Source organism: Ornithorhynchus anatinus, chromosome 3, assembly GCF_004115215.2.
Source record: "Ornithorhynchus anatinus isolate Pmale09 chromosome 3, mOrnAna1.pri.v4, whole genome shotgun sequence".
Lineage (NCBI taxonomy): Eukaryota > Metazoa > Chordata > Mammalia > Monotremata > Ornithorhynchidae > Ornithorhynchus > Ornithorhynchus anatinus.
Window position 1 is genome coordinate 18,025,374 of NC_041730.1, and position 60,447 is coordinate 18,085,820.

At 47.8% G+C, this 60,447-nt stretch overlaps 2 protein-coding genes across 2 annotated transcripts; both read right to left on the reverse strand.

The window, feature by feature from the left end:
• Nucleotides 1–15,804: 15,804 nt before the first annotated feature.
• LOC100073404 (membrane-spanning 4-domains subfamily A member 8-like) lies at nucleotides 15,805–29,007 on the reverse strand. Its single transcript, XM_029061439.1, has 7 exons — nucleotides 28,971–29,007; nucleotides 23,778–23,995; nucleotides 22,806–22,928; nucleotides 20,987–21,043; nucleotides 19,752–19,871; nucleotides 16,538–16,660; nucleotides 15,805–16,178 (listed from the first exon to the last, which is right to left on the reverse strand). The coding sequence occupies exons 2-7, from the start codon at nucleotides 23,976–23,978 to the stop codon at nucleotides 16,053–16,055; spliced, it is 750 nt and encodes a 249-aa protein (XP_028917272.1). The 5' UTR covers nucleotides 23,979–23,995; nucleotides 28,971–29,007; the 3' UTR covers nucleotides 15,805–16,052.
• Nucleotides 29,008–38,847: 9,840 nt separating this feature from the next.
• On the reverse strand, nucleotides 38,848–56,066 carry LOC114810282 (membrane-spanning 4-domains subfamily A member 8-like). The gene is made up of 8 exons (XM_029061440.2): nucleotides 55,841–56,066; nucleotides 54,818–54,899; nucleotides 52,517–52,727; nucleotides 47,797–47,919; nucleotides 45,565–45,621; nucleotides 43,052–43,171; nucleotides 40,574–40,687; nucleotides 38,848–39,393 (listed from the first exon to the last, which is right to left on the reverse strand). The coding sequence occupies exons 3-8, from the start codon at nucleotides 52,709–52,711 to the stop codon at nucleotides 39,277–39,279; spliced, it is 726 nt and encodes a 241-aa protein (XP_028917273.1). The 5' UTR covers nucleotides 52,712–52,727; nucleotides 54,818–54,899; nucleotides 55,841–56,066; the 3' UTR covers nucleotides 38,848–39,276.
• Between the last annotated feature and the right edge of the window lie 4,381 nt (nucleotides 56,067–60,447).

Sequence of the window (60,447 nt, forward strand, 5' to 3'; positions counted from 1 at the left end):
AGGGGAATCAGGTCGTCCCACGTGGGGCTCACAGTCTTAATCCCCATTTTTACAGATGAGGGAACTGAGGCACGGAGAAGTGAAGTGACTCGCCCACAGTCACACGGCTGACAAGAGGCCGAGCCGGGATTCGAACTCATGACCTCTGACTCCAAAGCCCGGGCTCTTTCCACCGAGCCACGCCGCTGCTCCTCTTAGATGGCCCATGGCCTGACCTGGTTCACCCCCGAGCCGTGTACCCCGGGCCACCTGACACACCGGTTGCCCCATCTCTTTCAGCCCCCCGATTCTCCCAGTTCTCCTTGGCTCGTCTCCCGGATAGCCGGAGTCCTCTAGCTGGGATTGTCTTTTTTCCCAGTTTGACCAGAAGCTCTGGCCCTGAGCCTTCTTTGTCTCCTTCATCCAAGGGGGCAGGGGGTGAGTTTAGGGATGATACGGAGTGGGAAGGGGTAAGCTTCCTCCGGTGCTAAACTTCTCACCGTCCCTCGTTCCCACCCGTCCCACTGCCCACCCCCGGTCCATATCCTCCCTCTGGCCTTCCTCAAATCCACCCAACCACCCCACTGCCCCCCTTCAAAGCCCTACTGAAGCCTCACCTCCTCCAAGAGGCCTTCCCAGACTAAGCGCCCCTTTTCCTCATTTCCCCCTTCCCTCGCCGTCGCCCCGACTCGTTCTCTCCGCTCCCTCCCCCCGCCCCGACCCCAGCACTTGTGTATGTACGCACATATCTATAAGCGCGGGCTTGGGAGTCAGAGGTCGTGGTTTGAATCCCGGCTCTGCCACTCGTAGGCTGTGTGACTGTGGGCGAGTCACTTCACTTCTCTGGGCCTCGGTTACCTCATCTGTAAAACGGGGATGAAGACCGTGAGCCTCACGTGGGACAACCTGATTCCCCTGTGTCTACCCCAGCGCTTAGAACAGTGCTCGGCACATGGTAAGGGCTTAACAAATACCAACATTATTATTATTTATTTATATGAATGCCTGTTTACTTGTTTTCACGATCATGTGCCTGTAATTCTTCTTATTTATACTGATGCTATCGATGCCCGTTTTTACTTGTTTTGAAGTCTGTCTCCCCCCTTCTAGACTGTGAGCCCTCTGTGGGCAGGGATTGTCTCTCTTTATTGTACTTTCCAAGGGCTTAGTACAGTGCTCTGAACCCAGTAAGCGCTCAAGAACTACGATTGAATGGATGGATGAGTGAATGAAGATCTAACAGGCCGGTCAAGTACCGTTCTGAGCCTTTTCGGCCCTGATTGGAAATCCTCAGGTCCTGTGAGAGGCCTGGGCTGAGTGAGGGTGGGAGTCCAGTTAACACAGTGGTCCCTGCCTCCTTCCAGTTGGAGTACACTGGCCCAGGAGCAGTGCGGCCTAGTGGATAGATGATGGGCCTGGGAGTCACAAGGAGCTGGTCTCTAATCCCAACTCTGCCATTTGTCTGCTGGGTGACCTTGGGCAAGTCGCTTCACCTTTCTGTGCCTCATTTCTCTCATCTGTAAAATGGGGATAGAGATTGCGAGCTCCGTGTGGGACGGGGACTGTGTCCAACCCAATTGGCTTGGATCCACCCCAGCGCTCAGTACAGTGCCTGGCACATAGTAAGTGCTTAACAAATACCACAATAATTGTTAATCTTAATATTAATAATTTTTCTTGCCTTGAGTACCATGTGAGGCTGGGACTGTATCCAACCTGCTTACCTTGTATCTACCCAAGAACTCAGTAAAGTGCTTGGCGTGTACTAAGTGCTTAACAAATATTATTATTATTATCAGTTTCCTTGGCACTCCTTCCCAGCCTTTTATTAAGGCCAGTTTTCTTCCCTCCTCCCTCTCCCTTAGTTTCGCCAATGTTTCCCTTAAATGTGTCCCCAAATAATAATAATGATAATAACAATAATACAACAATAGTACAATAGTAACAGAATTAGTTATTGTTGTTATTATATTATTAATACATTATATATTATAATTACATATTCGTTATATAATATCGAGAAGCAGCCTGGCTCAGTGGAAAGAGCACGGGCTTTGGAGTCAGAGGTCATGGGTTCGAATCCCGGCTCGGCCACTTAGTAATAATAATAATGTTGGTATTTGTTAAGCGCTTACTATGTGCAGAGCACTGTTCTAAGCGCTGGGGTAGACACAGGGGAATCAGGTTGTCCCACGTGGGGCTCACGGTCTTCATCCCCATTTTACAGATGAGGGAACTGAGGCACAGAGAAGTGAAGTGACTTGCCCACAGTCACCCAGCTGACAAGTGGCAGAGCTGGGATTCGAACTCATGACCTCTGACTCCAAAGCCCGGGCTCTTTCCACTGAGCCACGCTGCTCACTTGTCAGCTGGGTGGCTTTGGGCAAGTCACTCCACTTCTCGGTGCCTCGGTTACTTCATCTGTAAAATGGGGATTAAGACTGTGAGCCCCACGTGGGACGACCTGATTCCCCTGAGTCTACCCCAGCGCTTAGAACGGTGCTCGGCACATAGTAAGCGCTTAACAAATACCAACATTATTATATTAGTTATTATATCATTCTTATTAGTATTATCTACAGTCTAGCTAGCTATCATCTAGACCGTACGCTCATTATGAGCCGCACATGGAACAGGGACTGTGTCCAACTTGATGTGCTGGGATCTATCCCAGTGCTTAGTACAGTGCCTGGAATACAGGAAGCGCTTAACAAGTAATATCATTATTTTCCCTAGGACGCGTGTGTTCTCTTCTCCTTCCAAATAATACCAACAATACAACAATAGTACAATAGTAATAGAATTAGCTATTGTTCCTATTATATTATTAATACATTATATATATTATAGTTATACATTAGTTATTCTATTATTCTTATTAGTATTATCTACAGTCTAGCTAGTTAGTATCTAGACCGTATGCTCATTATGAGCCACACGTGGAACAGGGACCGGGTCCAACTTGATGTGCTTGGATCCATCCCAGTGCTCAGTGCAGTGCCTGGCATATAGTAAACGCTTAACAAATGATAGCATTTTTATCATCTTCCCTAGGACAGGTGTGTTCTCTTTTCCTTCCTGTGACCATGGACACTCAGAGTACAGGCGGCTGGAGGCTAGGCACCCCAAGTGCAAATGCTGGACAGACACGTGGGAAGCCATACTTCGACGGGACAGGCGGTAGACCAGCTGGAAACTACATTAAACCAGATCTTACCTGGCTTTTCTAGCTGGGATGACTCCTCACCAAACTTATCGACCCTTGGGAAACCTTGTTCCCAAGATAGCCGGGGGAGCTTTCTGGTTACTCTGGGAGCAGTAAGATTATGAAGGAGCCTCAGAAGGCCTGATAGAGAAGCAGCACGGCTCAGTGGAAAGAGCCCGGGCTTGGAAGTCAGAGGTCATGGGTTCAAATCCCGGCTCTGCCACTTGGCGGCTGTGTGACTGTGGGCGAGTCACTCAACTTCTCTGTGTAAGTGTGTAAGTGACTTGTACCTTCCGAAACGGTTGCCTCATCTGTAAAATGGGGATTAACTGGGAGCCTCCGTGGGACAACCTGATCACCCTGTATCTCCCCCAGCGCTTAGAACAGTGCTCTGCACATAGTAAGCGCTGAACGAATACCAACATTAGTATTATCTGCACTGTAGGCAGGGAGGGGAAGCTCTGGCGAAAGGACCGGGAATCCTCCGTGGGGTGGGATGACTGTGGAACTATGACACTGTCTTGCCACGTCAATCCTGGGTGGGGGGACCCATTCAAGACGCGTTTTGACCGGATGGGGAGGAGGGGCTGCAGCTCAGTTATTGCAGTTGCAGTAGTGGAAGCGACCGCCACGAAAAACTCTCCCCATCCCCTGCTGCTCCCAAGCCCCCAACCTTGACGTCTGAGATTATTTCCATCGAGAAGTCGGGAGAGCAGCGGCGAAAATGACCCCGAGAACCTGAAAGTCTCACAACTTCTCTGGCCTTCAGCCCCGCCCTGGGCACTATGTCTCCCGGTGTCCCCGTTAGGCTTTCTGAGAGACATTTTGGTTCCTTGGTAAGCTACCTTTTCTCTCGAATGTTTTCTGTCTTTGTAAATACACTGTAGAGGGTCGTGGTAATCTGGCAGCTGTGGTGAATGTCATCCGTGTCGCTGGAACAATCATGGCAAAGGTATTATTTTTCAGATTCTGAAATATTGGCTAAAGCCATTTACACATCCTCCACATCCTTGGAGGCAAGATGGGTGTTGAGCTTGATACTCTCTAAAGGCCAAGTTGCTTCCGTATTGAAAACTCTGCATCGGGCCGCTTGAATGGTCTTCTGTAGGACTGGATGGATGAAGGGACCTTCCAAATCGATCAGTTATTTTTTGAGTGTTCACTGTGTGCACAGCACTTGACTCAGGATTGGGAGAATCCCATACAGTAGAGTAGTTGTCACAATCCCTGACTGCAAGGAGTTTTTAACCACTCAATCTCCAATGGCTCCTTCCCCTCTGCCTTCAAACTTGCCCACGTCTCCCCCATCCTAAAATACCCCGCTCTCGACCCCACCTCCCCCTCCGGTTATCGCCCTTTCTCCCTACTACCCTTCCTTTCCAAAATCCTAGAACGAGTCGTCTACAATCGATGCTTAGAATTCCTTAACTCCCATTCTCTCCCGGACCCCCTCCGATCTGGCTTGCGTCCCCTCCGCTCTACCGAGACCGCTCTCTCTAAGGTCACCCGTGACCTCCTTCTTGCCAAATCCAACGGCTCCTACTCCATTCCGATCCTCCTCGACCTCTCTGCTGCCTTTGACGCCGTCGACCGTCCCCTCCTCCTCCATACCTTATCTCACCTCGGCTTCACGGACTCCGTCCTCTCCCGGTTCTCCTCTCACCTCTCTGGCCGGTCATTCTCGGTCTCCTTCGCCGGCGCCTCCTCCCCCTCCCATGCTTTAACCGTTGGAGTTCCTCAAGGGTCGGTTCTCGGCCCTCTTCTGTTCTCCATTTACACTCACTTTCTCGGTGAACTCATCCGCTCTCACGGCTTCGACTACCATCTCTACGCAGATGACACGCAGATCTACATCTCCGCCCCTCTCCTCTCCCCCCTCCCTTCGGGCTCGCATCTCCTCCCGCCTCCGGGACGTCTCCACCTGGATGTCGGCCCGCCACCTAAAACTCAACGTGAGCGAGACCGAGCTCCTCATCTTCCCTCCCGAACCCGGTCCTCTCCCGGACTTCCCTATCACCGTGGACGGCACGACCATCCTTCCCGTCTCTCGGGCCCGCGATCTCGGTGTCGTCCTCGACTCGTCTCTCTCGTTCACCCCACGCATCCTACCCGTTACCGAGACTTGCCGGTTTCACCTTTACAATATCGCCAAGATCCGCCCTTTCCTCTCCACCCGAACGGCTACCTTACTGCTACGGGCTCTCGTTTTATCCCGGCTAGACTACCGTGTCGGCCTTCTCTCTGACCTCCCTTCCTCCTCTCTCGCCCCGCTCCGGTCTATTCTTCACTCCGCCGCCCGGCTCATCTTCCCGCAGAAACCATCTGGGCGTGTCACTCCCCTTCTTAAACAACTCCGGCGGTTGCCCGTCGACCTCCGCTCCAAACAGAAACTCCTCACTCTAGGCTTCGAGGCTCTACGTCACCTCGCCCCTTCCTACCTCTCCTCCCTTCTCTCTTTCCACCGCCCACCCCGCACGCTCCGCTCCTCCGCCGCCCACCTCCTCGCCGTCCCTCGGTCTCGCCCGTCCCGCCGTCGACCCCCGGGCCACGTCCTCTCGCGGTCCCGGAACGCCCTCCCTCCTCACCTCCGCCAAATTGATTCTCTTCCCCTCTTCAAAACGCTACTTAAAACTCACTTCCTCCAAGAGGCCTTCCCAGACCGAACTCCCCTTCTCCCTCTACTCCCTCTACCGCCCCCTCTTCACCTCTCCGCAGCTTAACCCTCTTTTCCCCCCATCTCCCTCTGCTCCTCCCCCTCTCCTTTGCCCTCCCCTCAGCACCGTACTCGTCCGCTCGACTGTATATATTTTCATCACCCTATTTATTTTGTTAATGAGATGTACATCGCCTCGATTCTATTTAGTCGCCATCGTTCTTACGAGATGTTCTTCCCCTCGACTCTATTTATCGCCATCGTTCTCGTCTGTCCGTCGCCCCCGATCAGACCGTAAGCCCGTCGAACGGCAGGGACCGTCTCTATCTGTTGCCGACTTGTTCATTCCGAGCGCTTAGTACAGTGCTCTGCACATAGTAAGCGCTCAATAAATACTATTGAATGAATGAATGAGTTTATAACCTAGTGAAAGTGCCTAAGGGACAGGGAATTTGTCTGTTTATTGTTATATTGTATTCAATCATTCATTCAATTTTATTTATTGAGCAAGGTTCAAAATGGCACCCAATGGTTGAGGATCTGCCCGATTGTTTCATGTTTCCGTTGGGGGGAACTGAGACCCAGGAAAATGAAACCTCCAGGTACAGACCCTGGACTAGCTCTTTGCCGTCTTGGTAACTTCCAAGGCTGCATCTGTTCCCGCAAAGGAAACTTGAGAATTGAGCAGTCGCCTGGTGAATCTAAATCAAGGTTGGAGCCAAACTGGATAATTCAATCAGAGAAAGCTTTTTCTTTAGAAGTTTTGTTGTTGTTGTTGTTGTTTTGAGGGGTCAGAATCATTATCTGTTGTATGATCTTGGGTAAGTCAGTTAACTTCCCCGGGCCTCAGTTTCCTCATCAGTAAAATGGGAATTTAATACCTGTCCTCCCTCCTCTTTAGACTGTGACCCCAACATGGGACAGCACCTGGGTCTTATCTGATTATCCTGTATCTACCCCAGTGCTTTGCACGGTGCTGGCTACCTAGTAACATTTAACAAATGCCACAATTATAGATCTTCTTATTGTTTCAACTCTGTGTTTCACTACACTTGTATAAAACACCGTTAGGCACCTGCCTTTTGCTCTTAGATTGCTATTATTATTTTGTTTGTTTTATGATATTTCTTAAACACTGTGTGTCAAGCACTGTTGTAAATCCTGGGGTAGATTCGAATTAATTAGGTTGGACATCGTCCCTGTCCCACATAGGGGCTCACAGTCTGAAGTAGGAGGGAGAACGGGTATTGAATCTCCATTTTACAGTTGAGGAAAATGAGGCGTGGAGAAGTGACCTGCCCAACGTCGCACAGCGAGCAATTAGCGGAGCCGCAATTAGAACCCGGGTCCTCGGACCCCCAGGCCCGTGCTCTTTAATAGTAATAACAAGGCTGCCCTGCACCAGGTCTGGGAGTGGAGATGGAAAGGATGAAGTCGGGAAGGGTGGACACGGGAGGGGAGAGGGGGGAGAGGTGGACAGGGAGTGGTCCATCAGGTCGGGATGGCTGAGGCCAGTGGTTGGAAGGTAGACTGGGACCAAGATTGGGAGGTGGGGCGGGGAGAGGCCCCCTTACAGCTGAGGAAGTGAGCAGAGGACCAAATTGTTCAGAGTGAGGAGTTGCTCTGAGGTGTACCCTCCCTTTCCTATGAGCACTTTCTTCCCTGACAAAGTAAGACTACCTGCCCCTGCCCCCTTCACCGCCCCCCAAAATCACTGTCTCCCTTGCCAAGTTGCCACAGTGGTTGCCACTCAGGAGAGAAGCCAAAGGTCCGGTAGATGGAGGTGGTCCTGTGACCTCCCCACCACCTGCAGGAATTATCCAGCTTTCCTCCACCACCAGGCAATTCTCAGAGACCACACCCTGCCTGTCCGTCAGCACCCCTGAAGCCACAAAGCTTCTCAAGGGAAAATTCTTGGCAATTTCTGCCTCCAGCGGCAAATGAAAGCCTCACTTGCCTCTAGCCAAGTCGCCTGTGGCTTTAGGGAAACGAACTGGGGTGATGGAATAGAACAGCTCCTACAGCCCCTTCACAAAGCTACAGATCCAGTAATTACTCTGTTCCTCACCCCTGTCAGGACTAATCCGTGCTATTTATTGAGAGCTTACTGTGTGCACAGCCCCGTACCGAGTGCTTGGGAGAGTTCAGTTCAATAGAGTCTCCCGCTCTAGACTGTGAGCTCATTGTGGGCAGGGAATGTGTCTTTTTTTTTGCTGTATTGTACTCTCCCAAGCATTTAGTACAGTGCTTTGCACACAGTAAACGATCAATAAATACAATTGAATGAATGCAGTTGATAGGCGGATTTCTGTCCCCAAGGAGTTTACAGTTCATTCGGTCATTCGGGAGTATTTATTGAGCACTTACTGTGTGTGGAGAACAGTACTAAGCGCTTGGGAGAGTGCGATACCGCAGTAAACAGACACATTCCCTGCCCACAGCGAACTTACAGTTTAGATGGGGGAGAGACAGACTTTAATATAAAGAAATGAATCACAGAGATGTACAGAGTGAGGAGCTGGCAATCCCAGGGGGCTCCCTGCCTGGCCCTGACTTTCTCCTCTCTTCTATCCCCAAGAAAACTTCAAGGGTTCTTTATTTTACCTTCAAAAACTTAAACTTTAAAGCCTAATCGAGCCTCTGCCTATGTCTGGGGATGGGCTATCCCTTCTTCCCTGCAGCTATATACCAAATTCTCCCCATTCTTGCTATTCCTGGTGAGAGAAAATGGGATTTTTGTAGATCCTTTGGGTTTCTCCAGATCTCAGAGACGGAAAAACTCCATGTTTCTCACATAGTCTTCCCTCTACATGTGAGTTGGCACTAAATGCCCAGGCATAGTCTGGCTTCTTTTGGTGTAGGGTTAGTGACCTCTCCTTAGCCAAAGAAAGTGCAGTGAAACCACAAAGGTGAATCTATATGCTCAACCCCCCCCAACCCAGCCATCTTATAGTCTTCAAAGCCATCGGGCCTCCCTCTCTGGGGCGGAGGATGGTCAGATTCCCATTCCTCAATATTCCCCAATCTCCGGGAATGCCGGCAGCATTATTTGGAGGAATCTTTCCGAATGCTCTCAGAAGCAGCACTGCCTAGGGGGAAGGGCACAGAAACGGAAGTCGGTGGACCGGAGCTCGAATCCCAATTCTGCCGCTTGCCTACTGTGTGTCCTTGGGTAAATGACTTTAACTCTTCCGGGCTTCTGTTTCTTCACCTGTAAAAATGGGAATAAGATACCTGTCCTCCCTCTCCCTTAGATGGGATCACCATATGGGACAGGGACTGAGGTTACTCGCCTTATCTTGAAACTACCTCAGTGATTAGTACAGTGGTAGGCATATGGTAGACACAACAAAAACACAGTCATTATACAAATACCATTATGATTAGTATTATTATTTTAGACTCACTGTGGTTTCCTGGCAGCAGGGATCCAGTTCTCTCTCACACTCTCTCTCCCTCTCCTGGATTCCGGTGTCTCTGGAGTATGATCTTGAGGTTTGCACTCAAAACAGGGAAAGGGAAATGAGACTCTTGGAAAACTCCAAAGTCCTCTTTGTAGTTTCACTTTTTTTTTTTAGTCTCCCGAAAGCTCCAAAGTTCTGTCTTTAGTTTCATTCTTTCTCAAGAGAGATTCTTATCAAGTTGGCAGGTGTGGGCTCTGGATTCTAATTTCTCGACTACGCTGTCCTCACATAAATGGCCTGAACAGGAATAGGGTTTATTAAATGGTCCAGCAGTCAACGTTCCAAGGCCTTTTCCTTTTAGCACACTGGCCTACCAAGATGATCCAAGGGGATGGAGAGACTTTGGTTTGTTTTTTTTTAAATGGTATCGGTTAAACGCTTATTATGTGCCAAACACTGTTCTAAATGTTGGGGTAGATACGAGATAATCAGGTTGGACACAGTCCGTGTCCCACATGGGGCTTGCCATCTTTGTCCCCATTTACAGATGAGATAACTGAGGCACAGAGAAGTTAAGTGACTTGCTCAAGGTCACACAGCAGATCCGTACAGTGTTTTACACACAGTAAGCGCTCAATAAATACGATTGAATGACTGTGGCAGAGTCAGAATTAGAACTCAGGTACTCTGACTCCCAGGCCATGTTACTTCTCCAGGCCATGCTGCTTCGCACCTTTGCATCCCTCAGATGATAAGCCAGTGTGGGCCATGGGCTGAGTCAAGTCTACCCCAGGGTTTAGCGTAGCATGTTAGAAGTGCTTAATAAGTATAATAATATTAACGGCAACGATCAGGATAACAACTTAAAGTTCCTCTAGGGGGTTTTCGTGAGCATATGTGACCTAGTGAACAGAGCGTGGACCGGGGAGACAGAGGACCTGGGTTCTAATCCTGGCCACTTGTCTGCTGTGTGACTTTGGGCAAATCACTTAATTTCTCCCTGCATCAGTTTCCTCATCTGTAAAATGGGCATTCAATACCTGTTCTCCCTCCAACTTAGATAGTGAGTCCCAGGTGGGAAATAGACTGTCTAACCCGATTATTTTGCACCAACCCAGTACTTAGTACAGCACCAGGCACATAGTAAAGGCTAAACAAATGACATTAGACAAATGATATGGTCAGAGAATCCTCAAGGTAGGTGGAGAGGAGTCAGAGTAGGACAAGGGGCTTCCTTACGCCTTTCTTATCGAGAAGCAAAGTTGCATAGTGGTTAGGGCTTGGGCCTAACCTGGGTTCTAATCTCAGCTCTGCCGCTTGTCTGCTGTGTGACCTTGGGCAAGTCACTTCACTTCTCTGGGCCTCAGTTCCCTCATCTGGAAAATGGGGATTGAGACTGTGAGCCCCATGTGGGACAGCAACCGTGTCCAACCCAGTTTGCTTGTATCCACCACAGTGCTTAGTACAGTGCCTGGCATATAGTAAATGCTTAATAAATACCATAATTATTATTATTTTTATTCTCTGGGCCTCAGTTCCCTCATCTGTTAAATGGGAATTAAGACTGTGAGCCCCTGTGGGACACGGACTGTGTCCAACCTGATTTTCTTGTATCTAACCCAGAACTTAGTATGGTAATAATAATAATAATAATAATAATAATGTTGGTATTTGTTAAACACTTACTAGGTGCTGAGCACTGTTCTAAGCGCTAGGGTAGATACAGGGCAATCAGGTCCCATGTGGGGCTCGCAGTCTTAATCCCCATTTTCCAGATGAGGTAACTGAAGCAAAGAGAAGTGAAGTGACTTGCCCAAAGTCACACAGCTGACAAGCGGCAGAGCCGCGATTAGAACCCACGACCTCTGACTCCTAAGCCAGTGCTCTTTCCACTGAGCCACGCTGCTTCTCTAAGCAGCGCATACCTGGTGTATAGTAAGCACTTAAATACCACAATTACTGTTATTATTATTATTATGGTTTGCCCCCCATGGGGAATGCTGACGCTCCACAAGTGCAACAGGGGGGTCAAGAGCCGGGGTGGGATAAAGATTGGAGGGGGTTGGGAGAAGGGGACGGAGGAAAGAGAAAGTCTATCACTGTAAAAAGAACAGGCAAGGAATCAAAGGTCTTTTAAACTTGGCTCATCGATTCATTGTCAGAAGCAAACCTGATAGTAGATTGAAGAAGTTTTCCAGAACCTGGTGTCTTTGAATGGCTCTAATGCTCTCTGCTTTTGTCGGAGGTGAGTTAGGGTGTTGGTTAAGCACCTTTTCTGGATCCGGCACTAGGCTGAGGACTGGATAAGCAGCCAACTAGTGGGGGAGAACACCGCTGGATTTTAAGGGTGTTTGGTCGTTTTCAGGAAAGCACCTTTTGGGAGTTTTCTTCTCCGGGGTGCAGTGTGACTGGCCTGGAATGTCCTCAGGAACCTGGGCAGTGGATGGCAGGGATGGACCATTTGAAATGAGGAGCCCGGGGGAAGGAATGGCTCTGGTCTGGAGGTCTCATGGGCTCGTGGGGAGGGAGGAGGATGGCTGGTGTAAGCTCGTGGGCAGGGACTGTGTACGTTTATCGTTCTATTGTACTCTCCCAAGCACTTAGTCCAGTGCTTTGCACGGAGTGAGCACTCAATAAATACGATTCGGTGAATGAACGGATGAATAAGCAATCAATCGATCAATGGTATTTTTTTGAGCACTTACAGTGTGCAGAGCATAAGACTAAGTGCTTGGGGGTGTATGGAGATGGTAGGCACATCCCTTGCGCACGGTGAGCTTACAGTCTAAAGGAGCAGGTCCTCTTCTCTGCCCGGATTAGCATCCGGGGCTCAACACAGCCTTTCCTGAGCCTAAGAGCACAGCCATACAGGGAAGCAGCAGGTGAGGAAGGCAAGCACGGAACCCGACTGGGCTGTGCTCAGTTTCTTGGGCTTCGCAGGCCTTAGGAAGGCCCCGGAGCTGCTCTCGTGTCCCAAGGTAGCCCACCTGGCTCACGGGGAGGCTCTGCCTCCGTCGGCAGGGCACCACCACGTCTCTCCCGGCCCCCGGCCCTAAGCCCCCTTCAGGAAAAGACTTACGCTTTTGAAGCAGCCCCGTCTTCATTCTCTCTCCTCACAGACTGTGGCTATTTGTCACCCAGAGTTACTAAAACACCACAGAAGCTGGTCTGGGCCGGGGTGGACACATCAGCAACCTGGTTAGCTCGTGTCTACTCCAGCACTCAGTACAGCGCCTGGCACACAGTAAGCACTTCACAAATGCCCCCCAAAAAAATAACAGCTGCAGTTCCAACAGCCAACTCTTTCCAGGGACCAGATGAAGAGCCTGGCTCTCTCCTCACGCTCCCTCAGCTCTTTGGACACGGGGATCAGTTATGGCCTTCTCTTCCAATTCACCTCAGCCCCTCCCACACTGTTTTTTTATGCGACGTGGGATCTGAGAAGCTGCTCCGGAAATCCTAATGCTGAGAATGGTGCGGATGTGGTGATGACTATGGGGATGAGAGGGATGATGAGGATGGGAGCCCGTTGTCGGATAGGGACTGTATCTGTTGCTGAATTGTACTTTCCGAGCGCTTAGGACAGTACTCTGCACACAGTAAGCATTCAATAAATATGACTGAATGAATAAATGGAGAGGGTGATGATGATAGTGACGAAGATGGCGGTCATGACAATAGTGATGATGATAATGATGGCATTTGCTAAGCGCTTACTACGTGCCGAGCATAGTTCTAAGTGCTGGGTTAGATACAAGGTAATCAGATTGTCCCACGTGGGGCTCACAGTCTTAATCTGTGGAGAAGCAGAATGGCTCAGTGGAAAGAGCACGGGCTTTGGAGTCAGAGGTCATGGGTTCGAATCCCTGCTCGGCCACATGTCAGCTGTGTGACTTTGGGCAAGTCACTTAACTTCTCGGTGCCTCAGTTACCTCATCTGTAAAATGAGGATTAAGACTGTGAGCCCCACGTGGGACAACCCGATTCCCCTGTGTCTCCCCCAGCGCTTAGAACAGTGCTCGGCACATAGTAAGCGCTTAACAAATGCCAACATTATTATTATTATTATTATTAATCCCCATTTTAAAGATGAGGGAACCGAGGCCCGGAGAAGTGAAGTGACTTGCCCAAAGTCACACAGATAAGTGGCAGAGCAAGGATCAGAACCCATGACCTCTGACTCCCAAGCCCGGGCTCTTTCCACTAAGCCACGGTGATGATAATAGTGATGAAGGAGTGGTTATAATGAAATCGATAAAGACGGTGGTGATGACAGTGGTGAAGACGGTAGTGATGATGACAGTGATGAAAGGGATAATAATAATTACAATGATGGTATTTGTTAAGCACTTAACTATGTGCCAGGTACTGTACTAAGCGGTTGGACACAATCCCTGTCCCACGTGGGGCTCAAAGTCTCAATCCCCATTTTACAGATGAGGTAACTGAGGCCCAGAGAAGTGAAGCCACTTACCCAAGATCACACAGCAGACGAGGGGCCGAGGCAGGATTAGAACCCATGACCTTCTGACTCCCCGGGCCGTGCTCTATCCACTACGCCATGCTGCTCCTGGTGCTGGAAGACAGTACCTGGATTTGGCCAGATTGAAACTACCAGCAGCCTGGCTGCAGAGGCTGGTAGCTCTGCTGTCCCCGACCCCCCTACAAAGTCTGACTCCCCCATAAAGTCCAACCCTGCCCCCGCCCCCCAACCCATAGAGAAAAAGATGGCAGTGTTTGCCATGGCAGCTTCCTGGCAACCACCTGGTCATCTATGCCAGGACGGGCCAGCACCAGCATTCTACCGCGATCGCTTTGGCCGCGGCCCGGGTTTTGTGAGTAGAATTCTGGTGTGCGCTTCACAGCGTGCCGCACTCTCGCCCTCCTACCCACTTGTAACACCCTTACCGTGCCCCATCGGGAACAGGATGGGCAGAGAGGAGAGAGTGCAAGTGGGCACTGAGCAAGCCAACAGCACTAGAATCCACTCAAAGTCCTACTGAAAGCTCACCTCCCCTACGAGGCCTTCCTATTCATTCATTCAACAGTACTTATGGAGCGCTTACTATGTGCAGAGCACTGTACTAAGCACTTGGAATGTACAAATGGGCCACAGATACAGTCCCCGCCCTTTGACGGGCTCACAGTCTAATCGGGGGAGACGGGCAGACCGGAACGATGGCAATAAATAGAGTCAAGGGGAAGAACGTCTCACTGAAACAACGGCAAATAAATAGAATCAGGGTGACGTACCTCTCATTAAACAAAATAAATAGGGTGACGAAGATATATACAGTCGAGCGGACGAGTACGGTGCCGAGGGGGTGGGACGGGAGAGGGGGAGGAGGAGAGGGAAAGGGGGGAGAAGAGGGTTTAGCTGCGGAGAGGTGAAGGGGGGTTAGAGGGAGCAGAGGGAAAAAGGGGGGCGCTCAGTCTGGGAAGGCCTCTTGGAGGAGGTGAGCTTTAAGGAGGGATTTGAAGAGGGGAAGAGAATTAGACTGTCGGAGGTGAGGAGGGGGGGCGTTCCGGGACCGCGGGAGGACGCGGCCCGGGGGTCGACGGCAAGATGGGCGAGAACGGGGGACGGCGAGGAGGCGGGCGGCGGAGGAGCGGAGCGTGCGGGGTGGGCGGTGGAAAGAGAGAAGGGAGGAGAGGTAGGAGGGGGCGAGGGGATGGAGAGCCTTGAAGCCTAGAGTGAGAAGTTCCTAGACTAAGCCCCCTTTCCTCTGCTCCTCCTCCCCTCCCCATCGCCCCAATTCCCTCCCTCTGCTCTACCCCCCGCCCAGCCCCACAGCACTTGTGTGTCTATGTACACATTTATTATTCTATTTATTTTATTAATGATGTGTATACACATCTATAATTCGATTTATTTATACTGACGCTATCGTTGCCCGTTTACTTGCTTTGTTTCGTTTTGTCCATCTCCCCGCTTCCAGACTGTGAGCTCGTTGCGGGGTAGGGATTGTCTCTAATTGTTGCCGAATTGTACTTTCCAAGCCCCTAGTGCAGTGCTCTGCACACAGTGAGCGTTCGATAAATAAGATCGAATGAATGAATGAATGAATCATTCATCCATTCATGCAAGATTTGGGTCCCGAGGTCTCCTGCTGGGACCGAGGCTTGTCTTTCGTTTAGAACGAGAGACTCCGTCAGAATCATCATCAGCCTCACCACCACCACCACCGTCATCCTCATACTTTCAGACCGTGAGCTTTCTGCGGAGAGGGACTACGTCCATCGTTTCTGTTCCATCGTACGCCCCCCCGGCTCTTAGAACAGTGCTCTGCACCCAGCCAATAAATATGACGGATAAATATGATCGACTGATCCTCGCCATCATCATCATCGTGATCCCCGTTCGTCTACGCCGCTGGGTTATTGCTCAGGGAGATGCTCGCCGAAGGTGTTTGTGGAGGATGAATTCGGTTTTACTGGAAGATCAAATCTTCGCACCTGGATTCCATCGTCTCATCTTCCCTTGCGCGCGCGCACACACACACACACACATATACACAGTCTCACATATCCCCCCCGTCCCAGAGAAGGCTAAATTGTCACCATCCTTTTCCAGATTAATTCTTTATTGGCGGAAGAGAAACGGGGAAGATTTGGGGTGGAAGGCTCCGTCAGAGTCTTTTCACCGCTCTCCTCCTCTCAGGGGGTAGCCTGGGAGCCCCGTGAGGGGACCCAGGCGACCGAGTTGCTCCCCCTCAGTGGAGGCTCCGGGCCTGGGAGGGAACGGTCCCCGAGGGGCCAGCACGAGACGGGTGGCCATAACTCGGAGAGCCGCAGCATCTCGCAGACGGGTCTAGGCTCTGAGGGTATGGCCACTACTTGTGGTGCCAACTGTATTGGAAAAATCTGGTGCAGAGGGCATGGGGTCAGGGGCCACCATAGGAGTGGCAGTGGGATCATTTGGAATAATCATCGTCACCTGGAAAGAGAAGGGAACAGTGTGATTTTCCCAATTGCTTCCCTTGGCCTCAGGGGTGGGGGAAGCCAGTTTAGCCCTCAGTTGCCGGGAATTGACTCTGTCCTCCTCCCTCGGCAGGATTTAGGGGATTTAGGCAAGACAGCGGGACCCTAAGCCCCCTGTGGTCTGTCCCTGAGCTAGTGGAAGCGGGGGCCCTTCCCGGCCCCCTAGTAAGAGGCGCAAGGACTTGACAAAGCCCAGCAGGGAAGGTTGGGGGCTGGGGAGGGAAAGAGGGGCGGGAAGAGAATGTTAGAAAAATCCGCTCTGCTCTGATTCTGCAGAACTCATCCAGGAGAGCCCCAGGGATCCCCATCACTCACCTGCCCACCGCCGCAGCAGCTGCCCACCAGGCAGCCGTAGTGAGAGGCCACACAGGCGATGCTGAACTCCAGCAGAGAGAAGAGCATCAGGCCTGTTGACAACACTGCTCCGGAGCGGTGATTCTAGAAAGAACGGGAAGTGGCACGTCACTGCCGTCTTCCGTGGAAAACTCACGGGAGGGAGGGGGGCGAGGCGTTTGGAGGATCTCCCCATTTTCTTGGAAGCTCCCTCAAGACGGTGCCTGCCCCAGAGGGCACTTTTATGGAGTGGCTTGAGGGGGTTGTTTCGGGCCCTCTAGAATGAGGGCAGGCCTTAGACCCAGGTAAAACTCCAGAGGCGTGGCAGTGCGGCCTTGGCTTCTAGGTTCGAGGGCACAGGATTGCGTGATTCGATACCGTGTGCTGTCCAGGCATCCGGCTGCCCTGAAAGTGGGGAAATACATACCTAGGCCTAGCAGTGTGGCCTAGTGGATAAAGCATGGGCCTGGGAGTCAAAGGACCTGGGTTCCAATTCACTCATTCAATGGTATTTATTGAGCGCTGACTGTGTGCAGCGTACTGTCCTAAGTGCTTGGGAGAGTACAAAACAACAACAAACAGACACATTCCCTGTGCACAATGAGCGTACAGTCTAGTGAGGGGAGGTCCACCATTTCCAGCGCTTAGAACAGTGCTCTGCACATAGTTTGCGCTTAACAAATACCAACATGATTATTTGCCTTCTGTGTGACCTTGGGCAAGTCACTTCATTTCTCTGAGCTTCGGTTGCCTCAACTGCAAAAAGGGGATTCAGTGCCTATTCCCGCTCCTACTTAGAGAGTGGAGCTTCACCTTGTGTCTATCCCAGCGCTTAGAATGGTGCTCAACACATAGTAAGCACTGAACAGGTATCATAAAAACAACCACCACCAAAAAATCCCGCCCTAGGGTCGGCTTGCGGCATCCCATGACACCCAGCATCGCCGTCGGGTCACCGTGTGGAAGTCCAATCAGACCCCTGACCTTCTCTCTAGGGGGTCCCCGTCGTCCCCCAGCTTATTCTAGACCTTCTCAGTTCCCCTACCAGGTCCCCGTTCGCACAGGTGCTGCTTCTGGCTTGAGCTGAGGGAGATTTCTGACTCAAACGTGGCTGGCAGTGGATAGAGCACGGGTCTGGGAGTCAGAGGGTCGAGGGTTCTAATCGCGGTTCTGCCACTCATCTGCCGCATGACCTTGGGCAAGTCAATTCACTTCTCTGGGCCTGAGTTACCTCATCTGTAAAATGGGGATGGCGACTGTGAGCCCCGCGTGGGACGGGGACTGTGTCCAACCCGATTTGCTTGTATCCACCCCAGCGCTTAGTACAGCGTCTTGCACATAGTGAGCGCTTAACTAATACAACAACATTTCAACTGCTTCCCTGGCATACCATCTGAGGCCAGCCCTGATGCTTTGGCACTTTACCTGGTCCTCTGGTGACCTAAAAAGAATTACCAGTCCTCCCTTTGCCTTTCGCTCAATCCCAGAGAGGGATAATTCAGCGTCCAGCACATCCTGACCGATCGAAGCCATGATGATGAGGTTGGGAGTAATGGACGGGAGGAGGAAAAGGAAGGGGAAGGGGATGAGAAGGAGAGGAAGGAGAAGGGGGAAGAGAGGAAGGGGAAGACGGAAGGGTGACGGGTACGGGGAGGAGGGAAGCATGGTCTAGGGAGTCAGAAGGACCTGGGTTCTAATACTGGCTCCTCCATATGACTCCTGGGTGACCTTGGGCTAGTCACTCTACTTCTCTGGGCCTCAGTTACCTCCTCTTTAAAAATGGGGATTAAGCGTGCGAGCCTTATGCGAGAGAGGGATTATGTCCAACCTGATTGACTCGTATCTACTCCAGCAATCAGAACAGTATCCGACACACAGTAAGCGTTTAACAAATACCACAATTAGGGAAGGGAAGGGGAAAGAGGCAAGGGGAAGGAAGGGGGGAGGAAAAGGAGCAAAGAAGCTGTATAGCCCGGTGAAGGGACCATGGGCCTGGGAGGCAGAAAACCTGGGTTCTAACACTGGCTTTGCCCCTTACTTGCTGGGTGACCTGGGGAAAGTCACCTAACTTCTCTGAACCACATCTGTAAAAATGGCCTTAGAATGCGAGCCCATGCTACCATGTTAATGCAATTACTCATCCTATCCTGCCTAGATTACTACATCAGTCTCCTTGCTGACCTCCCAACCTCCTGTCTCTCCCCACTCCGGCCCACAGTTCACTCCGCTGCCCAGATTATCTTTCTACAAAAACGTTCAGGACACGTCACCCCCCTCCTCAAAAAATCGCCAGTGGTAGTCTATCTACCTCCATATCAAACAAAAGCTCCTCTCCAATTGCTTTAAAGCATTCTATGACCTTCCCCCTCCTACCTCATCTCGCTTCTCTCCTAGAACCTAGCTTTATACTTCACTCCTCTGGTGCTAACCTTCTCACTGTCCCCCAATCTCGCCTGTCTCGCCGTCATTCATAGCCCACGTCCCGCTTCTGGCCTGGAATCCCCTCCCTCCTCAAATCCGCCAGACCTTTACTCTCCCCCTCTTCAAAGCCTTGTTGAAGACACTTTTCCTCCGAGAGGCCTTCCCAGCTAAGCCTCACTTTTTCCTCATCTCCCACTCCCTTCTGCGTCACCTTGTCTCGCTCCCTTTGCTCTTCCCATCCCCCAGCCCCATAACACTTTTGTATATGTCTTTAATTTTATTTATTTCCACCGATGTCCGTCTCCCCACCCCTAGACTGTGAGCTCGTTGCGGGCAGGGAATGTCACTGTTTATTGTTGCACTGTACTTTCCCAAATGCTTAGTACAGTGCTCTGTACTTACACAGTAAACACTTAATAAATATGACTAAATGAATGACAGCACCTATGCCCTACTTGCTAATGTTGTATCTATCCCATCTAGGTACCTATCTATGTGCTTGGCACATAGTAAGTACTTCACAAATATTATTATTAGAGAAGGGGGAGAGGGAGACAGGAATGGGAAAGAGGGGAGGGGAAAGGAGAGGGGGAGGACAAGGGTGAGAGCGGGTGGAGGGGAAAAGGACAAGAAAGCACATTTGACCGTTTCGTCAAACCCAGATCTGCACAATCTCAGAATTCCTTCCTTGGGGTACGACCGCTAAGGCCAATCCTTTCCGGTGTTCAACGTCACCAGGAAGGTCTGAGGGTCTTGGAAACATCTGAATACTCACTAAATGCCCTTGCTCAGTGAAATAACGGGGATGATTGAGGCACAACTCCGCGATTAACAAAAGGATGCCGGTTACAGAAAAGATGGCGCTGAGGATGTTCATTCCCACGCTGCCGTTCACCTGAGGGAGACACACAGAGGCCCCCATGGGGAGCCGGTCAGGTGGGAGCCAGGTCAGTCTGAGAGAGAGACACAACAGCCAGGACAGAGCCTGGGGGTTTGCAACCAGCCCTGAGAACCACATTAGGAGCTGCCAAATAGGCTTTGCCTGTGGGTAAGGCTAAGGCTGCAAGGTTCAGAGAGAGTTCTAGGAAGGGATTTCCCAGTGGAAAATTCTGGTCGGAACCTACGTCTGAATCGGGCATCTTCCGGGCTAAGGCTGGGAAGACATCGGACGTGTTCTACATCCTCGTGCCAGAGGAGTCCAGCCCCTACAGACCTCTGGTAATCCACGCCAACACAGATGTCTGATTGACAGGCGGTACCTGAGCATTTTCAACTTTCCAATCCCCAAATCTGTTCCCTATCTCCACTGCTGGGAAGACTCCACAGCATCTAGGCAGCCTGGTGATAGTGGGGATTGTGGGGGAAAGGGGAAGTTCGTCTCTGGCTGCCCCATTTGGGAGACTTTGGGTTGGGAGAGTCTGTAGTTGCAGAGGCTTTTTTTTTTTGGTGTGAAAAAACTGGATTTCAGCAAGAACCTTCTAACGAAGCCTTGAATCCAGGCTCGGCTTCCCTCTGCAGTTTCTCCTGTCCTCACATGGGAGTTGCTCGGGAGACAAAAATTCCGAACTGTAGATTTTTACAGATCAGAGTGCCAGTCTCTCTCCTCCCTCCCCATCTTGAACCCACTGGCTGGGGAAGTCAGGAGCCAGAAGCAGGGGGGGCAATCTTAAGGAAAATACCCCCACCTCAAACCTCAACCGAATGAATTTCTGCCATTCTTTGCTAACGCAATCGAAAGAACAAGCTCCTTCGTCTGGGACCAATGCTGCTGTTGACATACGTAGCAAGTGGACCTGGATTTTGCAGTATCTTCAAACAAATGTTTATTTTCCTTTGGGATGCTGGGGTGGTATCTTTCTGGGAAAGAGGGTTGACGGGGAAGCCCTCTGTGTTCTGGGAGTCCAACGACTTTTTTTTACCCGGCCAGTTGGGGTTTTTCCAAAGAGAGGTCCGTGCAGAGTTGGTGCCCTTGCTGGATGTGAACTAGCAGAGGGTAATGCTGGCACTTACCAGACAAATCGTTGGATTCCTCTGAGAGGACACGGAGAGGGTACCTGAAATGATAAACTGGGAATGGGAGGAAGACAGACATTTATGAATCATAACATGAATTACGAACCAATCTATGAGTTGGTCTGGTTGACCTGTATCTTTCCACACTCAGTATGTTGCTGGGCATATAGTACACCGTTCAAGCAGCGTGGCTTAGTGAGGAACAGCGTGGCTTAGTGGTAAGACCCCGGGCTTGGGAGTCAGAGGGCGAGGGTTCTAATCCCGGCTCCGCCACTTGTCAGCTGTGTGACCCTGGGCAGGTCACTTAACTTCTCTGTACCTCAGTTCCCCATCTGGAAAATGGGGATTAAGACTGTGAGCCCCACGCGGAACAACCTGATTACCTTGAATGCCCCCTCCCCCCAGTGCTTAACAGTGCTTGGCACATAGTAAGTGCTTAACAAATACTATCATTATTATTAACTGTGGTATTTTTAAGTATATATTGTTATAATAATAATAAGTGAAAAATAAATATTAGTCCTTCACGTGCAATCTTCATTGACGTGTTTGTCATCAAGGGTTCCTACCATATTTCTGCTATCTTGTACTCTCCCAAGTGCTTAAAACAGTGTTCTGCCCATAGTAAGCACTCAATAAATCCCACTGATTGGCCGATTGATTGATTAGATATCTCATAACTGCTAGATGGTCCCAGCCTCCACTTGGACCCTGGCAATGCCCTCACCTTCCCACCTTTCCCTCCCTCACCAGACGGGATGGAGTCACTGGGAGTGGATCGCTAGGAATGGGGAAGGATGCAGTGGTCTGATTCTCTTACAGCCAAGATATCCTCAACTTCCTAATTGCTTTAAACATCTCTGCAGGCGCTTCAGATGCCTGCTCCTTGCCTGGGCGGGGAAGAGGGAGAACCAAGGAGGAGACCCTTGAAGTTTGATTCTTTGTCTCTGGGACAAGAAGAATGGTATTAGTGTCCTTGCATTCTCTCCTGTGCAAATTGCAAATTCCAGATAAATGAAGGGTCTGAATTAGTTAGGTTTGCATAGATGTTGAGCCCTTAATGTGTGCGGAGCCCTGCACTAAGCACTTGGGGGAGTACGGTACAGAAGATTAGGTAGACGCCCACAAGTTAACAGTCTAGAGGATTGTGCTTTGAATTTCAGAAAACTCTCACTGTGCCTCTGTTCCAGTTCTCTAGGAACACGTCTCTCCAAGCTTTTCTGGGTTTGTGTCTCTGGACCGGTCTTTCTCTCTCCCCGACTGATTTAAGCTTCGACTGTAAGGTTGTGGGGTTGACAAAGCCCACGTTCTCCTCTGAGTGAGTTCCCCTCACTTCTGCTTCCTCTCTTGCCCTTGTTAACCACTGCCTTGCAAACTACATTGAGTTTCAAACGCGTTGACCTTTTCTTTTCGCAGCAGTAGAGAGAGTCAAGTGAGGAAGCAGGTGGTAAGCAGCAGCTTGGCCTACTGGAAAGAGCACGGGCCTGAGAGCTGAGGACTTGATTTCTAAGCTCTGTTCCGTCGCTTATCTGCCGTGGAACCTTGGGTAAATCGCTTGGCTTCGCTGTGCCTCAGTTTCTTAATCTGTAAATTGGGGATTAAGACCGTGAACCCCACGTGGAACAGAGACTGTGTCCGGTCTGATTAGCTTGTGTCTATAGCGTCTGGCATAATCACTTAACAAGGACTATGAGAAAAAAAAAGGAAACATTGGTAGGTAGTGGTTCAATTACCCTGGTTTCTGCATTATTTAGGACCCAATTAATGAGGACTCACTTAGCTTTTTAAATAATCAAATTTAAATAACAGTACTCACTGAAAGACCTCCCCAGAATGGATATGCTCCATAAAAAGCCAAAGAGAGGTAACGCACAGTAACCTCGGTTCCTAAGGCGACTCCAAAGATGATGTGTATCAGTCCAATCATGATCTGGATGGCCTGAGAGAAGAATACAGTTAATCAGCTAGGCTTCCCAACCCTGCAGATGCAGGGATATCAAAGAGGGGCAGAGGAGCAGGTAAACAGGCAGAGAAGAACGCCGTTCTTGTATACTTCCTCTCTTCTTCCACAACTCCATTGTCCTGACCTTACAATGTCTTTCGAAGCAGGACAGAAGAGTTCACTGCTCTTTATTTTGATGGACCGGAGATTGTGAGTAATGAGTTATTCCAGCCTAAACAGATTAGAATCCCGGACACCCTAGTGGGAAGAGAATTTTTGGAAGTAGAGAGATAAGGATCAATTCTTTTTCCTCTTTACTACCCTTTGTGAGGATGGACAGAAATATTTTCTCAGGTAGCTTTTTCCAACTTCGCAAGTGTTTAGATGCACTGGAGCCCCCAGTGGGAGCCCAATAAATACTCTCTGAGGGCAGGCCCTAGCTTTTTTCTTTGCTCCCCTGCATCTAGAACAAAGTTCTTCCCCCAGCAGCCTCAAAATAAATATTCATGGTGATGACACTAATGATTTTATGGGCGAAGCGTTAAAGTTACAACAGCTGGCTCAGTTCTCCCTTTCAAACTCAGAAAATCCCCTTCACCCATCCTCCAGAGGCCAGAAAGGAAGCCTGTCTCCTTTTCTTCCTTTCCCAGATTCCTTCCTAAAGTTGGGCTTATGCCTTAGGAAATCCCTCGATGATCTGCTCTTTCCCGCACTGGAGGGAGAATTTGGTTCACATCTTTGGAAATTCAACTCTTCGGTCTTCCCCAAAGACTCCACACCCAAGACCACCCCGCAAGGAAGGGGTATACGGTCACAAACAGGGATTCAAAGAGAAACCAGACTTACCCCAAATACCTGGCCGTATTCTTTCAATACACCTGTCGTTAGGTTTGAGTTCACCAACTGAACAACCCCTTGGAACTGGTTCCCGGAATACAGAGGCACTTGTTGATTTCCTTGGGCCACATTAGAGCCCATTTGGATGATAGTTACGCCATTACCGGGTGGCGTCAAAACTGCCCCATTATTTGCAGGTTTGGAAGTCATCTTTACGGCTAAGGTTGCTGAAAAACATAGGATAATAAAGGTCATTTTGCCCATGGAGAGGGAGGGAAAAATTAAGCGGGTCCTCAAATAAATGTAATGCCGCCTTAATCCATCTTGAGTGTTCTCCCTCGTCTTATATCACGGACCTTACTGTCGAAAGACGATGTTATCGGTCCACCCTCGTTGGGTCTCTTGAGCAGAGCTCACACAACCTGTTTCGGGACTTCAATTCCCCTTCTCAAATCCCCGATTCCATTCCTCCCTTCACCCTTGATTCCTCTTTCTCAATCATCTTTTGAGCTCTTTCAGGGGAAAGATTGGTTGTGAGCTCATCTCCTGTGAGAAGCAGCGTGGTCTAGTGGAAAGAGCATGGGCCGGTAAAGCAAAGCAAGTGGGTTCTCATCCTGACTCCACCACCTCTCTGCTGGGTGACCTTGGGCAAGCCACATAACTTCTCTGTGCCTCGGTTACCTCGTCTGTAAAATAGGGATGAAGAATGTGAGCCCCAGGTGGGACATGGACTGTGTCTGACCCGATTATCTTGTAACTACCCCAGTGTTTGGAACAGCGCTTGGTACACAGTACGTGCTTAATAAATACCACAATTATCATCATTATTATTACCCTGCTTCTCCACCACTATTCCTTACTCCGGCCATCCGTCCCTGACACCTCTCAGAGGACTGTACGAATTTTCTTATTGGGATATAGGGAAAGAATTGAGATTCTTCCACCTGGAAAAGCACGTTTAGAAAGGTCATGGCCAAACTTTACAGATCATGAAGCGCTTAGCACAGTGTTCTGCCCACCATAAGCTCTCAATAAAAAAGTAAAGCAGTATTCCCTAGTGGATAGAGCAGCACAGTCCCGGGAGTCAGAAGGGTCTAGGTTCTGATCTTGAATCTGCAATTTGTCTGTTGTGTGAGCGGGCGTGTCATTTCACTTCTTGTGCCTCAGTTGTAAAATGGGGATTAAGACTGTGAGCGGGGACTATGTTCAACCTGAGTAGCTTGTGTCTACTCCGGCGCTCGGTACAGTGCTTGGCACAGAGTAAGTGCTTAACAAATATCACAAGAAAGCTTCCATTGATTGGTTGATCGATTGATTAATGAAGGCGACCGTGGAATTCTTGCTTACCAAATCCTACTAGACCAGGATAGTACTTACCGAACGCTTATTAAGTGCAGATCACTGTACTAAGCACTTGAGAGATTACAATATAACAGAGTTGCCTGCCCAGGAGGAGGTTCCAGGCTAGAGGTTGAAGGGACACCCTTTGAAGCTTGAGGGTAGTAGATTCAAAGCCATCAAAAGGAAACGTGGAATCCACAGGGGAAGCAGCGTGGCTCAGTGGAAAGAGCCCGGGCTTCGGAGTCAGAGGTCATGGGTTCGATTCCCGGCTCTGCCACTTGTCAGCTGTGCGACTGTGGGCGAGTCACTTGACTTCTCTGTGACTCAGTTACCTCATCTGGAAAATGGGGATTCACTGTGAGCCTCACGTGGGACAATCTGATTCCCTTGCGTCTACCCCAGCGCTTAGAACAGTGCTCTGCACATAGTAAGTGCTTAACAAATACCAACGTTATTATTATTACAGAAAGGAAGTTGTGCTGGCCAATAATGTCAAAGAGTCAAGAGGACTTTGGAGATATTCATGGATGAGGAATGATGGAGTCTCCTGTCGGGAATCAGGGATGAGCTTCAATCAGTCAATCTAGGGTATTTATCGTAAGCTCTCTGTGCTAATTCCCTTCCACTGTACTCTTCCAAACATTTAGTATAGTGCTCTGCATATAGTAAGTGCTCAATAAATACCACTGATTGATTGATTGACCAAAGGGACGTGTCTCTCAACTCTGTCGTAGCCTGCTAAGTTGTTGGTACGGTGCTCTGCATGCAGTAAGCACTCAATAAATACCATCGGTGTTGTAGGTGAGCACCTGGGAGAGTACAATCCAACGGACTTGAGATTCCAGGACTGAGAATCTGGGTGGAGGAATGGATTATACTTTTGCGCTCTCCTTCCGGCAGTCGTGTTCCTGTCGGTGCCCGGAGGGCAAGGAGGAAGCAGGCATTCAGCGGGTGAGCTGGCATGCCGAGGTGCAGCCCGTTGTCGAGTGCGTGCAGGGGCTTTTAAGCGAAGGAACGTTGATGGCCAAAGTGACCAATCAATGGCATTTATTGAGCGCTTATTCTGGGCAGAGGACAGTACTAAGCACTTGGGAGAGTACAATACAATCATAGTATGGTGGAATTTGTCAAGTGTTTACTATGTGCCAAGCACTGTTCTAAGCGCTGAGGTTGATACAAGGTAATCAGGTTGTCCCACGAGGGGCTCACGGTCTTAATCCCCATTTTACAGATGAGGTAACTGAGGCACAGAGAAGTTAAATGACTTGCCCAGGCTCACACAGCAGACAAGTGGCGGAGGCAGGATTAAAACCCAGGGCTTCGGACTCCCATGCTCTTGCCACTAGGCCATGCTGGTCCTCATACTTAGTGGATAAAGATTCAGTAATTTTCTAAAGAAAACAGTAAGCCCAGAGGGACAGTAACACATCCAATAATAAACGGACAGTAATTTAGCAATACGACGATAATAGGGGTATTCATTAAACACTTATTATGCACCAAAAACTGTGCTAAGCACTAGGGTAGATAGAAGATAATCAGGTTGGACAAAATCCCTGCCCCACATGGAGCTCACATTCTAGGTAGACGGGACAACTGGTGTTGAATGTGAAAGGAACCTCCTAAGCAACAGGAAAGAATTACATTTTGAAAGTAGAAGTGAAAAGTTTGGCACGGCAGAATATTAATTTCTTTCATACCGAACTAAGTACTGGGATAGATACAAGATAATCAGGTCAGACACAGTCCCTGTACCATATAAGGAAAATAATTCCAATCAGACTGACTCCCAGACCAAACAGAAACTACCGCTGAGCACACTATCTCAAAGAAATCAAATAAGTGCCAACAGAATTCGTCAGACCCTATAAATTAGGACATTATAAGTTATCCACATGGATATGATCCAAAGAAATGATCCATATGAGAAGCAGCAAGGCCTAGTGGATAGAGCAGGTGCTGGGAGGCAGAAGGACCTGGGTTCTAATCCCAGCTCTGCCACTTGTCTGCTGTGTGACCTTGGGCAAGTCATTTCACTTCTCAATGCCTCAGTTACCTCATCTGAAAAATGGGGGTTCAGACTGTGAGCCAAATGTGGGATATGGACTGTTTCCAACCTGATTATGTTGGGTCTAACCCAGTGCTTAGAACGGTGCCTGGCGTAGAGTAAGCGCTTAACAGACGCTATAAAAAAAGTAGCATCTGAAGGGATCATTCATTCAATAGTATTTATTGAGCGCTTACTATGTGCAGAGAACTGTACTAAGCGCTTGGAATGGACAACTCGGCAACAGATAGAGACAATCCCTGCCGTTTGACGGGGCTCACAGTCTAATGTTATGTCTTTCTTCTAGGTGGAAAGGGACTGGGCTTCACAGAGCATGTGAGAGGGATAATAATAATAATAATGATGGTATTTGCTAAGCGCTTACTATGTGCCAAGCACTGCTCTGAGCACTGGGGTGGATACAAGGTAATCAGGTTATCCCACATGGGGCTCGCAGTCTTAATCCCCATTTTACAGATGAGGGGACTGAGGCACAGAGAAGCAGAGTGAATTGCGTAAGGTCACACAGCAGAGAAGTGGCCGAGCCGGGATTAGAATTCACGTCCTCTGACTCCCAGGCCCGAGCTCTTTCCACGCAGTCACTCGGCTTCTGGGCATTACCAGTGACACAGTGACAGAGTGGGAAGGATCGGGAGAGAATTTTGTAATGGCGAAGTAGCAGACTGAATCCACATCCTTCAGGGCTGCCCTCTTTTACATCCTGCCAATGCTAAGGGGGAAACAGACACGAAGAGTCACAGATGGAGGCTAAAACGAGAGTGCAAAATGGAAAAGTTTCGATATTAGAAGCTGGGGAACTCTGTGGACGGAGCAACCAGGACAGGAAGGATCAAAACAAGATTAAATTTTAAATGTTTGGGAAAGAGGCCAAAAAAAAAAATTCCGATGCTTTTGAACAAACGTCACTCTCCGGAAAAAACCGACGGGAGTAAGTTAAAAAGATGAGTGCTCCCAAGAAAAAGCAGTATGGCCTCGTGGAAAGACCACGGGCTTGGGAGCCAGGGGACCTGAGTTCTAATCCCATCTTTGCCCATTTCTTGCTGTGTGATCTTGGGCAAGTCACTTGACGTCTCTGTGCCTCAGTTTCCTCAATTGCAAAATGCGGATTAAATCCTACTCCTTCCTTCCTAGGCTGTGAGCCCCATGAGGGACAGGGACCTTGAATCTACTCCAGAGCGTAAAACAGTGCTTGACATATATTCATTCATTCCTTCAATCGTACTGAGTGCTTACTGTGTGCAAAGCACTGTACTAAGCACTTGGGAGAGTACAGTACAACAACCAGACACCTTCTCTGCCCACAACGAGCTCACAGTCTAGAGGGGGAGACATAAAAATGTTAATTAACATAAATGGTAGAGAAGCAGCGCGGCTCAGTGGAAAGAGCCCGGGCTTGGGAGTCAGAGGTCATGGGTTTGAACCCGGATCCACCACTTGTCAGCTGTGTGACTGTGGGCAAGTCACTTCACTTCTCTGTGCCTCAGTGACCCCATCTGTAAAACGGGGATGAAGACCGCGAGGCTCACGCGGGACAACCTGATTACCCTGTATCTACCCCAGCGCTTGCACACACCAAGGGCTTAACAAATACCGACACTACTATTATTAAATGAATGAATAAATCAATTACAGATATAAACACAGATAAACATACGTGCTGTGGGGCTGGGAGGGAGGAGGAATGAAGGGAGACACAGAAGGAGGTAGGAGAAAAGAAGAGGAGGGCTTATTCGAGGAAGGCTTCTTGGAGGAGATGCGCCTTCAGTAAGGCTTTGAAGTGGGGGGAGACTTGCCTGACGTGAGGAGGGAGGGCGTTCCAGGCCAGGGGCAGGATGTGGACGAGAGATCGGCGGTGAGACAGACGAGATGGAGGTTCAGTGAGAAGGTAGGAATTAGAGGAACGAAGCGTGTGAGCTGGGCTGTAGTAGGAGAATAATGACGTGAGGGAGGCGGAAGCAACGTGGGGGAGTGCCTTGAAGCAAATGGTGAGGAGTTTGTTTTTTTTTTAAGCGGAGGTGGATGGGCAACCACTGGAGTTTTTTGAGGAGCGGGGAAACGCGGCCTGAACGTTTCTGAAGGAAAATGACCCGGCAGCAGAGTGGAGTATGGACTGGACTGGGGAGAGACAAGAGGCAAGGCAGGTCAGCAAGGAGGCTGATCCGACCGTCACGGTGGGAGAGAATACGTTCTTTTATTAATACGGTAGCAGTTTGGATGGAGCGGAAGGAGTGGATTTTAGTGATGCTGTGACGGTAGAACTGACAGGATTTAGCGATGGCTTGAATATGTGGGTGGAATGACAGAGGGGAGTTAAGGATAAGGTAAGCGCTTAAATCCTATTTAAAAACAAAGGAACCTAGAGGTTGTTTCACAGAAAATAATAATAATAATAATGTTGGTATTTGTTAAGCACTTACTGTGTGCAGAGCACTGTTCTAAGCGCTGGGGTAGACACAGGGGAATCAGGTCGTCCCACGTGGGGCTCACGGTCTTAATCCCCATTTGACAGATGAGGGAACTGAGGCCCAGAGAAGTGAAGTGACTCGCCCACAGTCACCCAGCTGACAAGTGGCAGAGCTGGGATTCGAACTCATGACCTCTGACTCCAAAGCCCCAGCCCCCATTTCCCTGTTAATGGGCACCTAAATACAGGTCACTGCATTTCTAGTTCCCGAGGTATCTGAATCCGGATTTCCCCAGTGCCGCATTCACTTCACTTCTCCGTGCCTCAGTTCCCTCATCTGTAAAATGGGGATTAAGACCGTGAGCCCCACGTGGGACAGCCTGATTCCCCTGTGTCTACCCCAGCGCTTAGAACAGGGCTCTGCACATAGTAAGCGCTTAACAAATACCAACATTATCATTAGTATTACAGCCTGGACTGGAGGGGAAAGACGGGGCCCGGAAGTCTAGAAACCTGGGTTCGAGACCTAGCTCTTTCACTGACCTCTGCCAAATCTCTTAACCTCCCTGGGTTAAGTTTTTTCATCTGTAAATAAGTTCTCTATGTTCCCAAATAGCTTTGTTGACAAAAATGAAACCATTAAAATAAGTTCTCCAAAATTCTTCCTTCAACTCCACAGCTCCCTCCCTCCCTCCCCTCTAGACTGTAAGCTTGTTGTGGACAGGGAATGTGTCTGTTATATTGCACTCTCCCCAGGGTTTAGTACGGTGCTCTGCACCCAGTAAGCACTCAATAAATATGATTGATTGACATCCAATTTCATCCTTCGTAGCTTAGAGGAAAGAGCCCGGTCTCAGAAGTTGTCGTAAGTCGTGAGTTTTAAATCCCAGCTCCGCCACTTATCAGCTGTGTGACTCTGATTAAGTCACTTCACTTTTGGGGACCTCAGTTACCTCATGTGTAAAATGGGGATTAAAACTGTGAGCCGCGTGTGAGACAACCTGATTACCTTGTATCTACCCCAGCTCTTTAAGCATATAGTAAGTGCTTAACAAATACCATCATCATTATTATTATTATTTATTATTATTTCTCAAGAGATCTCCTACCTTGTTTCAAAATCTACTGGTATCTCCGATCCTATCATCTCTAAAAACATTTTTTCCTTGCCTTTTTACTACCTCAACTGCAGGCGAGCCATTGTTGGGTAGGGATTGCCTCTATTTGTTGCCGAACTGTACTTTCCAAATGCTTAGTACAACGTTCTGCGCACAGTAAGCGCTCAAGAAATCCAACTGAATGAATGAATCCTCAGCCAATCACTTTCTGATGTCTCTTTTCCCATGCTCAAGTTTCTCCCATACTAAAAAAAATCCTCTTGATTCCACTGCACACTATAGCTCTCATCCCATTTTCTTTCTCCCATTCCTTCATGCATTCAAACGCATTTATTGAGCACTTACTGTATGCAGAGCACCGTACTAAGCGCTTGGAAAGTACAATTCAGCAAGCAATAACCTGTGCAATCTTCTAAAATGGGTAGTGTAAACCCACTATCTCCATTTCTTCTTTTTCAACAGCCTTCCCGACCTAGTAAAACTTGGTTTATGCCACTGCATGTCCAGAGTAACCAGTGGCCTCCTCCTAGCTGACCGAAATAGTTTTCTCTCCACTTACTCTTCCTCTGACCTCTCAGACTCCTTTGACACTGGACATTAATTCAACCTGGAAACACTAGCTAATCTCAGTTTCGCAAACACGTTATCTTGGTTTCATTTCCTCTTAGGCTGCTCTTTCTCATTCTCTTTCACTGGTTCATCTTCTCACTTTCACGGCTAACTGTGGCTGTCCTCAAGGCTCTGCCTTGATTCCCTTTTGCTTCGCTTTCTCCCTCGGGGAGCTCATCCATTCCGGTGGCTTCAGCTACCATCTGTATGAGGATGACTCCCAAATTTGTCTTACAATCGCTAGGTTCTCCTCGAATCGGCAATTTCATACTGACTCTTACCAGCGAGGCATCTCTATAGGGTAATCGGCATTTGTTAAACGCTTACTCTGTGCCAAGCGCTGTTCTAAGCAGATGCCCTGCCGTTGATCGATCAGCCAATCTTAATTGATTGCTTACTGCTTTCAGGGCATTTTATAAAGCAACTGGAAGAGAACAATACAACAGAAATGGTAGACTAGTTCCCTGTCCACAAGGAGCTTAGTGTCTAGAGGAGGAAGTAGACATTAGTATGGATAAATTAGGAATATCTACAGATGTTCTTTGGAGCTGTGAGTGAATAGCAAGTGCTCAAAGGGTACCGAGCCAAATACACGGGCGTCACGAAAGGGAGAGAAAGTCAGAGAAAAGAAGGCTTAATCAGCTAAAGCTTCTTGGTAGTCCACATCTTCCCTCTCAAATATTCTCCTCCACCTAACTTATTTATTGCTATTGTTCTTGTCCGTCCGTCTCCCCCGATTAGACTGTGAGCCCGTCAAAGGGCAGGGACTGTATCTGTTACCGATTTGTACATTCCAAGCGCTTAGTACAGTGCTCTGCACATAGTAAGCGCTCAATAAATACTACTGAATGAATGAATCCTCACTGATTTCCAAGTCCACATCATTGGCATTATCCTTGATTCACCTCCAACCCCACAGCACTTATGTACATATCTTTAAATGATTTATTATAAATTATTCATTCAAATTAATGTCTGTTTCCCCCTCAGGACTGTAAGCTCATTATGGGCGGGGAACATGTCTCTTAATTCTCTTGAATTTAATAAATAATAATAATATACTCATTATTATTATGGTATTTGTTAAGTGCTTACTATGTGCCAGGCACTGATCTAAGCTCTGGGGTGGATACAAGATAATTGGGTTGGACACAGTCATTGTCCCACATGGGGCTCACAGTCTTAATCCCCATTTCACAGATGAAGGAACTGAGGCACGGAGAATTTAAGTGACTTGCCCAAGGTCACACAGCAGACACATGGCGGAGCCGGGATTAGAACCCATGACCTCCTGACACCCAGGCCCATGCTCTATCCACTAGGCCATGCCTCTTCTCAAGCGCGAAGAGCAGTGCTCTGTACATAACAAGTGTTCAATAAATACCACTGATTGATCGACTGCTTCCTGGCTTTCTTTCAACTCTCACAACCGGGCTATTTCTAAATGGGACTCTCCTCCACGTTTGCCAGTTCTGCCCTCTCCTGTCCATCCAAATGGCCATCACCCTGGTCCTGGTGCCTGTCAGATCTAGAGAGCTTAACTACTCTACCGGTCGCTTTTTTTACTATCCTCTTTTTGTGCCCAAAACAGAACTAAGCACTGGGGTAGTTAAAAAAAAAAATAAATCCAGTTGACCGGTCCCTATACCGCATAGTATTCACAGTCTAAGAAGGAGAAAGTAGGATTTAACCCCCACACCATTTTACAGAAGAGGAAACCCCCAGTGAAGTTAAACAACTTGCCCAAGGTCATCCAGTGGACAAGTGGCCGAACCGGGATTAGACCTCAAGTCCTCTGACTCCTAGGCTCAGGCTCTTTCTACTCGGCCATGCAGTCTCCTCGTTTCTCAAGAGCCTTAACTCTCGTACATCTGACCTCTAGCTCATGAACTTCCTTCTGCCTGGAACTCCTTCCCAGTTCAAATCTTCCAGATCAACACTATTCCTAACTTCAGAGCCCTTCAGAAATCCCTCCTCTTCCATTAGGTTTTCAAAATAGAGAAGAATTGAACTCTTCACTCCTCTTCGTGACTTAAATAAGGCACTGAACAAGCAGCATATGCCAACGGTAGGTGTGACCCAGTTTCATGATTTCAAATACTCACTGGATTCTCCTGGGTGGGGCCTGGGACTTCTCTCTGCAGATTCCGTGTCTCTCTTTCAGTCGTTACCAAATAATTACTGATGTTGAAAGTATCTCCGTTCTCTATAGCTCTAGTCCAATTTCCGTGTTCTGAAAAATCCAAAGTCCACATATCATTACATTTATATTTACTGAGACCACGGCGCACAAGCTTTGGAAGTACATATATGTAAAACTGAAAAAGCCTAAAAGCCGTCCTTACTTATCAGGAGCTTGCAGTCTAGGAGAAAGCAAACTCTCAAGACTGTAAGCTCCTCCTCTTGAATCATAGATCAGTGTGAGAAGTGAATGTTTATCTTGTGTTCAACCTCGTGACCACATCCTGCTTCTGGCCGGGAACACCCTCCCTCATAGCAGACAAACAATTACTCTGCCCCCTTTTAAAGCTTTATTGAAGGCATATCTCCTCCAAAAGGCCTTCCCTGACTAAACCCTCCTTTCCTTTTCTCCCACTCCCTTCTGTGTTGCTCTGACTTGCTCTCTTTATTCATTCCCCGTCCCAGCCCCGCAGTACCTATGTACGTATCTGTAATTTATATTAATGTCTGTCTCGCCCTCCAGACTGTAAGCTCGTTGTGGGCAGGGAATGTGTCTATTGTTATACTGTACTGTCCCAAGTGCTTAGTACAGTGCTCTGCCCTCAGTGAGTACTCAATAAATGATCGATTGATTGATAGAATCCATTTGATAGTGATCCTCTGAAGCAGATGCATCTGTTCAGAGGAGTTATGGTATTCATTAAGAGCTTAGGATAAGCCAAGCAGTGAGATAAATACAAGATATGCAGAAATGGCACAGACCCGGACTCACGTGTAAGACGTATTTACAGAAACCTAGCAACGAATACAGAGTTTGTGCCTAAGGAATGACAAAAATGGATAGGCTCTGACTTTCCAAGTGCTTAGTACAGTGCTCCGCACACAGTAAGCGCTCAATAAATACGATTGAATGAATGAATGAGAATTCTGGGGTTGTGTTGTATGGAGAGGGAACTGTGGCCCCTCAGACCTGTCTTCTGTCAGTTGTTATTATTGCAGATGGAATCTCCAAGACTCGTGGACTTGTAGTTTTCCAACCACATTTAAGGTCATGGTGCGGTGTCTTTACCAGCCGTTCGGAAATTCACAGATAGTTCACAAATAAGAATTGAAACCGGTTGTGCCCATTACGGTTTTAAGAATATTTTGGTATCTGTAAATACCGGGGCAATGGTGGGCTTCAAGACGGATGTTTCAGCTCTCTGGGGAATCGATCTTATCTATTTTACCTCAGTACCGACTTCCTTACTTTGATTTCATCCACCTCGCTGCCAACCTTGCACCCACATCCTGCTCTGGCCTGACAACGCCCTCCCTCCTTGTATCTAACAGACAATTACTCTACAGCCTTTCAAAGCCTTATTGACAGCACATCTCCTCCAAGAGGTCTTCCCCTCATTTCTTCTTCTCCCACTCTCTTCTGTGTCAGCCTGACTTGCTCCTTTCACTCATCCGCCCCGCCCCCAAGCCCCGGCACTTATGCACATGTCAACAATTTCTTTATATAAATTCCTACCACCCCCTTGAGACTGTAAGCTCATTGTGGGCAGAGATTATATCTGTTTATTGTTGTATTGCACTCTCCTAAGCACTTCCATTCATTCATTCAATCGTGTCTATTGAACACTTACTACGAGCAGAGAGTCCAATATAACAACATAACTGACATAATCCCTGATTAAAATGATCTTACCATCTAGAAGAGGAGACAGACATTAATAGAAATAAATGAATTACAGATACGTACATAAGTGTGTAGGAGTGGGGAGTCAGGGGATGAATAAAGGGAGGAAGTCAGGGCGACATAGAAGGGAATGGGAAAAGAGATAAGGAGGGTCTAGTCGGAGAAGGCCTCCTGGAGGCTTTAAAGTGGGGGACTGTCGGATTTGAGGAAGGAGGGCATTCCAAGCTAGAGGCAGCATGTGGGTGAGAGGATGGCAGCGAGGTAGGTGAGATGGAGGAACAGCGAGAAGATTAGCATCAGAGGAGTGAACTGTGTAGGCGAAGTTCTGGTCAGAGAGGTGAGATAGGAGGGGGTAAGGGGACTGAGAGCTATAAAGCCAACGGTCAGTGGTTTTTGTTTGAGGCAGAGGTGGATGGACAAACCCTGGAGTTTCTTCAGGAGTGGGGAAACATGCCCTGAGTGTTTTTGTAGAAAAATGATCCGGGCATTCATTCAATCAGCTTAGTGTGTACAGAGCGCCATACTGAAAAGAGTATCAGGGCGGGAGTGGGGAGAGACAGGAGGCAGGGAGGTCGGCAAGGAGGCTGATAGAGTAATCAAAGCATGATAGGGTGATTGGATTAATGCAGCAGCAGTTTGGTTGGAGAAGAAAGGGTGGAATTTAGCAACGTCGTGAAGGTGGAAAGGACAGGATTTAGTGATGGATTGAATATGAGGGTTGAATGAGAGAGAGGAGTCAAGGATAAGACCCAGGCTACGGGCTTACAAGACAGGAAGGATAGTGGTGCCGTCTACGGAGGTGGGAAAGTCATGGGGAGGACAGGGTTTGAGTGGGAAGATAAAAAGTTCAGTTTTAGCCATATTCAATTGGAAGCAACGGGAGGACATCCAAGTAGAGAAGTCTTGAAGGCAGGAGGAGATGTGAGACTGCAGAGAGGGAGCGAGATCAGGGTTGGAGACGTAGATTTGGGTAACATCCGCATAAAAGAGGTAGATGAAGCCAGATGAGTGAATGAGTTCTCCAAGTGCTTAGTACAGTGCTCTGCGTGAATGAATGATAAGCATCTGGAGTGGGCCCTGCTGAATGATTTTGTAGTTGGGAGCCAGCCAGCCTCGTTACTCCATGAAAGTTCTTCACCTTACCTGCCATAGCGCTTCCAATAGCTGTCTTAAAAAGCTGTCAAGCTCATCACTCAGAAGCAGCGTGACCTAGTGGAAAGAGCACGGACCTAGACGTCAGAAGATGTGGGTTCTAATCCCGGCTCCGCCACATATCTGCTGTGTGACCGTGGGTAAGTCACTTCTCTGTTCCTCGGTTGCCTCATCTGTAAAATAGGGATTCAGACTGTGAGCCCCACGTGGGACAGGGACTGTGTCTGACCCGATTACCTTGTATCCACCCCAGTGCTTGGGACATAGTAAACACTTAAATACTACAATTATTATTATTATTATCATCACCCAGACTAAAAATCAGGTACTGTCTGCCCTCCCTCCCACCATCTCCTCTACCCTCACTGCCCTCAGATCCTGGCCAGATGAAGGTTCATTTCTTGAAGCAATAATAGAAATTGTAATGATAATAAAGCACTAAGATTTATTTATTAATCCTATTGATAGGATTTATTCCCTCTAGACTGTAAACTTACTGTGAATAGGAAACGTGTCTACCAACAACTCTGTTATGTCGTACCTTCCCAAGTGCTTAGTACAGTGCTCTGCACACAGTAAGCATCAATAGATACAATTATTTATCAAGTGTTTATTACATGCCAAGGTCTGAAGCAGGTACAAGATAATCAGATTGGACACAGATCCTAACTCCGCACGGAGCTCAAAGTTAAAGAGGAAGGGAGAACAAACACTTTGATCCCCCTTTTGCAAATGAGGAAACTGAGATGCAGAGAATTAAGTGACTTGTTCAAGGCCACACAGCAGGCAAGCGGCAAAGCCGGGGATTAGAACCCAGATCTCTACTTCCAGCCCTAGGCTCTGACGAGAGGGTTCTTTTCATTTAAGCTAAACTCCACTTTTTACATTATGAAGAACAGAGACCTCATCCGTTCTGGTCTTCATTTTAGCCTGATGCTTCCCGGCTCCACCACCTGTCTGCTGAGTGACCCTGGGTGTCACTTCACTTCTCTGAGCCTCATTTACCTCATTTGCAAAATGGGGATCGAGACAATGAGCCCCACATGGGACAGGGACTGTTTCCAACCTGATTTGCTTATATTCACCCCAGCGCTTAGTACAGTGCCTGGCACACATTAAGCGCTTAACTAATACTATAATTATTAGTATTATTCCGAATTTGGGATACAAGGCGGGCAGCTCCCTTCTTTCACACCCTGCCACCACACTGGCCGGGACTTGAGGGAGTATGTGGCCCCCAAAATGTTGGCTCTGTCAGCCCGTAGCATAAAGTTGGTTAATAATAATTATACTTGTTAAGCGCTTATTATGTGCCTAGCATTGTTCTAAGCGCTGGGTTAGACACAAGTTAATTACTTTGGACACAGTCTCTCTCCCACATTGGGCTCACACTCTTAATCCCCATTTTTTACAGATAAGGAAACTGAGGCATAGAGAAGTGAAGTGACTTGCCCAAGGTCATACAGCAGACATGTGGCAGAGTCTGGATTAGAACCCAGGTCCTTCTGACTCCCAGATCCGTGCTCTATCCACTAAGTCACGCCGCTTCTCGGTAACAGGTAAGTCCTGGGAAACTTCAACGTGAAAAATAATAATTTTTCTTAACGCTCTCCTACAGAATGAAGTAGCTTTTTGGTGCAAATACAATTACTTTGAGCTGAATACCACTAAGTCCTCCAGGCCTGGCTTCATTCATTCATTCAATATTTACTGAGTGCTTACTGAGTGCAGAGCACTGCGCTAAGCACTTGGGAGAGTACAATATAACAATACACAGTCACATGCCCTGCCTACAGTGAGCTTACCGTTTAAATGGGGAGACAGACATTCATATAAGTTACTGATATAATAATAATAATAAGGGTATTTGTTAAGTGCTATGTACCAGCACTCTTCTAAGCACTGGGGCAGATACAAGGTTATCATGTTATCCCACGTGGGGCTCACAGTCTTAATCCCCATTTCACAGATGAGGTAACTGAGACAAAGAGAAGCGAAGTGACTTGTCCAAAGTCACACAGCTGACAAGTGGCCGAGCTGGGATTCTAACCCAAGACCTCTGACTCCCAAACCCGTGCTCTTTCTACTACGCCACGCTGCTTCTCTATTTGCATAAGTGCTTTGGGGCTGGGAGTGGGGGGATGAATAAAGGGAGCGAGTCAGGGTGATTGGGAGAAGAGGAAAGGGGGGCTTAGTCAGGGAAGGCCTCTTGGAGGAGATGTGCCTTCAGTAAGGTTTTGAATAGGGGGAGAATAATGATCTGGCTTCTCTCCTGGGTCTCGAATGTACTCCTAGAAATGGGGCAGGCTCATGGCCCAGTGCTCTGAGCTGGGGCCTTACCTACCTCCTCGTGGGGATGAGCAAGGTGGGAATATCCATCTCCCTCGTTGCCTGGACCGGGAGGAAACATCCAAAGCTGGGTTAGGGGTCGGCAGGGCTAAGCTTCCGGCACTCTGGATAGAGCGATCCTCTCCCCAGTCGGCTCCATGCCGCGGTTATGACCCTACTATTCTTCAGTGGGATGTTGGCTGAAGGATGAATTAGATTTTATCAGAAGATTCAATCTGGATTTCATCATCTCAACTTTACGCACACAGTCTCACATACCCCCAGCCCCAGAGAAGGCTAAATTGTCATCATCCTTTGCCATTCATTTACTTGTATTTATTGAGGGCTTACTGGATTAAGCACTTAGAGTACAATATCACAACATTCCCTGTCCACAGTGAGCTTTATTCTTTACTGGCGGAAGAGGACTGGGGAAGACTCGGGCTGGAAGGTTCCAGCAGCGCTTCCGGGGAGTCCTCCTCTCGCCTCCCCTCCTTCCCAGGAGGAGAGCTGGGAGCCCCACGCAGGGACCCTGGAGACCGAGCCGCTCTCCCCTAGCGGAGTCTCGGGACCGGGAGGGAATGGGCGACGCAGATGGCCACGAGTCGGAGATCTGCAGGACGTCATCGTGATCCCATCATGGAAGCGTTCACCGTATTGGAATAAATTGGTTCAGGAGGCACGGATGTAGAGGCAGCTGGAGGATTGCCAGCGTGAGCATTTGAAATAACCGTAGTCCCCTGAAAAGAGGAGGGAGCAATGTGATTTTCTCAGTGGCTTCCCTTGGGCCTGGGTGGAGTCAATGCAGCGGGGGCTGTGCCTGTGTCTTGTTAGCAGTTATAATAAAAATAGTAATTGTGGTACCTGTTATTAGCTTACTGTGTGCTAGGCACTGTACTAAGCACTATCGCAGATCCAAGATAATCAGGTCCCTGTTCCGCATGGAACTTTCACTTCTCTCTGCCTCAGTTACCCCGTAAAATGAGGACTAAGATTGTGATTCCCATGTGGGACAGGTACTGTGTCCAACCCAAATACCTTGTCTCTACCTCAATGCTTAGTACAGTGCCCGGCACATAGTAATAATAATAATAATAATAATGATGATGATGGCATTTGTTAAGCACTTACTATGGGCAAAGCACTCTAAGTGCTGGGGGGGCGGGGGGGGGGGGAGATACAAGGTGATCAGGTTGTCCCATGTGGAGCTCACCGTCTTAATCCCCATTTTACAGATGAGGGAACTGAAGTACAGAGAAGTGAAGTGACTTGCCCAAAGTCACACTGCTGCCAAGTGACAGAGCTGATATTAGAACCCATGACCTCTGACTCCCAAGCCTGGGCTCTTTCCACTGAACTACTCTGCTTACTTGACCAAGGTCACACAGCTGACAAGCAGTGGAGTGGGCATTAGAAGCCACAACCTCTGACTCCCAAGTCCGTGCTCTTTCGGCTAAACCACGCTGCTTCTCAAGTAAGGGCTTAACAAATACCACAGTTATTATTATTACTGTTTCAGGAGAAGGCAGGAAAATTTATTAAATTCCCATTTTAGAGATGAGGAAACCAAGGCCCGGGAAAGTAGAGTGACTTGCCTAAGGTCAGGCAGCCGGCAAATGGCAGAAAAGGGATTAGAAACCAGGTCCTCTGATTCCCAGGCCCGTGCTCTTTCCCTTAGGCCACACTGCCCCTCACATGAAGCATCGTTTTTGCTCCGTGCTCTGCAGGAAGAGGGGGGAGGGGGTTGTTGATGAGGGGAGCAGGGACCCTAGAGGAAGCGTGAGCAAGGCGGTGGCAGGGAGTAAATTGGGACCGACGGCCTCGGTCACTGCTCCATCAGCAGAGCCCTGCCCCGCTCTCTAGGAAAGAGCCCAAAGGGTCTGACCACTCTCTGATACCAGAGAGACGCTGAAAACTCACCCCATTCCTGTTCCAGGTACATGGCAGGAGTCCGAAATGGGAGGCTAAGCACGTGATTGCGAGTTCCAGGGCAGAGAAGAGCAGCAGGATTATTGATATTCCTCTCCCAGGAATCTAAAATTCAAAAGAGATAGCAACTCACCAAATCCCATAATCTTCTCTAGGGAAATATGTGGGATGCAGCAAATACACCCAGAACCCTGGATCCTTCGGGGGTGGACAGCATCCCGCCCCTCCCTCTCTTCAAATAATAATAAATAGTAATAATAATAATGGTATTCGTCAAGCACTTACTTTGTGCCAAGCACTGTTCTAAGCTTTGGGATAGATACAACTTTATCAGGTTGGACACACTCTCTGTCACGGTAGGTTGAGAGTAGGATTTGATCCCCATTTAACAGATGAGGAAACAATCACAGAGAAATTAAATGATTCACGCAAGGTCATACGGCAGAAAAACAAGAACACCCGACTCCCAGAACCTTTCAGTAAGTTATGACTTCATTAAATAGGGTTGGCTGACAGATGTTTGACAAGAACATTCATCTAATAGTGGTAATTATAATAATAATACGGTGTTTCTAAGCACTTACTATGTGCCAGGCTCTGTAATAAGCACTGAGGCGGAACAAGCAATTCGGGTTGGACACAATCCCTGTCCCATGTGGGGCTCTCACTCTATCCCCATTTTACAGATGAGGTAACTGAGGGGGAAGTGAAGTGATCCCAAAACCTTTCAATAAGTTATGACTTCCTTAAATAGGGTTGACCGACAGATGATCGACAAGAGCGGTCATTTAATAGTGGTAATAATAATAATATAGTATTTCTAAGCACTTACTCTGTGCCAGGTTCTCTACCAAACACTGGGATGGAACAAGCAATTCGTGCTGGACACGGTCCCTGTCCCATGTGGGGCTCACAATCTTAATCCCCATTTTACAGATGAGGTTACTGAGGGGAAGGGAAATGACCTGACCAAGGTTACACAGCACACGAGTGGTGGAGCTGGGATTAGGCTTCTGTCTCAGGCAAGTGCAGGGATATTGGCATAGGGCCAATTTGAAGGTGCAGAGAGTTTTGACAGCAAAACCCAACGTACTAGGTTGGAGGGTGAAGGATTTTTGGTTGCCTCAGTCAATGAAATGATCCCGGCATGACTTGATGCCTTATTGCTCCTCCCTCAGCCCCGATATAATAATAATAATAATAATAATAATGATGGTATTTGTTAAGCACTTACTATGTGCCAGGCACCGTACTAAGCACTGGGGTAGATACAAGGTAAATGGATCAGACACAGTCCATGTCTCATATAGGGCTCAGAGTCTTAATCCCCATTTTACAGATGAGGTAACTGAGGCCCAGAAAAGTGAAGTGACGTGCCCGTTGTCATACACAGACAAGTGGCAGAGCCAGGATTAGAACCCAGGCCCTTCTGACTCCCAGGCCTATGCTCTATCCACCAGGCCACGCTGCTTCTTCGGACCGGCTCAGGACCCTTGTAGAAACTTCATCCTATACGGGGGACTGAGCGCGATGTTGATGAAGTCACAGAGCGTCACTGTCTGCACCAGTTTTTCCATTCCTTAAATCGTATTTACTGAGCGCTTACAGTGTGCAGAGCACTGTAGTAAGCGCTTGGGAGAGTACAAAAACAGACACAATCCCCACCCACAAGTTTACATGTAAGGGTGACCTCCCCCAGCTCTGCCCGTTTCATGGAATTGTACATTCCAAGTGCTTAGAGAAGCAGCGTGGCTCAGTGGAAAGAGCACGGGCTTGGGAGTCAGAGGTCACGAGTTCGAATCCCAGCTCTGCCACTTGTCAGCTGTGTGACTGCGGGCAAGTCACTTCACTTCTCTGTGCCTGTTACCTCATCTGTAAAATGGGGATTAACTGTGAGCCTCACGTGGGACAAACTGATTACCCTGTATCTACCCCAGCGCTTAGAACAGTGCTCGGCACATAGTAAGCGCTTATCAAATACCAACATTATTATTAGTAGTAGTACAGTGCTCTGCACATAGTAAGCACTCAATACTATTGAATGAATGAATCCCTAAGGCCAAGTAAGCCCCCCTTTCCCTCAGCTCCCCCTCCTCTCAGCGTCACCCCGACTCGCTCCCTTTGCTCTACCCCTCTCTCCCCGCCCACAGCATTTGCGTTCATAAGTACATTTCTATAATTCTATCGATGCCTATTTACTTGTTTTGATGCGCATATATCTATAATTTATTTATAGAGATGTCTGTTCACTTGTTTTGATGTCTGTCTCCCCGCTTCCAGACCCTAAGCCCGGTGTGGGCAGGGACTGTCTCTCTTTATTGCTGAACTGGACTTTCCAAGCTCATAGTATAATGCTCTGCACATAGTAAGCGCTCAATAAATACACTTAAAGGAACGAAAGCTCTCCTTCATTTAAAGCTCGTGCAACGGTCTGACGCATTGCAGTCCGGGGACTTTCTGGTCACTCACCTTTCCCCAGGACACGGTGACCAGGTCGGAACCATTGGCAATCAGTTCTGCGGTGAAAAGAATGATACCGATCACCGTCACGATAGCACTGGTCACGTTCATCCCCACGCTCATGATCACCTGGCAGGGACATTAAAGGGAAAGTCAGCCACAGGAGAGGGGAAGCCGTTTGGATGATTCCGGCCCCAGCCTCGACCTAGAAACATCGCGTGCACTTTGCTCCCAGAACTAGACTTTTCCCCCTCTAGGCCGAAGCTTTCTGTGGGCAGGGAATGCGTCTACCAGCTCTGAGCAGCGGCATGGCCTAGTGGAAAGAGCACGGGTCCGGCCGTCGGAGGACCTGGGATCTAATTCCGGATCTTCCCCTTGTCTGCTGTGTGACCTTGGGCAAATCATTTAACCTGATGATCTTTTATTTTCCCCAGAATTTAGAGCAATGCTTGACATGCAGTGAGACCTTAACAAATACCAGCATGGTGTAGAGGTTAGAGCACAGGATTGGAGTCAGAAGGTCATGGGTTCACTCATTCATTCAATCAATAGTATTTATTGAGCGCTTACTATGTGCAGAGCACTGTACTAAGCGCTTGGAATGAACAAGTCGGCAACAGATAGAGACGGTCCCTGCCGTTTGACGGGCCTACGGTCTAATCGGGGGAGACGGACGGACGAGAACGATGGCAATAAATAGAGTCAAGGGGAAGAACATCTCGTAAAAACGATGGCAACTAAATAGAATCAGGGTGATGTACATCTCATTAAACAAAATAAACAAAATAGATGGGGTGGTAAAGATAAATACAGTCCAGTGCTGAGGGGGTGGGATGGGAGAGGGGGAGGAGGAGAGGGAAGGGGGGAGAAGAGGTTTGGCTGCAGAGAGGTGAAGCGGGGGTAGAGGGAGCTGAGGGAAAAAGGGGGGAGCTCAGTGTGGGAAGGCCTCTTGGAGGAGGTGAGTTTTAAGTAGGGGTTTGAAGAGGGGAAGAGAATCAGTTTGGCGGAGGTGAGGAGGGAGGGCGTTCCGGGGCTGCGGGAGGACGTGGCCCGGGGGTCGACGGCGGGACGGGCGAGACCGAGGGACGGCGAGGAGGTGGGCGGCGGAGGAGAGGAGCGTGCGGGGTGGGCGGTAGAAAGAGAGAAGGGAGGAGAGGTAGGAAGGGGCAAGGTGATGGAGAGCCTTGAAGCCTAGAGTGAGGAGTTTTTGGGTTCTAAACCCAGTTCTGCCACTTGTCTGCTATGTGGCCTTAGTCGAGTCACTTCACTTCTCTGTGCCTCACTTACCTCATCTGTAAAGTGGGGATTAAGACCGTGAGCCCCTCATGGGACGGGGCCTGTGTCCAACCCAATTTGCTTGTAGTTACCCCAGTGCAGCGTGGCTCAGTGGCAAGAGCCCGGGCTTGGGAGTCAGAGGTCATGGGTTCTAATCCCGGCTCCGCCGCTTGCCAGCTTTGTGACTTTGGGCAAGTCACTTCACTTCTCTGGGCCTCAGTTACCTCATTTGGAAAATGGGGATTAAAACTGTGAACCCCACAAGGGACAACCTGATCAACCCAGCGCTTAGAACAGTGCTTTGCACATACTAAGCACTTAACAAATACCACCCTTATTATTATTACAGTTTCCGACCCATAGCGACGCCATGGACACATCTTCCCCAGAACGCCCCGCTCTCCATCTGCAATCCTTCTGGTAGTGTATATTGTTCTCTCCAAAATATTTAGTAGTGTGGTCTGCACACAGTAAGCTCTCAATCAATATGATCGATTGATAGTTATGCTGGCTTCTATTTCTTTAGCAACTTTTGATGAACTCAAGAAATTAGGGTTGATTATTACTTTGGTGTTCGTTAAGTGCTTACTACGTATCAAGCACTGGGGTAGAAACAAGTCAGTCGAATCGCACACAGTCCCATATGGGTCTCACAGTTTAAGTAAGAGGGAGAGAAGGCATCGAATCCCTGCTTTACAGATGAGGAAATTGAAGCGCTCAGAGAAGTGAATCGACATGCCCAAGGTCACACAGCAGGCAAATGGCAGTCAGGATTAGAACCCAGCTCCTCTGACTTCTAGGCCCGTGCTCTTTCCTCTAGGCCTCGCTGCTCCTCATGCGGTTGTAATTGTGGCATTTGAGGTTCTATGTGCTAAACCCTGGAGAAGAGTCAAGGTTATGAAATTGGACAGCCTCCCATCCAAGAGGGCCTCACAATCTCCTCCCCATTTTATAGATGAGGAAACTGAGGTTTAGTAACTTGTTCAAGATCACACAGCTGGCCACCGGCAGAGCTGAGACAAGCACTGGGGTCATTAGACTTACAAACCCAAGCTCTGAATACCAGATCAAACAACTGACGTTCACCTCTGTTGGTTTCCAAGACCCTCGGGGGAGGTAAATTTTGGATGCAATGACCTGATTTCAACAACTGGATCTGTAGCCAACTAGTGTCTTTCTAGATAGGCATTTCTCCAGAGTTACTACTAACACCAGAGTGATTCTGGAGGCGATATAGTCAAACTTACCATATACGGTGTAACGTGCTTTACGATATGCACAGAGAGGGATCCTGAAATGATGAACTGGGGAGAGAGGAAGATAGCCATTTATAGAACGTAAAGGCAATTTTAGCAGACCTCACTCAATTGAAATTCTGCATTTACTTTCTGGCAGGAAACACGTCCACCAAGTCTATTACATTGTACCCTTCCAAGCGCTTAATACAGTGTTCTGCAAACAGTAGTCACCGTGGCTCAAGGGAAAAGAGTCTGGGTTTCGGAGTCAGAGGTCATGAGTTCGACTCCCGGCTCTGCCACTCGTCAGCTGTGTGACTGTGGGCAAGTCACTTAACTTCTCTGTGCCTCGGTTACCTCCTCTGGAAAATGGGGATTAACTGTGAGCCTCACGTGGGACAAGCCGATTACCCTGTATCTACCCCAGCGCTTAGAACAGTGCTCTGCACGTAGTAAGCGCTTAACAAATAGCAACATTATTATTATTAGTCTCTCAATAAATGCAATTGATTGATTATGCTCCCCGTGATCCTCTATAATGACATCTCCTCTTCATTTCACTGTTTGGTCCAGGAATTAATTTGAAAATTTCAGTGTAAAACCGTCAAGCAAGTTCACACCTAATGGATCCTCCCAGTTTAGGCCTTTTCCAATTCTCCAGTTTGCTCAGTCTTCCACTCTTCCCTCCCCATCCCAAGGAGCAGGAATGTGGGTAGCCAGGAAGGGAGGCAGTCGATCACCTTTCCTCCTACCTCACCTCGCTACTTTCCTACGACAATCCATCCCACACATTTCCCTCCTCTAATGCCAACCTTCTCACTGTACCTCGATCTCGTCCTTCTCACCCCCGACCTCTCGCCCCTGTTCTGCCTCTGGCCTAGGACGCCCTCCCTCCTCCTATCTGACAATTACTCTCTCTGCCTTCAAAGCCTCATTGAAGGCACATCTCCTCCCGAGGGCTCCCCTAAGCCCTTCTTTCCTCTTCTCCCACTCCCTTCTGCAACGCCGTGTCTTGCTCCCTTTATCCATCCTCCCGTCCAGCCCCACAGCACTTACGTACATAGTTATTTATATTAATGTCTGCCTTTTAATAATGTAAGCTCATTGTGGACAGAGAATGTGTATATTTATTGTAGTGTACTCTCCCACGTTCTTAGTGCAGGGTTCTGCACACAGGAAGCGCTCAATAAATACGACTGACAGATTGGCCGGATTCCCTTAGAGTCACGGCTCTGGCCCCTTTCCCGGCTGTTTCGAATAATCCTACCGGGTGGAGAATCAATCAATCCTATTTGGTGAGAGCTTACTGTGTGCAGAGCACTGTACTGAGTTGTTGGGAGAGTACAATATAACAGTCTAACAGTCACATTCCCTGCCCACGATAAGTTTAATGAAGCGGAGCAGGGAATCTGGGGCACGGTCTAAACCTCTGCCCCACCGTTCTGGGAAAAGCAGGCTCTCACCAGGGGCCTGGACATGAGGTCCTAATACTTTTGAGAGGAAGGGAACAAGGGTGCATCTCCCGGGTGTTTTGGGGATAGACCAGGGAGTCGAGCCCTGTGCTTAGAACAGTGTTTGGCACATAGTAAGCGCTTAACAAATTCCGTAATTATTATAGCACTCTGACAAAAACTGCAGAGCTCGGAAATGAAACATGAAGGGGCGGAGGAACAGACAGGGGCCCGGTCAGGCCTCACGGATACCCCTCAATCTCGAGTAGAGCTTTTTCCTTATCACACCTTTTGTGTCCACAGGTGGCCATTTTGCCAGTCACTTCCTGAAGAAGCTTTCAGGGACAGGTATTTGGCTGTCCTGCTGAAAATCGGACACGGGGTCTTCCGGCAGTCCAACAATCTGGGCGAGGAGATCTATGGAGGACATTCCCCCCTTTATTTCTGGGAGACCCATCCCTCATGTCCCCCTGAGGGGTGAAGTGGAGAATCAGGAGAGTTTGTTTCTTTATCTGGGAGCTATGTGATTTACTCTCCCATTCTTGTTCATTTCTAATACAAATACCAACATTATTATTTCTAATATTCTCTCAGCACTTCATAGTTCATTCTGCACGCTTGCAAATGGATAAAGATGGGTGACGATTTAATCAAGATAAGTAGCCTATATGGGTGCCTCCCCTGGGAGAAGGGTGGGCTGGAAACGCTTTCGCCTGTGGCCTGCAAACTCTGTCCTCAGTCAGAGGCTACTTGGAAAGGTTCGTTTTAAATATTAGAAATGTGATTTCCTTACCGAGATGCCTCCCCAGAATGGATAGCCTCCTCGAAAAGAGAGGGAGTCATAGCCTCCAGGTGTCATTTTCCCCAGGATGAATCCCAGGGCGATGTGGATCAGGCCAATCATGATCTGGACGCTCTGTCAGAGAACAACAGAATGGGTCAAGGTGGCTGGGAAGCAGCGTAGCCTAGTGGAAAGAGCATGGGCTTGGGAGTCAGAGGACCAGGGTTCTAATTCCAGCTCCACCACTCATCTGCCGTGGGACCTTGGGCGAGTCACTTCATTTCTCTGGGGCTCAAGTTTCCTCATTGGTAGAATGGGAATTATTCTCACTCCAGTTTAGATTGTGAGCGCCACATGGATCAAGGACAGTGTCTGACCTGATTACCTTGTACCCCAGCGCTTAGTACTATGCGTGATACACGGTAAGTACCGAATGAGTGCCCCCCAAAACAACCCAGAGAAACAGTAGCTCTCTTTGGAGTTATGTTTCCGTGCAAAGGACTGCATGACAAAGGTGTAAGAAAACAACCACAAATCATCCTTCTGTTCATGTTTTTAACATATCTACCCTACACCATTTCCTGAACCTGAAGCGGTAGTAATTGAGAAGCATCAAGAAGCAGCGTGGCTCAGTGGAAAGAGCACGGGCTTGGGAGTCAGAGGTCAAGAGTTCTAATTCCAGTTCCGCAGCTTGTCAGCTATGTGACTTTGGGCAAATCACTTCACTGTGCCTCAGTTACCTCATCTGTAAAATAGGGATTAAGACTGTGAACCCCATGTGGGACAACCTGATCACCTTGTATCCTCCCCAGTGCTTAGAACAGTTCTCTGCACATAGTAAGCACTGAACAAATGCCATTATTATTATTATTAAGTACGGACCTGGGAGTCAGGACCTGGGTTCTAAGCCAGGCTCCGCCACCTGTCTGTTGTGTGACCTTGGGCAAGTCACTTCACTTTTTTGGGTCTCAGTTAACTCATCTGCAAAATGGGTGTAAGACTGTGAGCCCATATGGGAAAGGGATGGTGTCCAACCAGATTACTTCATATCTACTTCAGCGCTTAGAACAGAGCTTGATACATAGTAAGTGCTTAACAAATGTCATTATTATTAGTAGTAGTAATAATTGTACAGTGCTCTGCCCACAGGAGGTGCTTAATCAACACAATTGATGGTTAATGCTATCGACTAAGTACCTATTGAGCACAGAGTAGTGCACTAGATGTCTCAGAAAATATATCAGAAGGACAAGACACATTCCCTGCCCACAGGGAACTTACACTCTACTTGGAGAGACCAGAGAAAAATATATACAAGCCCCGGAATGCAAATAAATAAATGGACTATTGACTACATTGGATACTCACTTCAGCCCCTCCATACTTATGTAATTATTCCTATACTTTAATATTTCCCCTATCCCTAATCTACTTTGATATCTTGTCTCCCGGTAGACTGAAAGCTTTTCTCGGGAAGGGATTACATCTACCAATTCTGTTGTTTTGTACTCTCAAATACTAATTGGTCTTTATCTTAATTCATTCATATTTATTAAGCACTTAAGCACTTACGGTGTGCAGAGCGCTTGGAAAGTACCTTAATGCATTAGAATTATGGTACAATGAGTTACACCATTCTCTAAAGTATATGGGAAAAAAATTGAAAAATTGAGAATGAACTGAAGAGATTGGGTGGGGAAGGGGAATCTTCCTTTCATATTTAAGGCCTCCAAGAGATTAGTGTTAGTAATAAAAGTATTTATTGTTCCCACCGGGTGTAAAACACTGCACGAAGCCCTAGGGAAAGGGCAATAGAAGCAGGAGCTTTCACGCTTACTGTGAAGACAGTCCTAAAAGTATTTACAAATGAAGCAATCAGAATAAATACATTGCACAATCAATTACATATACATGAGTGCTGAGGTGGGTGTGTGTGTGTGTGGGGGGGGGGGTATGTGTTGGTGGAGGGAAAGCACAAATAAATGTTTAAGTACAAGTGGGAAGCAGCATGATTTAGTGGATAGAATATGGTCCTGAGAGTCAGGAGGACCTGGGTTCTAATCCCCGCTCCTCCACTTTGCCTTGTGACCTTGGACAAGTCAGTTCACTTTTTCTGTGCTAAATTACCTCATCTGTGAAATGGGGATTAAGATTGTCAGCCCCATGTGGGATATGAACTGTGTTCAACCTGATTATCTTGCTTCTATTACAGTGCTTAGTATTATACCTGGCACAAATGCCATTAAAAAAAAATTCTCCAGTTCTCTTTTCATTATGCATCTAAAAGTGATGGATTCTGTTAGAGATGAAGTCATGGGACAATTTCTTTAGTTTTATCCCAGTCTCAGTAATGACCCTACTATTCACCCTTCAAGCCTTCTTTTCTCTCCTATCTTTCACTTGGAAAACAGGATTTTGCCCTCTCTTACCCAAGGACTACCCCCAGTTTTTACTTTCAGGTTTAACCTCCAAAACCTGAACAATAAAATTTTGGTTAAGTTTTTCTTAAACTTCTTCACTTTCGAAATGGACTTAACTCGATCTTCTCTAGACTGTAAGATCGTAGGGGTGCCGGGAATGTGTCTGTTATACTGTATTCTCCAAAAGTACTTATTACAGTGCCCTGCACACTTACAAATACAATTGGCTGACTTCAAATTCAACCTCTTTCTGCCTAGATTAATAGCAGCAATAAACTTGGGGGCTTTTGAAAAGAGAAGTGACCCGTACTGAATTTTGCAGTGTCCCAACTGCAGCATTTAATTATACTTCAGTATATCATACATTATTTTTCTGGGAGATTTTCTTTCTTCCCATTTTGAAAACCTGGAATTGCTTAGGGGAACTGGCACTTATCCTTAGTGTGAATGGCACCATGAGTTTTCATCTCAAAACAAACCGACAAACTAAAAAAACTACGTTAGTGTATTGCAATGACACTGGAATCCAGTGCCCAGGAATGTCAACTTTTCATTTTGACCATGGGAGAAGAAGTAGGGGCTGGGATTTTAAAGGAGATGAGAACAGAGAGGAGATGAGCTTCAAAGAGCTAGTAGCCACTAATAGTAATGGTATTAGTTAAGTGCTTATTAGGTGCCAAGCACTCTTCTAAGTAGTGGGGGAGATACACACTAATCAGATTGTCCCATATGGAGCTAACAATCTTAATCCCCATTTTACAGATGAGGTAACTGAGACACAGAGAAGTGAAGTGACTTGCCCAAAGTCACACAGCTGATAATTGAGCAGGGATTGGAACCCACGACCTCCGACTCTTAAGCCCCTGCTCTTTCCACTAAGCCACGTTGCTTCTAGCTAGTGGTTTAGGGGATAGAGTGCGGGCCTGGGAGTTAGGTCATGGCTTTTAATCCCAGCTCCACCACATGTCTGCTGTGTGACTTTGGGCATATCACTTCACTTCTCTGGGCCTCAATTACCTCATCTGTAAAATGGGGAATAAGAGTGTGAGCCCAATGTGGGACAGGCACTGTGTCCAATCATCTGTAAAATGGGGAATAACAGTGTGAGCTCTATGTGGGACAGGCACTGTGTCCAACCTAACTTGTAGCTATCCCAGCGCTTAGGACAGGGCTTGGCCCATAATAAACACTTAAGTACAATTATTAATATTATTATTATTCAGTCCTGATTGGACATTCTCAGACTTTTTCAGTCATCTGGGATAAGGAAGTCTGGGCATCAAAAAGCTGTGGGATGATTGTCCCCGTTGCTCTCATGAAACGGTCACCTAGGCAGATGCCCTAAATTCAGCAATGTTGCTGCCTGTGCCACCAGGGGGTTGGTACGGCCAGTGTTCCCGCTAATCTAGCTACCATTTGAAAAGAATTCGACTCCTGAAGGCACCCTTGGCATACAGAGGTCCTTGTATGTTAAAAAAAAAAAAAAAAGAAGACAGGAAATTGATCCAGATTTATATAAAACACAATAATTGTCCCCATATTACTTTTTAATCTATATCTTATTTAACTAAAACAATGTCACAATATCCTCTTTTCCACATTTAGACCTTCCTGATTCCAAAATGCCCAGGACTAGGTATATTTTTCAGGGACTCTAGCTTGTAAACTGTGGGCAGAGAATATGTATCAACTTGTACTCTCGGGGAATGGTAATTATTGAAGGCTTACTGTGCTCAGAGAACTGTACTAAGTGATTGGGAGAGTACAATGTAACAGAGTCGGTAGAAACATCCCCTCCCGCGACAAGCTTAAAACTGCTTAGTACAGAGCTCTGCATGCAGTAAGTGCTCAATAATTACCATTGCTCGATATCCCTTAGAGCAATGTTTTATGTAATCGCTACTCTTAATGAAACAGTAATGGTTGGGATTTGCAAATTATAACTAATATTTCAGGCATACGTATGTGTATATATGGTATTTGTTAAGCACTTACTATGTGCCAGACACTGTACGAAGAGCTGGGAGTAGATGCAAGCTAATGAGGAAGACATAGTCCATGCCCCACATAGGGCTCACAGTCTTAATCCTCATTTTACAAGATGAGAGGACAGGCCCAGAAAAGGGAAGTGACTTGCTCAAGGTCACACAGCAGACAAGCAGATGGAGTAGGGATTAGTACCCAGGTCCTTCTGACCCCAAGACCCGGGCTCTTCCCACGAGGCCACACTGCTTCTCAATGTAGGGAACACACACATTATGGAAAAACTAAATGCATTTAGGGACGGGGGCTCAAAGGACAGAGAGACTTACCCCCATCACCTGGTTGTGTTCTTCCAAAAACCTGGGCAGCAGGTTCGTGCTCATCAGCTTCTCAGGCCATCGGGGCTCCGGTTCCGGCTCCGGGGGCAGGTTACGGAAGATCATCGGAGACTCCACCCGGTGCTGACTGAGGCCACCCTTGGGAGCCGCTCCAAACCCCGCACTGCTTGCAGGCCCTGATGCCATGAGTGCCTCCACTTTACTGGAAAGTACGTGATTTATAAAGGTCAACTGGTATAGGGAATGTTTAATTCAGAAGCTCCCAGGTCCCATTTTTAAGCAAATAGGATAAAGCCCGGACCTGAGGGTCAGAAATACCTGAGTTCTAATCTTGACTCTGCCACATATCTGCTGTGTGACCCTGGGCAAGTCACTTAACTTCTTGGGCCTCAGTTTCCTCATCTTTAAAATGTAAAGAGCGTGAGCCCCATGCGGGACAGGGACTGTATCCAACCTTATTATCCTCTACCCCAGCACTTCCAACACAGCTTTGCACATAGTAAGCACTTAACAAGTACCGTTATTATTATTAAATGCCTAACATCTTTTCCAGAGATTCCTCCAAAGAAGATGAGACGGGGACCAAATCTGGTATTTGTTAGCTCATTGTGGGTAGAGATGTCAATCAACCCTGGTGTATTTGAACTCTCCCAAGTGCTTAGTACAGTGGTCTGCATGCAGAAAGCGCTCAATAAATACCATCGACTAATTTGACACAGAAGCTGGCAGAAGTTTTAGGGAGAGTAAGCCCATTCATAGCCATCATTTGGGGGTAACAGAAGGGGGTAGTTCCGGGATTTGTAAGCCCATAAAACACTTCCTCACCTGACACAGAACAGTGCTTGGCACATAGTAAACACTTAAATACTATCATTATTATTATTACCACTGCACATAAGAAGAGGCCATGCCCCTTAGAGGGGAAAAGCTCAACATCCTAGAAAGCAGCCATTCAAGGGCCAAGAGCTAAGTAAGACAAACCCCCAAATGCATAGCGTTATTCTGTGGGAAATCGGTTTAAGAGATCATTCAGTCCTAGGTTCCCCTGAACATAAAGGAACAAGCTTTGGAAAGGGAATCTAGGATGCTGGGGGTTCATGCTGCATGACAGTATCCTGGGGGACAAACCTGGGATGGGAGAGATCCAGGGGAGGGTGAGAGGGAAGTTGCCCGCAGCCCAGATCCTGGAATCTTGTTCTAGGGACCCTATGCCACTGGGTGGTACCATACTGTGTGAGACCTTGGATAGGTCATTTAACTTTAATAATGTTGGTATTTGTTAAGCGCTTACTATGTGCAGAGCACCGTTCTGAGCGCTGGGGTAGGTACAGGGTAATCAGGTTGTCCCACGTGAGGCTCACAGTTAATCCCCATTTTACAGACGAGGTAACCGAGGCCCCGAAAAGTTAAGTGATTTGCCCACAGTCACACAGCTGACAAGTAGCAGAACTGGGATTCGAACCCATGGCCTCTGACTCCAAAGCCTGGGCTCTTTCCACTAAGCCATGCTACTTTCCCAGACTTGTTTCCTCATTTGTAAAATGGGGGTAAAATGCTGCTTTTCCTTCAGAGTGGGAGTGCTGTATGAGACAAGAGCTGTGACCGATCTGATTATTTTTAATCTATCCAAGGTTTAGGTTAATGCTTGGCACATAGTAAGCACTTATCAAAAACTTCAAGGCTCAGCTAAGGATGGGGCAAAGGTGAGCCTGGCAGCTGGGTTTTCAGCATTTCGTGGTTTTCCTCAACACAGCGGCCTGGGGTGGCAGCTAGAGCACCCAGGAGACCCTTCTGCTCTCTGACTCTGGAAAGTCGGCATCCTGTTTCCAAAATATATAAAGATGCTGGGCTCCACATCTCCAGAGCCTCATTGCTTGTCCAGGATAATAATAATAATAATGATTATGGGATTTGTTAAGCCCTTAATATGTGTCAAGCATTGTTCTAAGTGCTGGGGTAGATATACGGTAATCAGGTTGTTCCACGTGGGGCTCCCAGTTTTAATCCCCACTTTACCGATGGGGTAACTGAGGCTCAGAGAAGTAAAGTGACTTGGCCTAGGTCACACAGCTGACTAGTGGCGGAGACAGGATTAGAACCCACAACCTCTGACTCCCAAGGCCGTGCTCTTTCCACCTAATCCGCGCTGCTTCTCTAAACTTTCCTAACTCGCCTAGGTGATAAAACGAATTTCTGAGCTTTCCCTGCAGATTCTAGTTTGGTTCAACCAAGTCCCTTGGCTTCCCCTATTGCTAGCCGTGAGTCCCCGACAAATAGGTTTTGCACTACAACCTTGAGCCGATCGAGGAAGTAATCCCAAGTAGTGTAACTCTTCCAGGTCAGAGAGGTGAAGCAATCTGTGGCGATCCAAACCCTATGAAAAAGAAACTGAACTTTTAGAGGGAGGGAGGAGGAAATCAGTCAACGGAGGTCAGTGACAACTGAGAAAACACGACCCTGCCGGTGATTCTCTCTTCTCCCCTCCAGCTCCCAGACCTTGAATGCAGGGTGTGAATACTACATTTGTCAGGTCCTGGTGGCTCTGAGCTTTGGGGAGCGATCCTGGCCGTTTCTAGCTTTGGAACGTTTTTATTTTAGAATTTTCATGTGTTGCCTTGGCAAGGTAGTTTTGTGGTTCAGATGTCAGAGTTCCCTTTGATTTACCGTTTTATTTAACTCAGTTCAATCTGAATTACACACACCATTGACTTACATTTTCAGTAGCTCAGTACAGGAAGGTAGGCTCTGTGTGTGTGTGTGTGTGTGTGTGTATCTAATTGAGAAAAGAAACACCCTATGAGGGAAAAGGAAACCTGGGCATTAAGGGATAATTACCAGGTTTTTGTTTCCCCAGTTGTAAATTATGATTCATTCCTAAATCACCCTTTCCCTGTCCCTTCTAGAGAAAAATTACTATTCCTGTCAGTGGACAGTTACCAAGATTTATAATGCTTTCTATGAGATTCCATCTTCCATTCCCCTTTTTGACTGCTCACTCCTTGAACCACCATTCTTCTGAAACCAAAATTTCAGCCCCATAGGGTTCTGTGACGTGAGGGTTTTTTAAATTAGGAAGAAATAGTGCCCCTGGAAAATATTTCAGAATAGGACTTTTCAAAGCAGACTATACAGAAAGTGTCTTGCTTCCGGCTATGACAGGCCTATTACTCTTTAGACAGCCAAACACAAAGCAATCCCACTAAATGCCCTTCTGGTGACATCCTGACACTTGATCTGATTCCCGTCCACCAGAAAAAGGCGATGCTCCCATTGAATCATTCATCAAATCAGAATTTCTTTTTAAACCAGACTTACCGCGGGCTCCTGGCTGTGTCAGGACCTTTCCACCCTCTTCGCTCTCGGTCTTTATCTCAGCCACTGACAAAGGTTTATTGATGCTAAACGTCTTATATCCAAATTGCCTCCACTAACTTCCGGGCTCTGTTTAGTTCCAAGGTCCGTTTTCCTTTGTTACCTGCAAGCAGCACCTTTCTGCTCCCAGTAAACCAAGCCTCTTTTTCCTTCCCTCATTTGAGTAAGTGCCAAAGGGCAGTCAGGTGTTGCCCATTTCCCACAGAGGAAAGCGACAATAAATGGCAACAATCTGCCATCCTGCAGAGGCTTCCTAAGATTGGTTGGCTACCACCTGATGGTCCTAGAGGAGCTAAATGAAGGTCAATCTGTGTGATTCCTAGAATCCATCTAATGTGTGCAGAGTGCAATACTAAGTGTTTGGGAGTATGCAATCCAACAGGGTTGGTTGGTAGACATGTTCCCTGCCCCCAAGTAGTTTATAGTCTAGAGGGGGAGAAGGGGCAGCTTATTCAGTGGGCGTGCTCAACTCAGACTTGTACTAATTCAGCGCTAAGAGAAGCAGCATGGTGTAGTGGAGAGATCACAGACCTGGGAGTCAGAAGATCATGGGTTCTAATCACAACTCTGCCATTTGTCGGCTGCGTGACCTCGGGCAAGCAACTTTACTTCTCTGTGCCTCGGTTATCTCATCTGTAAAATGGGAGTTGAGACTGCGAGCCCTACGTGGGACAGAGTCTGTGTCCAATCTGATTTGTCTTTATCCACCCCAGTGCTTAGAACAGTGCCTGGCACATATTAAGCATTTAACAAATACCATAGTAATTATTATTATATTTATCTCTCCTCCTAGATGGTAAACTAACTGTGGGCAAGGATTGGCTCGGCTCCCTCTGTTCCGTTGCACCCGCCCATGTGCTTAGTAAAATGCTCTGCACACAGTAAGCATTCAATAAATTCCACTGATTAATACAGCCACATATGATTATGCAAGAGCTAATTATAATGATAATAATTTGTGGGGCTATTTTAAGTGCTTACTATGTGCCAAGCTCAGTACTAAGCACTATGTTAGGTAATCAAGTCCCACATGAGGCTCCCAGTCAAAGCAGGAGGGAGAACAGGTGTTGAATACTCATTTTGCAAATGAGGGAACTGAAGCACAGAGAAGTTGAGTGACTTGCCCAAGGTTACACAGCAGGGAAGTGGCAGTCAGGATTAGAATCCAGGTCCTGTGACTCCCAGGCCCGTGTTTTTTCCTTTAGGCTGCAGGTACTGGACCATTTCTCCTCTTGAGATCATGGCATGCTTTTTCCTTAGTAGATTTGCTACCTCTAAATACTGCTGTTTTTCTTTCTGTTTTACCTCAGTGCCTCTGCCTCCACACCCAAATCCACACCCACGATTGCAATAAAAAGCACTTCCCAGGTTCCATTGTATTTACCTTGCAGTAGTTTCTCAGGGAATTTGGAATTGATTTCAGCCATCCCATTCACCTTTAAAGAATTCCTGGGAGGAAGTGAGATTTAGGAGCTGTTTTCGACCAGCCAATGGTATTTACTGAGTGCTTTTTGAGAAGCAGCTTGGCCTAGTGAAAAGAGCCATTAACAAATGCCACAGTGATTACTAGTTGTCAGTCATTCATTCAATAGTATTTACTGAGCGCTTACTATGTGCAGAGCACTGTACTAAGAACTTGGAATGTACAATTCGGCCCCAGATAGAGACAATCCCTGCCCGATGACGGGCTCACCGTCTAATCGGGGGAGACAGGTGGCAGAGCAAAACAGAACGAAACAGAAACAAGACAAGGTTGTCACCATAAATAGAATCAAGGGGATGTACACCTCATTAACAAAATAAATAGGGTACTAAAAATATGTACAAATGAGCAATATATACAAATGAGCACCGTGCTGAGGGGAAGGAGGGGGGGGAGGAGCAGAGGGAAAAGGGGGTTAGCTGAGGGAGGGGGAAGGGGAAGGAGCAGAGGGTGCAGAGGAAAGAGGGGGTAGCTCAGTCTGGGATTTGTGTGCAGGGCACGTCATTAAGAGCTTGGGAGAGTTGAGTTCAACAGAGTTGGCCAACACATTCTCTCCCATAAGGAGTTTACAGTCTATATTTTCCATAGCACCCAATGAAAAGGAACGGGCGAAGCAGTGTAGCCTAGCGGAAAGAGTACGGCCCTAGGAGTCAGGGGATCCGGGTTTTAATCCCGGTTTCGCCAGGTATCTGCTGTACAACCTTGGGCAAGTCTTTTAACTTGTTCGTACCTCAGTTCCCACATTTGCAAAATGGGGATTGAATAGCTGTTCTTCCTATTTAGACTGTGAGTCCCACGTGGGACCCGATTACCTTGTCTCTTCCCCAGCACTTAGTAAAATGCTCGGCACACAGGAAGAACTTAACAGATATTACTACTATTATTATAACAAAAATTACTATTATCGTTATTATTATCCAATCTCTACCCAATCTCTTCTCGCTGCTGCTGCAACTCTCTTTGAAAAGCAAAAGCGGGTCTGAGGAAACGTCCCACTCCTCAGATCAGTTTACTCTCAATGAACCCTGCGGGTTTCTTCCCGTGTGGGGGACTCCTTAAATCCTCTATAAGTCCATTGTCCAGGAGGGGGCCGCATACACCCAGAAAAGTTTCTAAAAAAACACTTTCTCTCCATCTGAAACCTCAAATAACCCACACTGAAAATTCCCCGCAGGCCAGAACGACATAGTGACTTTGTTCAAGGCCTCCTCACCCACTTTTGGTAAAAAATGCAAAGGAAAGGGGAGTGAGGGGTCGGGATGCTAAGGATTCCCAGCTGGCGATAAGAGAGCAAGGGAGAGGGGAGTGAGATGGATGGGACGCTGAGCGCTCTGAGCTGCTGACGAAGTTCTGGGGTGACCAGTGGAGTTTACCTTTCCGAAGTTGCCCATCCCGCTTCCTCGAAGAAAATGCAACTCTATGGACAATGATCCCGCTATTTGGCAAATCCCTAAAAGTCTGGCAGCTGTGAGGCTGGAAGCTTTTTTCTTGGGGTGGGTATTACTTTAGCCGGGTGCAGACTTCTCATATGCCCACGTTGAACCGCCTCTACTCTAAAGTGGGTGTTTAATGTGGAATTACATATGTATCTTTAAATTCTATTTTATAAATTATTTATTTATATTAATATCTGTCCCCCCCTTCTAGGCTGTAAGCTCCTTGCGTTCAGGGAATGTGTTTGCCTACTCTAATGCATCGTACCCAACCAATCCCTTAATGCAGTGCTCTGCAAGTATATAAGCATTCAATAAATACCATTGATTGAGCTGATTGATTGATTAATAAAGCTAGAATGTTTCTTCTGACTCACCAGCCAAAGAGAACGTTACTTCCCTGCTCGTGAAATGCCTCCTCACCCACTTCTGGTAAAAATGCAAAGAAAAGGGGAGTGAGGGGGTCTGGATGCTAAGGGTTCCGAACTGGTGATGAGAGCAAGGGAGAGGGGAGTGAGATGGATGTGAGGAAAATTGTGCTTCCTGACACAGCCCTTTCAAATACTTTTTTTAATAAAATCTGCACAGTGATAACAATGAAAAGGGGATATTATCACTACTACAAGATAGGAAATTACTACTACAAGCAAGGACTGTTCTAAGCCCTGGGATAGATACAAGATAATCTAGACTGTAAACTCGTTGTGGGCACCAGATGGATCTGTTTACTGTTGTATTGGACTCTCTCAAGTGTTTAGTAGAGTGTTCTGCACACAGTAAGCACTCAACAAATATGATTGAATGAATGTGTCTTGTTGCCTCATGCTGCCCAGTTGTCACCGACCCATAGCGACGCCATGGACACGTCTGCCAGAATGTCCCACCTCTATCTGCAGTCATCCTGGTAGGGAATCCATAGATTTTTCTTGGTAAAAATACAGAAGTGGTTTACCACCGCCTCCTTCCACGCAATAAATTCGAGTCTCTGCCCTCGATTCTCTCCTACGCTGCTGCTGCCCAGCACGGGTGAGTTTTGATTTGAAGCAGATTCCCTTCTACTCGCTAGCCACTGCCCAAGTCAGGAATAGAACGGATATGCCTCTGCTTGACTCTGCCTCCGTAGATGAGACTGGTAGAGACTCCAGACAACTCTCCAGTTGTCACCTTGAGAGGGGATGAATGTATCTACCAACTCTGTTATATCATACTCCCCCAAGCACTTAGTACGGTGTTCTGCACACAGTAAGTGCCTAATAAATGCGATTCGATTGCTTGATAATTGATGTCGCATATGTGGCTCGGAGTCTGGGTGGGAGGAGGAAGAGGTGTTTAATTTTCATTTTACAGATGAGGCAACTGAGGCAAAGAAAACTAAAGTGACTGGCCCAGGGTCACACATCAGGCAAATGGCAAAGATGGAATTAGGACCCGGGTCCTCTGACTCCCGGGCCTGTGTTCTTTCCACTAGGCCATTCTGCTTTTCACCACCTCAATTTCTGATCTGCATCCATCAGGTACAACCACTGATTGATCTGATCGATTGATTAATTAAGCCAGAATGTTTAGGGCTTCTAAAGAAGACATCTTCTGACTCACCCCCCCAGAGATAACGTAGCTTCCCTGCTCGTGTAATG

Coding starts and splice junctions, on each gene's coding strand:
- LOC114810282 (XM_029061440.2), bottom strand. CDS start 52,711: ATGGCATCAGGGCCTGCAAGCAGTGCGGGGTTTGGAGCGGCTCCCAAG. Junction 47,920..52,516: donor AACACAACCAGGTGATGGGG/GTAAGTCTCTCT, acceptor GTTCTCTGACAG/AGCGTCCAGATCATGATTGG. Junction 39,394..40,573: donor GTACCTGGAACAGGAATGGG/GTGAGTTTTCAG, acceptor TCCTCTTTTCAG/GGGACTACGGTTATTTCAAA.
- LOC100073404 (XM_029061439.1), bottom strand. CDS start 23,978: ATGACTTCCAAACCTGCAAATAATGGGGCAGTTTTGACGCCACCCGGT. Junction 19,872..20,986: donor GGAATCCAACGATTTGTCTG/GTAAGTGCCAGC, acceptor TGTCTCCCTCAG/GTGAACGGCAGCGTGGGAAT. Junction 16,661..19,751: donor TCACTGAGCAAGGGCATTTA/GTGAGTATTCAG, acceptor CGTTCTTTCTAG/AATCACCGCTCCGGAGCAGT.